The 72,089-nt window shown below is 42.6% G+C and overlaps 2 protein-coding genes and 1 pseudogene across 3 annotated transcripts; 2 read left to right on the forward strand and 1 right to left on the reverse strand.

The window, feature by feature from the left end:
- Positions 1-4,575: 4,575 nt before the first annotated feature.
- Positions 4,576-24,428, reverse strand: LOC308284793 (mitochondrial adenyl nucleotide antiporter SLC25A24-like; the record flags this gene model as incomplete). The annotated part of the gene is made up of 10 exons (XM_080725520.1): positions 4,576-4,757; positions 6,619-6,769; positions 8,564-8,731; positions 10,364-10,471; positions 11,233-11,373; positions 13,783-13,941; positions 22,381-22,492; positions 22,579-22,666; positions 23,062-23,188; positions 24,240-24,428. The coding sequence occupies 10 exons, from the start codon at positions 24,426-24,428 to the stop codon at positions 4,576-4,578; spliced, it is 1,425 nt and encodes a 474-aa protein (XP_080581646.1).
- A 1,826-nt stretch (positions 24,429-26,254) lies between these two features.
- Positions 26,255-43,140, forward strand: LOC308285492 (EEIG family member 2-like; annotated as a pseudogene). The gene is made up of 11 exons (XR_013963339.1): positions 26,255-26,498; positions 28,655-28,775; positions 29,831-29,860; positions 30,666-30,782; positions 32,624-32,670; positions 36,002-36,098; positions 36,619-36,714; positions 37,258-37,453; positions 38,588-38,727; positions 41,118-41,181; positions 41,901-43,140. The product of XR_013963339.1 is annotated as an EEIG family member 2-like (transcript).
- A 2,088-nt stretch (positions 43,141-45,228) lies between these two features.
- Positions 45,229-50,379, forward strand: prpf38b (pre-mRNA processing factor 38B). Its single transcript, XM_080725433.1, has 6 exons — positions 45,229-45,650; positions 46,289-46,357; positions 46,526-46,677; positions 46,823-46,883; positions 48,250-48,494; positions 49,215-50,379. Exons 1-6 carry the CDS (start codon positions 45,444-45,446, stop codon positions 49,996-49,998), a joined length of 1,518 nt encoding a protein of 505 aa, XP_080581559.1. The 5' UTR covers positions 45,229-45,443; the 3' UTR covers positions 49,999-50,379.
- The last annotated feature ends 21,710 nt before the right edge of the window (positions 50,380-72,089 follow it).

Consider the following 72,089-nt stretch of genomic DNA (forward strand, 5'->3'; position numbering starts at 1 on the left):
TTAGTCTGAGGCCTTAGGGTTTTTTTTTTTCTCGTGCTAATCAGTCTAAAAGTGCAAAGTTTTGCACAGATGTAGCTCAGGGCATGCTCTAATGATTTAGCTAGGGCGCCCGAGTCGGCGACCTTCAGGGTCGCCACAGCGGCCAAATCAAGTTGGGCTCCCATCGACTTTCTATATACAGGAGGAAAATACCCAGAAAAACTTTTTTTTTCTGGGTATTTAAGTAGGATCTGAGGGGTCTAACTAGGGGTTTGTCATGATGCTGAATCCATTGCAAGAATTTGTTTTGCACAAAAAGCATTCCTTGGGCTAGAAATGGCCTCAGAAAACGATGCCTGTATGGGTGAGCATTCATGTTAGTCTGAGGCCTTAGGGTTTTTTTTTTTTTCTCGTGCTAATCAGTCTAAAAGTGCAAAGTTTTGCACAGATGTAGCTCAGGGCATGCTCTAATGATTTAGCTAGGGCGCCCGAGTCGGCGACCTTCGGGGTCACCACAGCTCCAGAAAACACCCACAAAACTCTGAAAAGTGATGACTCATCACTTTTCATCACTAAACCATCGTTTTCTAGGGCCATTTGTAGCCCACGGAATGTTTTTTGTGCAAAACAAATGCTTGCAATGGATTCAGCATCATGACAAACCCCTAGTTAGACCCCTCACATCTATACTATAATTTTGCGAATGTCTGTCTGAGTGAGTGAGTGAGTGAGTGAGTGAGTGAGTGAGTGAGTGAGTGTCTGTCTGTCACAGCGTTTCTCCTCAGTGGCTGGAGCAATTGATCTGAAATCGCATCACCATTAGCATATGAACACACCTGACATAACTGTGAAGCCCGTTTGTCACTTTCACACATCATATGCTGTATATTAGCTCTATATCTATTCTGCATCTAGCATGAGGCATATCTATTCTGCATCTAGCATGAGGCAAAATGTTTAACCAGCTCTGTGTGTGTGTGTGTGTGTGTGTGTGTGTGTGTGTGTGTGTGTGTGTGTGTGTGTGTGTGTGTGTGTGTGTGTGTGTGTGTGTGTGTGTGTGTGTGTGTGTGTGCAGGCAGGCAGGCAGGCAGGCAGGCTGGTGTGTGTGCAGGCGGGTGGGTGGGCGGGCGGGCTGGGGGGGGGGGGGGGGACAGTATCTCTGTAGCCATTAAACGAAACGGGTTTCTTACATTGATGCTCCTACATCATGCAAGCACCAGTTAAAGTTCCATCCCTCATATACTGTGTGCAGTCTGTGCACAGTGCACATCCCATAACCCACACACTGCACAGTATTTTGGAGCTCATATCTTTGAACGGGTAAGGGCTAGTCCTACTTAAATACCCAGAAAAAAAGTGTTTTTCTGGGTATTTTCCTCCTGTATTGAAAGTCGATGGGAGCCTAACTTGATTTGGCCGCTGTGGCAACCCCGAATGTCGCAGACTCGAGCGCCCTAGCTAAATTATTAGAGCATACCCTGGGCTACATCTGTGGAAAATTCGGCGCTTTTAGACTAATTAGCACAAAATTACCATGTCATCTCCCAAACGCCCCCGACTACAAGTGGTTCTCAAATGTTTTATTCTCAAGGACCCTCATAACTCTGAGTGTACAAATGGTCCCATTTGTACACTCTCAGAGTTAGACCTGTAATGGTCATTTAGGGATAGCTCTTTATGTGTTTGTGTACTCATTTTATACAGTATGTGGGAAAAATATACATTTTGACAAACATGTCCACCACAAGCCAGCATGGGTGTCTGTCTGGGGTGTATGTTTCTCTCTCCAGGGCTAATATTCCATACCAGCACTGGATTGATCAGTGCCAGATATATTGTGCACGTTGCTAGTATAGGCGATTTTTTTCTTTTGATATTAACTTTAATTTCATATTAATAATCAAAGTCAATGGCATAATGATTCGGATCGGACGAAGACCGAAGTCAGATGTATGACATCATACAACCGATGTCATAGATACACACAATGATAAATGAAGTCAACATGGGAGCCATGCTGGTAGGCTTGTTTTTTGAGCGGTGGTTACACCGTCTCCTATACGTGGCCGTGTGTGTATGCGTGCGTGTGTGTGTGTGCGTGTGTGTCTGTATGTAGCCTGCAGTACCTTTTATGACCACACATGTTAAGGGAGGGGCGCTGTTGTTCAGGCCAGGCCAGACCAGGCACACACACACACACACACACACGCACACACACACAGGGGGGAAGGGGGGGGGGGGGAAACCACCGCTCAGTTCACACGGGTGTGATTTTTTGTTCTGTTTTTGAGGTTTTATACAGTAGCTGCTGCGCTGTAATGGGTTGTTGGGGCTGGGGGGCATTTATGGGAGGAATGGGAGAGAAAAAGACAAATAGGAAGGAGGAGGGCCACATCAGCCATGTGTTTTTTGGTGGTTTTGTGCTTAAGTAAATTAATATGTCTACGTGTGTAGCTATTGGACATGCTTGTGATGGACAATTTCAATAATACGCATACAGTATGTAACAATTTTACTGTAGTAGAAGCTGGAATCTCGAAGAACTCCTCCCACCCCTCCACCTTGAGATCTTCAGTTACTGGAGTAAGAGAGGGAACGACCAATTCGCCTACCCAGGACGGAGATGCGAGAGACTGGGAAAGTCTTTTGTACCGGCTGCTCTCAGGTTATACAATAAGACAACGGTTGCTTGACAAGGACCTACCTAACCTAGGACTACTGTAACCTTATTTAACTGGAACTATAGTTGTATGCTACTGACTCTGACCTCTAAGGGAGGGTACTCATGTGCATCTTGTAGTGTCACCCTTTCTTGTTTTTCTTTTAGTTTGACCAATGGACACTTTTTTTGTTTGGCTCTGCACTATTGGGTTGTGTTAGTAGTATTGAGTATTTTGCTTATGTTTGACATGGCGGTGAGAACTTTTTTTCATTTAGGCCTACCATGGCCTATCATTACACTTTGAGCAAAACAATAAAACACGTAACCTGGCATCCATATTTTGGGCATGATCAAATAGACCAAAATATTTAAAGGCAAAAATAATTTATTAGAGTATTCTGAATTGTAACTTTCTTTCACATTTCAAAACAACAGAACAATAACAACCTTTTGTGCACCAGTGTTTTTTCGCCACTAGATGGAGTCAATGAGACTCCCTACTGACCTCAGAGCAGACTGCCATAAACATTTTCAAACCTAAATAAAAACGCAGTTATGTCAAACAGCCATAGTAAAATATAAATATCATAACAAAATAAGATGATTGACCATATCTTAACATTAGCATTCATTCATCCAAGCTTAATACGAGATTGTTCTCCTTTTTTAGATGTGTGCGTGCGTGCTGAACTTCAATTACATAAAGCAGTGGTTCTCAAACCTTTTTATTTTAAGGACCCCATAACTCTGAGATTGTACAAAATTGGGTTAATTTGGTTCCGTTTGTACACTCTCAGAGTCACAGACCTGTAAGGGTCCATTTAGAACCCTCTCGAGGAACCCTGAGGGTCCCTGGAGTGGACCCAACTTTGAGAACCACTGAAATAAAGTACACATATATTAGTATTTAAGTCAAATGATCATAACCAGCCAAGCCATAGGCTGCCTGGACAGGTAGCTGCATAACGACAATGACAAGACATTTGAAATAGTAAAATAACTGTAATGAGAAAAACAAACAAAACAAAAACACATAAAACAGTAACACACCACAGCAGACAATTTGGGTCACTTAATTGTCAAATATGTGCAATTGTTAATTTTCATATCGCAGCAGGATAAAACATTGAGTGTTTTCATGCACACAGTACTGTAATCATGTTGATAGCTCACTGACATATTAATTAATATGTCAGACAGACAGACACCTTAGTGTCCTATTATGTCCAAAAAGGTATTATTTGGGTTTCTCATCATTTGCATATAAACGTTTCACAATGTAAACAGGATATGTCTGAACTCGAGACAGGTTTACTGGTGTTGATAAAAAAAAACAGGCATTATTAGCCAAAGAAGCGCTAAAACATTGGTTTGGTCACAGTCTTATTAACGAATAACATAGCAAGACATGGCTAAACTCTTTTCACCAGCGTCCATACAGTAATGTCTTGTCTGCGCGTTCAAGTCTTTCCATGGACAGAGCTCGGACACTGAAGAGCGTTTTCCAGTGTATGTATGTATATATATACATATATACATATATATATATAGGCTTGCATGCTTACTAATTTAGTTCCTACAAATGATTAATAAGTGGGCTGGTGAAAGACCCTCTAGTTTATTTATGCATTCACATCACAGGCCTTTATTAACCTCGGGACCAGTTAGTTACATCTGTGCCAGGTATGTTTTGGTCTCACTTGGCACTTATTTAAGTCAATAATAATTCTTGAAATCTAAGACGTAATCGCTCTCCCCCCCCCCCCCCCCCCCTCACCCCTCACCACTTTCCCAACGGTATCACAGGATGTCCGTGCACTCGGTTGGGCAGCATCGATGCCCAACAGTTATGTTTGGTGTTGGTCTGGTTTTTTTAAATGCAGCATTTAAATGCGGAGACCTTATTGCTACTTGCTACTCGTGGCTTGAGGTTGTCATTTGGAGATCCCCAAGCTGGTCTTCATGTACTCGTACACCACGTAGCTGATGCTGACAGCAGGAATGACCTTCATGAAGTTGGGCAGGAGGCCCCTGTAGAGTCCAAAGAATCCCTCTTTGGCCACAATGTTCCTGACCATTCCGCTCAGCGACGACTGGTCTGAAGCATCCAGAGAGGCTGGGGATACACACGTTTTATATTAACATAACACGTCGTTGCTGTCGGGCGGAAACCTCTAATCTCCATATTTTAACTTTATGTGTGTGTTTGTTTGTTTGTTTTTTGTGTTTGTTTTTGTATTAACAGTAACACCCTATTTGATCATATTACAGTGTCACACAAAAGCATCAAAAGTAGCAGCTCCAAAAACTTGAAACGCAGAGCTTGTCGATCTGCTACTTTTGATATTTTTGAATTTAAATCCTGAAAAGTAACAGTTTGGCATATATGAGGTTTTACACCCAACAGATACAATATAATGTACCAAGCAGTGCAGGAATTTCAGGGAGGCCATGAAGGCCATGGCCGTCGTTGCCCCCCAGTTTGGCCTTGTGCCCCAATGGCATGCCCTGAGGCCACAGTGGCCTTAATGACCCAGCTGACTGTACAACTTTCCTCTGTCTCTGTCTTAATATGTAGACACCAGTGTCTCTTTCATGTCATGTAGCCAACAGTGTCTTTTGTTGAGTCTTCATTTTTAAACCAATCCAGTATCTTTGATTGGTGCAGGGCTGAGCATGGATCAGATTATAAATACCATAATTTCTTTATTTCACAGCAGATACTTAGACTACATATTACATTTAAAATCTTCCTTAACCCTTATTTCAATTAATTCTTTCAAAGGACTAAAATCTTGTTTTATTTGATGGCCTTCCTGTCCTGGCATTTGGCTTTGTGCCCTCAAACAATGGACAACACCAAAGGCCAAGTGGCCTTGCCCCTAAAATGACAAAATCCCAGGGCTGGTACCAAGGCATGTTATATTACATATTGGTTCATATCGTCGCTGTCGGTTGTAATAAAACAAAATCACACCCGTGTGAAGTGAGCGGTGCACAACACACGTGCATATCTCCTCGTACGGGCCGCTCTGTCCGTGACATCAGCTGTGGTGATGTTCGTCTCTGCGTACTTTCTATGACGTTAGTCTTGTGTGACCGCAGCTGTTGGTACTGCATACATGGGGACATAGGGACCTACACACTAAGTCAAATGTAGGAGCGGTTTGCATACATAGGGACCTAAACACAGATTTTTTGCACTGCTCAAAAATAGGTTCAACGACAAAACCACAAGTAAATCATTAATTGCAATTACTTTCAATATGACAATTAATCGTCAAATACATTTTCATGATGGCGACACACTCAATCAAGCACACCAGTATTGGTGAGGTGCTGTTAACCTTGTATCCACAAGTTTCCGCGGGAGTTTACTGGAGACTATCGGGACCAAACTTCCGGGTTTAACAGCAGACATACAAGCTCACGTCGCGTCGCAGATGCAACCCGTTGTGAGCTTGTAAATCGGCGCCGGAAGCTCGGTACAGACGTCTGCGCAATGCACTATGGGGCGTTGGAAACTCGTGGATATAACCTTAAGTAAGTATAAAGGCAAAGAAAAAGGCTGCACACTCATAGCCACGATGCAGGATTTAGACCTGGAACGCATCTGTGTCGCGTTAGACTTTAACCATTATTTTATGGACCCCCATATGTCAAGGACCCCCCAAATTACGTATTTCGCCGCGGACCCCCATATCGAAATATGTTGCTCCAGGGACCCCTAGAAGCATAGATTTTAGTTACAAAAGTTTGTTTTGAAAAATGTAAATTCAAAGAAATTCACTATTTTTCAAAAATAGCAGACCTACAAGCTGTGAGCTTATATCTGCTACTTTTCAATAGCTAAAGTATAAAATAATTCCAGGCCTTAATGGGTTAAATAGAACCCAACGTTTCGACGTGGCAAGGTCTTCTTCATGGATACATGGTGAAGCACACACAGGCAGCTCTGCTGATGGTACTGTACTCACCCTGCGCCTGCATGCGCGTGCGTATGAGAGCCAGTGGGTAGCTGGCCAGCTGGCCACAGGTGCTGGACATGGTGCCACAACCCAGCAGAACCACCACTCCAGGGTTGGCCGTGTCGGTGGCGTAGCGCTTCAGCCACGCGTTCTTCAGCAGCTGAGGCACCAGAAGCATAAAGAGCAGCACACATCAGGGTGTTGTTGTCACACAATCCAACAATTTAAAAAAAAAGCATAAACCTTATACAGTGATGTTACTAGGTTTTCAATGTAATGGGTGGAGTTTTATGAGTCCTCAATATAAAGTTTACGCGCGCAAAATGGCGTCGGACGTCGGTGGAATCAAAACATTGACGTTTCTATCGCCTGTTTAAGACTTTCTACGTGGATTTTATTTGTGTTAACGTAGGGTAAAGTAGGATGCTTTCACCCATGAACAATGGTGGTGTCTGTGGAAATTTGTCTTTCCTTTACCGCAACGCGGTAAATTATTTTAACATGGACTCCAATGGAGGCGCATCGCCGGGGACCCCAGGACCATGACATGAATGGGTGACTTGAATTAGTTTTTGATGCGGGATGCGCACGCAATGACATCACTGCTTATATATCAGTGGTTTCTCAAAGTGGAGTTAAGGTAGACTGGTAAACCATGCCTGGTCGCATGAATTCACATTATCATGTGTCTTCTGCAGACCGGTCTGGCACCAAGCGCTGGGTGGGCCTATTGCATGCAGAAACCAAAGAAGTGGAAGAGACAATCAATGTTCTTCATGGGGGGGGGGGGGGGGGGGTTAACCCATTTTGACTGGAAATGCATTAATACGCATTATTTTGTGCTTTAACTATTGCAAAATAGCAGATACAAGCTCACAGCGCAGTGCCGCGCTGCGAACTTGTAGATCTGCTATTTTTAGAAAGATTGTGAAAAATCTTTTTCAAATCATATTTCAAATCCTTCTAAGGTTTTTGGAAAAAACCTATGTTTCTATGTCAGTGGTGCTCAAACTTTCTCATGAGAAGGACCCCCAAAATTATATGTATTTGGCCACGGACCCCCATCTCAAAATATTTAGTTCCAGGGACCCCCCAGAAGCAAAACTTTAGTTACAAATGTTCACTTAAAAAATACATATATTCAAAGATTTGCACACATTTTCACGACTTTTCAAAAAATAGCCAAAGTATAAAATAATTAAGGCCTTGGGCCCTAGTAACTCAGTCCCACTTTTCCCCCCCTTGTGACGCCCCTGCAACCACTAATACAGCCTTGAAAATGAACCTGCCGGTTCACATCGGTTCATGAATGTTGTTGCTGTGTTCTGTTCTTGTTCTTGTTTATTCCTAGTGTTCTCAGCATATTCCTCTGTGCTCCTAGTGTGTTTGTTCCTGGTTTTAACCCATTTAGACCTAGAATTATTGAATGCTTTAACCAGTGAAAAATAGCAGATATACAAGCTCACAGCGCGGCACCAAGTGCCGCGCTGCGAGCTTGTAGATCTGCTATTTTTGAAAAGTCGTGAAAATGTGTGCAAATCTTTGAATATATGTATTTTTTAAGCGAACATTTGTAACTCAAATTTTGCTTCTGGGGGGGTCCCTGGAACTAAATATTTTGAGATGCGGGTCCGTGGCCAAATACATACCATTTTGGGGGTCCTTCACATGAAAAGGTTTGAGCTCCACTGACATCGAAACATAGATTTTTCAAAAAACCTTAGAAGGATTTGAAATATTCAAAGATTTTCATGATTTTTCAAAAATAGCAGATCTACAAGCTCGCAGCGCGGCACTCGGTGCCACGCTGTGAGCTTGTATATCTGCTATTTTTCAATAGTTAAAGCACAGGGGCCCCACAGTGGATCCTTGTACCCGGGGCCCAGAATTTGGTGCGACACCCCTGGGTGTCCGACTGTCCGTGACACACACACACACACACACACACACATACCTCGTAAACAGCCAGGTCTATTCCAGCGTAAGGAATGATGCCTATCAGGTTTGGAACGTAGCCCTTGTAGAAAGCCTTGATCCCCTCGTTCTTCATGATGTTTTTGGCACAATCGAATATTCCTTTGTACTGGCCGGTTTTTCTCAGGGTTAGCCTGGTCTTCAGTACCTGAACAGACAGAGCGCACATGAGGGGAAAGAGTGTGTTATGGTTTGTAGTCCTAAAAGCCCAGGTTCCGTCGCCAGATTTCCAATGCTTCCTATAGGGTTTTAGACAGAGGTGGAAGAAGTACTCATACGTTTTACTAACGAAGTAAAAGACCAGAATTCTAAATTAAACAATAGCAATTGAGCAGTCACTTGTTTGCATCTTGCTGTGCAAGAGTAGGTTATGTAATTCAAGTTAGTCCAACCAAGTACAAGAAGGGCATCACTTTCCTCAAATGCTCTCGTTCCAAAATGAGTGGTGTTTGTATATTCATCGCAGTAGTACTGTACCTATTTAAAACAAAAATATAATATACAGTTTCTCCTTTAAGCGTAATAATAACCAGTGCTAGCCTGGAAATGGGCAGAATGTAATGGAGAGACATTGCACTAAAATATGTACAGAGCATCAGCACCCATTCATAGCCAATATGATAACAGAGAAAATATAGCTTTATCATTATGATTTCCTTTTTGATTGCATCAATTTCTTTTTTTTTCTTTTCTTTTTTTTACTTTAAATGCCAAACACTGGAATGAACAAGTGCACAGATGGACATAAAGCTCACCAAACAGTTCATTCACAGTAATTTTACTGGAGTCTGCTCCCTGCTTTCTAACCAGCTATGTATGCAATGTTGAACTGTGCATTACAGTGCAATTGAACTGGCAGCAGGAATGGAGAAAATGGATGTGAGCGAACAGCCACATTCCACATCAGTTTAGCTCTCCTCGACCACGTTGGAACTTGGAAATGAATGATCATAATCGCTATGTATTCCAACTATAAGTAGCATGCAGATCTCGACCAATACAACGTACGTACGTGTTTGGTTTCGGGACACGGGTTGTTCAACTAATAGAGACACAAGAAACTGATATTCCTGTTGCTCACAGCAGGTCACCATAGTCCTGATAGTAAAACAAACCACTTTTGGGCAACTTTTAAGGGGCTTTATTGGCATTTTCAGGATATTTTGTCAGTATTAAGAACATAAAAATGAGTTTATTTCCTGCAAATCCTTTTAATCAATCATGAAAACTCCTCAAATGGACTGTACTTGTGTATGGATGAGAGGCATGCTTACCTATAGTGTAGTGTTGATTTCGTCGACTAAAACTATGACGAAAAGTGTTCGTCGACTACCTTTTTTTCTCTGATGAAGACTAAATAGAAACAAAATAAAAACTAAGCTATGATTAATAAAACTAAGACTAAATATATTATTGACAATTTCGTCAACAAATAAAAACTAGACAAATATTATAGGGAGGGACTAGTGGAGAAGAGACCCAGTAGAACTAAAAGTAATTTAATGTTTGGTTGCGCTCTGAAAATAGCAGCTCTACAAGCTCACAACAGTGCAACCAAGTGTAAAATCAGACATTACGATGCTATCGAGGCCCAGCAAATTACATTTTCGTCGACAAAATCATATGTGAATTTAGTCGACTAAAATCTTTGGTTGACTAAAACAAAAACAAAACAAAAAATCAGAAGACTAAAATATGACAAAAAATAAATTACATTTTATTCAAAAGACTGACTAAAACTAAATAAAAACATTGCTGCCAAAATCAACACTATGCTTACCTCCATGGGGTAGAGGGCGGTCTGTGCTGTGGCTCCAGCCATCGATCCAGCCATAAACCTTGTGTGTGTCTCCACTACCTGGCCCTCTATTGTCAGCAGCTTCTTGTACTGCAAGCACAGTTTATTTTATTTTATTTTTTTAATAAAGAAATTCAACATATTGTCATAACTTCAAATGTGAATGTGAATCACAATCACCTTAACCACTTCATCCATTTATACATACCGGTACAGTATTCAAAAATATTGAAAATGTTTGAAATATATGAATATATATATATTTTCTTTACATAAGTCTTCTCTTCTGGAGGTCCCTGGCACACGAGGTCAAATACATATCAATTTCGGGTTGCTTTGCACGAAAACATTTGAGAACTTCTAATGATATACAGTACCTATGGCAGGGGTCTTCAACGTTTTCAGGCCAAGGACCCCTTAGATGAGAGAGAGATGAAGCAGGGACCCCCATAACCTTTTCAGAGATTCCATATAGTTTCATCGTTTGACAGCACAATCAGTGTATTTTGGATTCATGTCAATTTGTGTTTTCAGATATTTAACCACTTGAACCGTCAATACTTAATAAACTTGACCTTTCACTCTGTACTTAGTCTGCTCTTTTTCCTCTCTACACCAAACCTCTTTGCTTTAAATAGCCGATCTACAAGCTCACTGCGAGGCGTTTTGAGCTTGTAGATCTGCTATTTTTGGCTAAAGTTCACAGGAAAAGGTTTCTATCACACAAAGATTTGGAGGACCCCCTGTGGTAACTCTGAGGACCTCCTAGGGGTCCCGGACCCCCTGTTGAAGACCCCTGACCTATGGGACTATGTTATATATGAGGAGCACCATGGGGCGCTGTACCGTACTTGTTCATAGGCCATAAATTTGATGGCTGTCTCTGGGGCGATCTTGAATATGTTGATGCCGTTGCCTCTCCACAGCGACGTTAAGCCCCCCTCTCTGATCATCTGTCTGTAGCTCCCCAGCAGGGTGATCTTGGAGTGAACCTGCAACAACAACAGTCTGATGGTTAGTCCTTTTACATGTCATTGATGTCGGGCAGAAACCTCTGAGTTAATGTCGAAGGGTCCTTGGGCAAGACTCTGAACCCCACATTGCTCCCGGTGAGCAGGTTGGTGCCTTGCATGGTTTCCTCCGCCACCGGTGTATGAATGTGTGCGTGAATGGGTGAATGTAATGCACAATGCACCATTTACCATTTACCATTTACCATTTATCTCTGTATTTAAACTTTTGAATTTTTTAAACGTTTTTCGTAAATTAACGCCCTACTTGCCATGATCGATCATACTACAGCGCCACACAAAGGACAATGTGAAAAGGGTGACTTTGCATTACACATTAATTTGCTAGATTTTATTATTATTATCATCATCATCATTATCATTATTGCGACCGTAGGTCGCAGTTAACTATTAAAACCGTCAATCTTGTCCGTAGACTCCATACGTCTATGGACGCCTCAATGTCTATAGCTTCTGACCTGTTGTGACTTCACATTCCGTCCTTGTCCCTTGTATGCCCATATATGGAGATCCCTGATGTCATCAATATTAAGCCCATAGCTTGGAATTTGTGAGTCTCATGTGGTCTATAAAATAAGACATCTATGATGTCAGACATCCGTCATATCCATATTTGGAACTAGCGTTTCTATATAGCTTTAGTTTAAACGAACAATATTTCCCCAGAGGGTTGTGGTTCAACTACTTCCACTTTTTAATAATTGGTAGCTTGCGAAACTATGCTTTCAAAGTAGCTTCCTCAACATAAAGGAGGGCATACTGTATAGTGGTTATAGAGGAAACATTTAAGAAAACGTTTGGGCCTCTCAAAAAGCACAATTTCAAGAATGTGTTTCAATAATTTCAGATGACTAAAATATGACTAAAACTAAATGAGATTTTGTTCAAAGGACTATGACTAAAACTAAGTAAATCAAAGTTTGACGTCGAAATGAACACTGCCTGATTTCTCCTGGCCTTGTGGTGATGTGAGCAAGACACTGAACCCCTAACTCAGTGGACAGCAACATGAAGACCGCCAGCGATAATATCTGATCATTTACAATATCTGACTGTCCTTGTCCTACCGTAGGCCTATAGGCCATAATGTCCAAATGTTGAATCTACCCCCACCTGAAGAAAGGTCTTATTAATGTTGAGGGTGAATGACAGGCTGAGCAATATACTGTTTCTCTCCAAATCTAAGAGGAGACCTTGAGCTCCAGTTCTATGAAAGAGCTTGTTTATCTCTGTTGGAAAAGGAGCATGACTGAAAGGCCAAGCTTACTTGCAGACCCCTGTCCTAACTGTTCCAGATGCACAGGCTGCTGCTTTGCAATTGCATGGTTCGCATGATCGCATCGCATTCACTCACCAACAGTGAATGTTGTCTATAACCTATTCACATAGGCTCTGCACCTTTTGTCATCTTTAGCAAGTCATCTTTAGTAAGCTCTGACGGTTTTTGACTGTCGGTTCTTGTTTTTAGCTCCATAATAGCCGTCTGTCGGTGTTGGCTCTCAGGTGCATTCAGCTACTTTTTTTCACACCTTCCAACTGAATGATCTCCCGACTTCATTCGACTGCCAGTCTGTAGTAGTCTAGTCTGTTTGGTGGAGAGCTACCTTAATCCCTGCAAACTCTAACACTGTGAAAGCTATGTTCGTCAGATGAGTTGCGTGAGCAGAGCTGAATGCAGCTGCTCTGAGCAGAGCATGAGTATGAGTGTTTATGGACATAATCTCATGTTGTGTGATATAGAGAACAAAGGAAAGTTTCATCCCAGTCTCTAAAAATAGTACTGTATCTATATAGTACAGAGTAGAGGTCTTCAGGTAGAACCGAAATTACCCGGGATCCAACCCTTACTAAGACGGATCTGGGTCCATTCACAAGCAGTGACTTCGACTTCGGGTCGGAGTCGCTACCCTATGCCCCGGGTTCCGGGTATCTGACAGTGAGATCGCCGGTTCCATTGATACTCGAATGGACCCGGCGATTGGCTATCACAGCTGTCAATCACCCCCGCACCCCCCTTTTTTTCCTCCGGTCAGTGAGAGGCGAGCTGCCTTGCTGCGTCATGTGACTTGTCAGGAACTAGTGGTGCTACTTTTAATGATAAACAAAACAATATGCTCTGCTGTGACATAAATTAACAATGGATTAGCATTAACAATGTACAAAGAAGAAAGATTTCACATCTAAAGAAAACTTGGATTTATTTTTCCTGTCCGCATTGATTGACTACCGGGTAGGTAAAATTGGACCTGTTAAGACCTCTAGTACGGAGCTATGAGCCATGAACCATGGCTTGGCTCACACAGTATAAATGAGGCTTTTAGCGTCAATGGCTTCCATACAAGCCAAGGTTCTGCTGATGATGACACACACCTGCATGAAGACTTTCACCCTGTCCAGAGGTGCAGTGCCGGTGCGGGACACTGCCCCGGCCACCGCCCCAGCAACCAGCTGCTTCCACCAGCCTCCTGTCTTCTTCTCCTCTTCTGTGAACTCATCTGGGATGGCGAGGCTGTCCCCGATGTCCACCACCTAGTGAGGGTAGAAGCACACACACCATGATCTCAAGTACACATATACACTCTATCAGTAGTTCTCACACTGGGGTCTGGGGACCCCCAGGGCAGAGGCCTTTAATAATGAACGGTTTAAGAACACTTTTGTACCAACCGCTCTTAGGCTCTTTAACTTGATGGCCAGCCCAGGGTTCCCCAATAGGCGGCCTGCAGGCCATTTGCAGCCCGCGGGGGGGGGGGGGGGGGGGGGGGGGGGGGGTTCTGTCCGGCCCCTACCAACCCCAGTCAAAAAAAAGAAAAAATCTTCTCTATTTTTTTTTTCTTTTTTTTTAAATAATAGTCGGGGAGTAGTTACAGGTACGGTCAGTGCCATATGAAACGTAAGCTTACCATAATCACAGTAGGCCTAATCCTTAATCATTTTCAATCATATTCAAGGGCTTTTGGAGAAATGAGACAGAGCACTGCAGAGGGAAAGTTTGTGTGTCTGTGTCCGGCTGGCAGCTGTTGCCAATAAGTAGTTGACGGCCCCTCGTTAATGAATCAAAGGAAGGCAAATATGTCTCTCTGCACTGTTCAACTAGCTGCTGTTAATACAGATGCAAACTTTTCAAGGAGACTGGTTAATTGGTACTTAACTTATTTTGTTTCAACTGTAAGGAGTGCACGTCTCATAATAATAATAATAACGGTGGTATAGGAGCAGCAACAACACTAGTACAGTGTTTCTGAACCTTTTTTATGCCAGCTAGGGCATACTTTTAATAGCCAAAAGATCCCAGGGCACACTTTTCACACCCAAAAGATCCCAGGGCACACCTAGATATATGGAGTGTGTGGCTATTTTCCAAATGTTTCCCTCTTTCTTATATTATTTTACAATTTGGACAATGTTTTACCAGTTTTTATATAGTTTGTAGATTATTTTTGATGCCGTAATGGTGTATTTTACTCTCTTTCTTGAGGTATTAAAAAGGTTTTAAAAGTCCTTAAATTGTGACTTCACTGTCAAATTTCAAAGGGCACACCAAAGGTCCGTGGCACAGTGGTTGAGAAACACTGCACTAGTATATCTGAACTGTCGCTGGAGTAGCGGGAACGTTGCCGTCGCCCCCCACAATGCAGTGCTCCTCGGCTTGGTACCCTAGACATAATTCGGCCCTTGGGGAAAACTAATTGCGCTAGGCCTATGAACTGGACTAATGATTTTGGTTTTAGTTATTTATCGGTCTATGTGCAATAACAAAGGATTTTTGTTATCCCCACTGACACCTTTTAAATGCTTAATGCTTTTTATGTTTATTCCCTCTCCGTTTTTAACCTGTGTCCCCTCCTCTTTTAAAAAAAGATTTGATTTGGGGCATTTTTTATGCCTTTATTGGATAGGACAGTAGACTGACAGGAAATGGGGGGAGAGATGGGGAGTGACACAGATCGGGAATCGAACCGGCGACGCCACCAGGCATCCATGCCGAAAATGGCAATGCCTAAGTGGTAAGCGCCTGGACCAGTAGGCCAGCGGGCAGCCCCCCCCCCCCCCCCCCCCTTCTCTTTTAGCTCATGCCCCAAACATGTTTGAAAGCGATATATCCCAATGTGTTGTATGATTTAGTCACAAAGTGATGCAGATTAAGTTTCTTCATCTCAATTATATCAAGTAGAAAATGAAAAAACTAAATTGAAATCCAGACGTATAAGTGAAGTACAGACTAAAGATTAAAGCATGCTTTAACCTGCTTCATTTCTCATTGTTTGTTTTTTGATTCCCAAAAGGTCACAGTGGGTAGCTGTTCTGATGGGCCACAGCACAGTGTTGATTAAACAAATGAACAACTTCCAACCTGTTATCCCTATTCTGGGAACATCACTATAGGCTGAAGTGGTTACCCTAGATGAATATGCTGTTAGAGTTACTGTGACTATAACTATAATATAGTTAAAGTCAGCTGATATTATCAGTAATGCATCGATGAGGATGTCACAGTCCCCAAGACCTGTGCCAAACAGAAACTGGTTGATCCTGGATGTGTGTGAGCCCTCTGGTGACAAAACAGCCCTCAGAGAACAGTGAGTGAACCTGTCCCATGATGCCATCAGGGGTAGCAAAGCACACGCATGCACAGAAACGCAGGACAGCCAGGCCCAATAATGGCTGCTTCAATACACAAGACAGGTAGGCCTATCACAGATTGACGTCCCCCCCATACATTGAACAAATCTAGCGCAGCGTAGTTCATTGGGACATGGAGTCCTAGATATACCCCGGATCCCCCCTTTCATTCGCTAACAGTTCATTCATTCATACGCCTCAGTCAATCCACGTACCTACGTTTGTTCTCTCTCATTCGCCACTAGCTACTTCACACACACCCCCTTTTCCCAGGGTAACTCAGGCGGTCTTTTTAAGCAGCTTCAGCTCACCGCTCATTCTTTTCGAGCAGCTGTCAAAGCAGGTCGTGCTTGTCAGTGTCGGAAAATTCCTCCTCCTCCCCGGCCTCCTCCCTTGGCATTTAATTCCAAGATTGATAGGAGGTTGGCTCATTCCATGGTTATTCTACATGAGTTGTTATGTTTGATATTAAGATCGTACATTCAATGATGTAAGTGATGTATGTTGTTGTACTGTATTTATGCTCTGCTCTGGGGGTCTGAGGTATCAGAATCTGTGTAGGTCGTGGTTTCACAGATAAATCTGTATATCATCAGAGCAGAGCCCATCTGCCAAACTCAATGCAATATCATTGCATAAACGTTATGATACTTCAATAAATGTCATATGTTTAACTCTAAGCTGAAGTGTCTAAATGAACTTCTACACGCGGTTCCTTGCACAGAACTGGAACGTGCGACAGAAAGCATTATAGTACAATATTAACTATATTAATATAAAAGGTCATCAAGATTTGTGTGGTATAACTGCATACTGATATGACTGCTTGTGTAATCATCATGCCTTAAATATGCACGTAGAAATTCTAGACAAATAATTCTGTGCTGACCACTTCCTGGAATGTGAGGACATTTTAGTTAATTAAAAAGATAACATTTTATCCAGAGAGGCCGTCATACTCCTTTCTGAGCAGAGATAAACAAGAGCTCTTTCATAAAACAGAAGCTCTTTGATTGCTCAAGGTCTCTTCGGAGAGAAACAGTGTATTGTTTAAGGCTTGTGAAACACAGTTGAGAGGGTTTATTTATTTATTTAACAAGAGAGCGTTTTCATCTGAGTCTAGCAGCAAAGTTGACAGTGAAAACAATTGCCCAACGCATGTGCCTGCCATTTACTCTCAGCATGGATAAAAGCATAATAAGCATTCTTCCAGTAGCGGTAGTCTCTCTAGGGAGGAGTCTGGTTTACCAATTTAAATCAACCCAGTGCTGGGGAAACAGTGGTCTAAGTATTTACAAAATTATAATATGCCAGGCACAATATGGTGGGCCAGTTCTGGCCCACAGGCTGTATGTTGCCTCGTAAGGTCCTGTATAGCTCAATAGCTACCAGAACAAACGTCAATCAATCTGTGATATGATCCCAGCTCCACCTTGTTTTCAACCCGTTTCTACAAAAACCATGTGACCTACTGTATTATAATGTAAATCTTCGGGGTGTGCCATAGGTACTTTAAATTAATTAATTACGCAGAGAGAACTGACACTGACACTAAAATCGAGAGCTGGATAAAGAAACTCTGGTTGCAATATGTAACTTCTAGCAACATATTTAGCCTTTCGGATTTCGATCGTGGGTAAGGACGCAGGGAGGGGGGATGGGGTCGCAAAAGAAAAAATCACACTTGTGTGAACTGAGCGGTGGTGTGTGTGTGTGTGTGTGTGTGTGTGTGTGTGTGTGTGTGTGTGTGTGTGTGTGTGTGTGTGTGTGTGTGTGTGTGTGCAACAGCGCCCCTCCCTTAACATGTGTGGTCAGAAAAGGTTACTGCAGGAGTGCAGGCTACGGACACGGAGACAAACAGACAAACAGACAGACAAACAGACAGACCCACACACACGGCCACGTATAGGAGCGTTGTGACCACCGCTCAAAAAAAAACTAATATGGGGTCGTGATATGAAACAGAAATCAGAACTGACGTGGCCAAATATGGGGTGTACAATGTCGTACACTTGGAGGCAAAAACGGTACTGAGAGTGTTCAATGAAGTCACTAGGTTGAGTCTCTGAGTGTTTGTTTATTTAACGAACATAGAAAAAGTGTGTGCTAGTCTACTGGCAGTCCAATGGACTGTCACCAGAATAAGACACTTGCATACATGTCCGGGTCAGTTGAGTCTAGGGACAGCGCGTGTGGCGCTGTCTCAAGAGAATGACACAGAATTGTAGAAAACTTACAGTATATATTGGCTGGCCCTGCCCCTGCCCCTTAGGCATAAGGGATGGACCATACAAACAGGTATCATTACATACATTGATCGGTCATTGAACAACATACAATACATGATAATTACAAGGAAACAGAGAGTGGTCGACGTCAAACAAGTTACAGTCTGATCCTCTGGCTTTGAAGGTTTTGTGCGTGCATGTGCGTGTTCGTGTATGTGTGTGTGTGTGTGTGTGTGTGTGTGTGTGTGTGCGTGTGCGTGTGCGTGTGTGTGTGTCCCAGTTCCTCAGGGTGATGCAGCGTCTGTGTTAAACCAGTCTAACAGAGCCTGGGTGCAGGCCTCGTCATTAGAGTGACCACGCAGGTTTCTGGTAGTTTCCTGGTAGTTTCCTGGAGTCACTGTATAAGATGTGTGTGCATAAGCTCAAGTATGTATGACCTTATTTATCCTGAAGGCCTTAAACAGATCAAACCAGAAAGGCGGAGTGCAGCAGAAGTATCTCTCTGACTGGACTCACACATTTATTCCATATTGTACTGTGTTATAACACATTTATTCCATATTGTACTGTGTTAACACAGTACAATATGGAATAAATGTGTGAGTCCAGTCAGAGAGATACTTCTGCTGCACTCCGCCTTTCTGGTTTGATCTGTTTAAGGCCTTCAGGATAAGGTCACACATACTTGAGCTTAGGCACACACATCTTATACAGTGACTCCAGGAAACTACCAGAAACCTACCAGAACCCTGTACTAAACCGTTGTGTGTCGTGTGTGTGTGTGTGTGTGTGTGTGTGTGTGTGTGTGTGTGTGTGTGTGTGTGTGTGTGTGTGTGTGTGTGTGTGTGTCGGTGTGTGACAATAAAAAGTACTCTTCGTTCCAGCCAGTAATAAGAGCCAAAACACAAGTGCAAAACTCCAACGCTGTTGTTTACTGTCAACTCCAAATCTTGCTAATCAATGTGGAGCACCAAACGCACCAAAATGAGCAATATACCGGTATGCCAGTAGTGAAAAAATAACTAAGCACATGAGACCCCCCATGAGAATAAAGAAACCCTTATGAGTCTATTTGTTACATCCCTTTTACTGACAGCTTTAGGCTACATGTTAATTACATCATTATTTATGCCCACGTTTGTATGTCAAACTAGAATGAATAAAAATCGAATTCAGTTCGGCCCTGCAGGACAACCAGACTATAGTACTTGTCAGATTTTTTTCTATCTTTCCCTTCCTAGTTCAATTTTATTTTGCTGTGCTACTCCTCCCACAGTTTTGGTGGCATGCACTGGTTTATTCTTTGTTATTGGAAAGAAAACGACAAGTGTGACCTGATATATAATGAGTGACTGTTTCAAGTTTGTTTCTACATGAAACTAAAATTCGGATTTGGGGATTTTAGACCTTTTAAGTGCCTACAGAAACCCTGTCTAAAGGTGCTGTACTGAACTATTGTCAGTAATATATATTTTGTTCATTCAAGTCACTACCTATTTAATACTTTTGGCCAGTTCTGAATCCCTCCACACACTGCTTTTTTTCCTTTCTTTTTTGGCAACTGAGTCACGCAGTTGCCCAGGTTTGCTTCAGCACCACTAACATCATCCCAGTACCCAAGAAACTCACAATAGCCTTTCTGATTGCTCCAGCCAGACTTGTTGCCACAATGGACCCCCACCAGTTTGCTTACGGCTCAAACAGCTGACAATCTGGTTTGCAGACAACAACCTGCTGCTCAACATAGCTCATCACTGACATCAGGAGAGCCCATGCTGAACACTCAAACCTGCTCATCCACGGTTAAGGTCATGGTAACCACCAAGTTCCTCTGTGTTCAGAATAGTACAAAGAGGCCAACCGGGGGCTCGATTTGTGTCTGCAACTTGTGGCGTGCACAAACTTTGCCACCTATGGGCTGCTATAGGACCAGCGGGAATCCACCCATTAAATAGTGTCTGTTCACACATGAAGTTACAAGTGAACGGGAAAGTGTCAAGTAACCAATAGTAATGAATTGCCTGTTCACTTGTAACTTCACATGAACAGACACTAATAACGGATTTGCATACAAGTAAGGAGATGTCTGCGCGCTTCAGCCAACAGTCGGTAGAAGAAGGACTCGTCGGTGCTCAACAAGGACAAACTGTATGAAAAAGCATACTATCTGGGCACTTCACTCTGAGGAAGATGTGTTAAACATCGCAAACGTCAGTCACCTGCCCTGCAATAAAGAACGTGCAGACCAGTCGAGTGCTCCATTATTTTAAACGGTCCTAACATGTTGGCATTTTTTATAGAATAAACTTTGCTTTAAACTTTACATCCTCTTCAACACAATTTTGAGTGCTCAGATCTCCTTTCCTCTGTGTTCAGTGCACATCATCACAGACGACCTCAGCTGGTCACTCAACACCACTGTCACAGTCCAGAAAGACCAACAGCTTTGACGCATGAAGAAGGCAAAACCCTTCCCCCATCCTCCGCATTATTCTCCATAGAGAACCATCATAATAGAAAGCCCTGCATAAGCGGAGACCCCCAGCTTCCCACATACCGTTCACCGTTCTGCCTTCCAGGAAAAGGAGGAAACCCACTAGGTTCACAATACTCTGCAACAGTTTGTTCCCCTGGCAGTCAGGCAACTCAACTCCCTACCATCCCTCCTTCACTTGCCACAGACCCCCCCCCCCCTCACTTGCCACAGAGTAGAGTAGAGTAGAGTAGAGTAGAGTAGAGTAGAGTAGAGTAGAGGCATTGTGATAGTGAAAGTGTTCACGCAACTAATTAGCAAGTCAAACGTTGGATTGCGTGATTTGTAGGATTGATGTTTCCTGTGCTGGATGAATTCAATTTCACAGAGGAACCTGAACTAAGCGTTAACACTGTGAATAACAGCTCCAGAACAATATGACTGGATGATGAGACCATTCACTGTAACAGTGACATACATTTTGTGTAACTGTCATCTGATCTGGAGGACTCACTAGCTGAACTGTTAAGCCATCCAATCTTAAAGACAGGAGTCAGGACAGCATTTCATTCCATGACGCTTGTTGAGTATGGGGTTTCATTCAAAGAGGGAATACCGACAACTAAGGCTGCAATGGATGTACTGATGCAGTTTAGATCTATGTACGTATGTGAAGTCTTTCTCAGAATTTACGTACAATAGTACAGGTTGAGACTAGCGGTGGGCAATCCCGTTCATTTCAGTGAGCAAATCATTTCATTCACGTTCACTGCAATCCACTCAAACAATTTGTTCACGTTCACCATTCATAATGCAATCGTACCGTGAAAAACACTATCGCAGGAGCGTTTTATTGTAAACTTCAGGTTACAACATTAAATTACTTTAGGAATATTATGGTTATGCTATTGTCCATTCTTTTGTGTTTGTGTCATTATGGCCCATGTTTGAATAGCCTAGGCTATAGGGCAATAGGCCCATACATTTTGTGCATGTGCGCACAAACGTTGGTATGTATAAATCACTTGACAGGGATCGTGGGGGTTGCATGCCTTTGGCAGTTTTATTTTGATGGTGGTGGTGGAGGCTGCCTGAAAGGTTTGGGAACCTAATTAAGCCACATACTGTAGGTTTAAAAAGAAAACGTCACAGTTTCAGTTCAACAGCTGATCTAAAAGATCTATAATATCTGAACAAAAGGTTCAAGATGGCCTGTCAGTGCAGCATGTGCGGGTTTCCCAACTGGTCTGAGCACAATAGTGGGGGCGCGGGTGGGTGTGAGATGTAAGGGAGCGCATGTTTTTGGTGGAGATGACGGAGGCGTGCCGTCTCAAGCGGACTTGAGCCACGTGAGACAACTCCGAGCGAGCTAAAGCGAGCGAGTCACCGTGTCGAGCGTTGCGAAGTCCGCTGTAGCCGACTCAGCACCGTCCGAGTTATGTCACAATAGGGACAGAATCGTAAATCTCCGATTTTTAGCACCTCCGCGCAGTCCAAGTAACACAGCAGAGTGCTCCCTACGTCCCGTTCCGCTCAGACCCGTTGGCAAATGAAAGGTCGCGTCAGTGCATTCCACTGCTTACTTGTTCCATTATACGCGTGTAGTGTTTATGTACAGTGTGCCCTCGTCGGACTGTCGCTCACCGTAGCATGTTTCCAGAAGCGTATGATCTCTTCCAGATTGTGCACAGGGTTGAATAGGAAGTGTTCTCTCCACTCATTCCAGTCCACCATCATGGTTCCATCAATGTCCATACTGAGAAGACAGGGAGGACAGCTATGGGCTGATGATGCTTACATAATACTCCAGCCATAATTAGAGCAGCAAACAAGATGTCAAACCTCTGTAAGATCTTCAGGGCGTCCTCTCTAGATATGTCCATACCCAGCTCTGAAAGGGACTGCTGGATCTCAGAGGCATCAATGCGTCCTGCAGGGATACATGGGAGACACACAGCTACGTTGCACTATGAACAGTCAATTGGCTTGTCAATATACCGTGATGATAAGACCTGAGGCCGATTCTACAAATGTCTTATAAATCCTCATGTCAACATCATGACATCAAATTTTGTTTTTCCAGGGACCCACAGAAGCAAAGATTTTAGTTCAAATGTTTGGTTTGAAATATATATATATATATATTGAAAGATTTACTACAAGCTCATGCCATGCTATGAGCTTGTATATCTTCTATTTTTGAAAATGTTTGACACTCACACTCATATATATTTAGCTAAAACCTAAAATGACCCAGATGCATGTTGTGTTTTATTGGGGTAAAGAGAACATTCACACTCGACCGGGACTGGAACTGAGGCTTACCGTCGTTGTTTTTATCCAGACTCTTAAACGTCAGTTGCAGTTTCATCTCATGCTCTTTCAGATACCTCGTAAACTCGCTGAAGTCGAGGCACCCATCTTTGTTTTTGTCACCAAACGATACAATTTTCTGTGGAGAAATGACATGACCTGGTTATAGCACATCTGTTCCATTAGGAGCTGGGAGGGAGGGAGGGAGTGGAGGGTCTGAATGAAAATCCCCAGAATGTGTTACTGTCTGTGTGTAGCCTACATATCTGTTCCACATCACAGCTCTAAATCGTGACCTGCTATTATTACTGACTTTCACTAGCTCCCCGATCCCACCCTCGCACGCACGCACGCACGCACGCACGCACGCACACACACACACACACACACACACACACACACACACACACACACACACACACACACACACACACACACACACACACACACACACACTTTCTAAAAAGTGACAGTCAGCTTTTGAACTGAGTCCACTTTGTTATTGGAACAATAATTAACCTCACAGCCACAGGAGTACCCAATCAGCCACATGCGTTTGCCGAATGTTGGTGTGTTTTAAATGTTCTTCTAGCCCGCTGCCCAAATAAAGGCTTTTTTTCTGAATCCACCTGAGTGCCTGGACCTGGATTTTTGTGCCTATGTGGCACATTTTTCCTTTTTTGCTCATTGTATTCCCTTTGAGCACCGGTGGTTTGAGGGATACCAGTAGCGCCCCTGCTATCTTCTTTCTCAGCCACATGCACACTTTGCAGCCTCAACTTGATACTCGGGAGGGATACACCATAGTGTGTGTGTGTGTGTGTGTGTGTGTGTGTGTGTGTGTGTGTGTGTGTGTGTGTGTGTGTGTGTGTGTGTGTGTGTGTGTGTGTGTTACTGTCTTGGCAATAGTAACCCCCTTTACGGGAAAGTAATACAGTATAATTACTTAGTAATAATCTACTCCCCAACACAAATAGGCTATTTGGCATTCAAAGCGTGGTCTTCTTTAAAGGGCAGCCGGATAACAACAACACAAAAGAAGTTGACGTGCAACAACCTCCTGAACCCTGATCCAGTCAGTGGTCCCTGATTGAACCCCGGATTGCGCTGTGATGGTGAGGTCGGGGGGTAACAGGTCAGGTCATAGGCCTATTGCACAACGAAAATATGTTTTCTTTTTTACGGGTTACCTGTGCAGCACCCTGGCGGAATATACCCATTGCAGTGAGGCCAGCCCTCAGCTCAGCCACATCGATCTTCCCATCTTTGTTGGCGTCGAGCTTCTCGAACAGGTCCTGGTAGAACCTCTCGCCGCTGCCACCGGCATCCCAGGACTGGGAGCACCGGGCATGGGATAGCAACAACGTCCGTAGTGACATTGTGATGTGGCAGCCGAGCCAAGCAAGACGAGGCAGGAGGAGGCGTCCTGCTGCTGCCTGCTGCGGATCGGATGCAGCCTGGATATCCCAGATTCTAAAGCTATTAATCCATCAATAGGAAGCGATCACACGCGCGGAAACAATCGATACACACACGCCTGAGAGCCCTTACCTTAGCAGGCAACGTGTGGGTACTGCAGTGGCTTTACGCTGCAATACCGAAAGGTATTCGAACACCGGCTGGTGCATCCAGGACACACAGGGAACAGTACTGCTGCTAGTGTTGCCAGCTTCTGCGAGAGATGCAAGCAGAAGAAAACAAGAGCACTTCGATCCATTGGATATTATTTTGAAAATTGATTGATTGAAGAATGTATTTATTAGAAGTTTGTATAGGAAACGATACAGTTTCATGACAGTAGGCTACAGTTCACTGGTAGAACAAATACATTTTAATGTGGTGGGTTTCCTTGACAGAGTCACACATGTGATGTGAACATGTTTGAGAACAACCTTAGGGGAAGTCTTCCGTCCCAGAGCGTTTTAAGTTACGAAAACAAGCAACTACAAATACAATTTAGAAACAAGCCCCCCCCAAAAAAATACCAACATTACAAGCAACTTTACAGAAACACAAATGTCGCTTATAATAAGCGGACATGGCAACACTGACTGCTGCTGCTGCAGTCGAAGGCGGGGCGAAAGAGACTTCGCCTGGCCAAAAAGAACAGATCTACAAGCTAACGACCCGTCGCGGTGTGACGCGTCATTTGCTTGTAGATCTGTTTTTTGACGCGCGACACCGTCATACTTGGGATTACAATAACGCAATATACGACGAAGTGAAAACGTAGTAGACTAGTTGTGGCATCTATCGGCCAAGCAACAGGAAAATATACGATAAATAACAACTCAACACTTAATTAAATGTCAACCGTTTCATCTGTTTTGTCACTTTAACGACTTTCATTTATGTGTGCCATTGTTACCATGGGGAAGTCGCTATGGGAAGTCGTCACCCAGCAGCACAAATACAATATTTCTCTTTGTGACACATTATGGTGTTATGTTTCTCCATCCAAGGGGAAGTGATTTTTGTTATCAGTAGAGGGCGGTATTTCACCACACACGACAAATAATGCAACTAACGGATACAACATGAGTGGGCAATCTGGGCATGGCATGGGCACTATTCTGGGCACTCTATGGCAGAGTGGGCACCTCTATGCGAAATTGGCTATGCCTATTTTGTCCAAAAATGTTACAAAATGTGTGTGTTTATTATTTTAAAAAAAAATGTGTGGTTCCTGTGTAAATAAGCAGTAAAGCTTACTATGATCTCCTTTTAGTTTCCTTTTTTTTTTTTACCAGTACCAGTGATTTGTGCTGTCATGAAACTGTAGCCTACTCTTTATTAGCAAACTGCTAATAAACTCTTCAATCAATCAGTGTTAATGGATAGGCTAGTACTATCCATTGACTTTTGCCTTGGTTTACAGTAGAGTAGCCAACGGCTCGGTTCAGATTACATGGTAATTCCATTGTATCATTTCGCGTGCGGTTTATTTTCTCTTCTAGTGTTACATCGTTGCTATAATACCCAATCAAACGAGGGGTTTTCCTCCACGTCACGTTCTTTTTTAAACCCAGCATGGGGGTGTGCGTAATATTTTGAACTGTCTGCCTGAGTGCCTGTGTGTGCGTGTGTGTGCGTGTGAGCTGTGAGTGAAGTAAACTCCCCCAGCATTGCAGCCAGAAAGGAGAGAGTGAGGCACTGTGGGGACACTCAGTCACACTCACAGACAGACTAGAGAAAGTCAGTAAGTCACTATAGTGAAAGTAGCTGTGCAGTGCACTACCAGTCCAGTAGCCTACATAACTTGTCTATAACAACATAACAACAACAACTATAGAGTTCTCCGACATGTCTTTCATTCTGATGAAGAAGAAGAAATTCAAATTCAGGGTAGACTTCGACCTGGAAGAGCTCTCCTCCATTCCCTTCGTCAACGGGGTTTTATTCTGTAAAGTTCGGCTCCTGGACGGCGGCTTCGCCGAGGTGTCTTCTCGGTAAGAAAGAAACCTACTATTTATAGCAACTATTCCTCGCCACGCTGCTGCTGCTGTGCTTATGCTTTTACACATCAGCTGACCAGCTGCCGAAGCAATGTGCACGATGTGGCCTTTTGACCAATTTATTTATTTTAAGTAGGCATTAGCTCCTTAATTGCTATATATATTTAGGACATCCGAAACTCTTGAGTTCATGTTAATGAAATACTACTTTTAAATCCTGGAAACATCCAGCCTTTAAGCTGTAAGCACGGTATGACAACAATGTCTGATTTGCTGTGTGTACAAAGCAAGGAACTGTTCATATAGTCTATAGGAACTACTGTGAATGCATGCATGTTATTCTAAAAGTTACTCCCTGCTCTGCCTACTCTGCATGCTTGTTGGTCAGTGGCTTTCAAAGTGGGTCACGGGGTCGGTCACCCCCAGCTGGGTCCTTGAGGTGGTTCCAGGGGGTCCCCAGCAAAATCAGTTTAACCCTGTACATCGGCAATTGAAAACAGCTGATTTACAACAAGCCCACAACATGTCTCAATGCTATGCTTTTGAGATCTGTATTTGCAAAAAAATCTTGAAAAACATGTTCAAAATCTGGAATAGGCTATTTTAAAAACATTTTAACACCACACATCTTGTATGGGGGGAGGGGGTGGACCCTGGGACAAAATCTTAATGTGGGGGTCCTTGATATGAAAAGGTTTCAGAACCAGTGGTGTATGTAACCAGAACGTGACAGTAATTATGTTGGTTTTCTGTTAGAAAACTAACCATAATTGTTTCAAATGTCCCATGCTAAGAACATTACCGGTGAGGTTTTGTCACAGACCTAAATTGTATTGTACTGTACCATTAATAATTAACAAATGTAAATCAATGCTCATTGATTTTCTTTTGTCTATGTGGCATGCCATCTCTTCATGTTGCCATAACAACGGAGAAAAGAGGAAACTAAACAGTCTTAAAACCACCACCAGGGCTTCAACGGTTGGCTAAAGCAGTTTGTTTAAGATTGAGACCAGGCAGCTCCTGACCAACCACTGACAGGCTAGAGGACCGGGACACTTAAATGAGTCACTGGAAAGAAATGGACATAAAGTGTAGCACATGCCAACCACCAACCCAACGGTTGTGTGTGTGTGTGTGTGCGTGCGTGCGTGCGTGCGACCGTGCGTGCGTGCGTGCGTGTGTGTGTGTGTTTTTGTTTTCTATGCATAGCAACTGCCAGCATGAATGTTCTGGTTTTTCATCCATTGCTCAAATCACATATTTATCTTATTAGTTTGTCCAGAATCGATGTTTCATTGTTATTCATAGTCTGATCTATGTAATAATATTAAATCACTTAAACCCTTTAGTTGGCCGGGGTCCCCCAGGCCTCTATACTAGGTCCTCTAGTATTTGCCTCTACACAAAATATATTTGGCAAAATAGTAGATCTACAAGCTGTAGATCACCAAACTTTCACCCCAGATTCTGGGGTGAGAGTTTGGTGATCTACAAGCTCAGAATGGTGATATATGGTTCAAGTGGTTAAATGCATTTTTTAACCCATATGACCAAAGTTTAGCAGAAGTTGATGTTTGAAAGCAGTATACATCTCACCATTAACTCTCCCAACTTAGAGCTCCAGTGAGCTCTAAGTTGGGAGAAGATAGCTTTTTGGAGTGTTACGTGTGACTGTGACCCTGTTTGTGTTTGAGGTCCCGTCTTGTGTGTTACTGCCAGTGGTGGGAAGATTACTAACATGTTTTACTTAAGTAAAGTAAAAGTATCAAAGCAATACTGCAATGTAGAAATACATTGAAGTAAATGTACAACAGTATTGGCATCAAAATATACTTAAAGTACCAAAAGCAAAAGTACACATTATGTCCCATTTCACAGGTCTCAAATATAATTTATTTTTAATAGCAGATCTACAATGCAACACATAGTGAGCTTGTAGAGAAGTGTAATATAGGGCTGATGTGGTTAATGAATGTTTTGTATAATAATAATAATCCAAATCTACAAAGTAACTAGTAACTAAAGTTTTAGTGGAGTTTGCCTCCAAGATGTAGTGGAGTAGAAGTAAAAGTATTGAAAATAGTAAGTAAATGTACAGTAATTAAGTTACTTTCCACCACTGTGTGCTTGGCCTCTCTCCCATGCAGGGAACCGGTCCAGGCTAACTGTGTGCAGTGGAAGAAGAGATTCTCCTTTGTGTGCAAGATGAGCGCCAACGCGGGGACAGGAGTCCTGGACCCTTGTATGTGCCGGGTGTCTGTGCGCAAGGTATATTTCTATGGATGTCAGCTTAAGCACTGCTTTGTTTTAGGGATGGGACGATAAGCGATATTATCATTTATCGTGATAAAAAAACACTCACGATAATCGTATCGTGGAGATTAACTTTATCGTGAAATCGTCCTCCGTCATGCACTGGGATCAATTCACCTTTTATTTGCCGAGCTGCATATCCTGTATCACTTAAACCCTCTATTGGTAAAACATACTTATAATATATATACTTGATACAGTCTTTTTTTCACTCTCTACCAAATCTCTTTGGCAAAAAATAGCCGATCTGCTATTTCGTCCCAGGAAAATGGATGTTGGGGATATTTTGATTATCGCGATAATATCGTAAATCGCGATTTCTTTGGTCACAATAATCGTGATATGAAATGTTCATATCGTCCCATCCCTACTTTGTTTACACTGCAAACACACATACATACGGTAGTCCCCAAGAGCCTCCTTTCCACAGCAGAGTCACTGTTGTCAAGTGGGGTTTGCCAGGGCTAGGTTAACTGTACACACAGTGAAATCCTCAATGTAACCACATGGACCCGTGAAGGTCTATTTCAGTGGTTCTCAACCAGTGGTCCTTGAGGGGGTTCCAGGTGGTCCCCTTTAGAATGTAAAATCAAACCATTATGGGTCCATTTAATCTCTCAAGAGTTACATGAATTGTTAAATCTGCATTACTTAATGTACAAGGGGTCTGCTTGTTATTTCTCCTATGGTATACAGCATGGAATTGTGGGCAAAATCGTATCCATTGATAACACAATATTCAAAGTCTTGGGTCTGAGAGGCCAAATCTCCTCAAATGGTGATCTTTAGTTCAAATGCAGACTAAATAATGGACCTTAGTTAACATTATCAGAGTTACAAATGGATACATTAACAGAGGATCTAACTGTGTACTGTGTTTATAGCAAATATAGTCTAAATTAGAAATGTTTAAAAATATTTACAACTAGCCCAACTCAATTATAATGATGAAGCATATAATGACAATGTGAGCTCACTAATATGTTTGCTGTCTCTTTTTGTCGTTTCAGGAAATGAAGGGGGGGAAGACTTATACAAAGGTGAAGTGCCTCTTGAAAAGAGAGCAGCCTGACTGACATTTGTATAGCTCAAGTGGTATATGATGCATGTTAGAACATTCTTATCACAAAGTTAATATGATAATGAGTGCTAGCCTCCAAGGGCATTGGGAGGCTGTCTTTGTTAAGGGAGTGTTTGTTTGTTAATGCTTTCAGGCTCAGCTTCCGCCTTTGGTTACTGATTATTTTGTGAAGCAATGAACCTTTCTTTCTGTGTTACACAGTAACACTCACTGAAAAGCATTCAAGCAACCACAACAAAAAAGGTTTTCTACCGTGGGTTATTAAGGGTCCGTGTTTTATAAATTAACACTGTGGTCTAGAGTGAAAGTGAAAGTAGCACTATCCCCCCGTTTGGTATTGTATTTCAGTTTAGGCTTAATTAGTTTTTATAAGTAAAGTAGTTTTAGTTGTGGTAATTGACTAGTTTTAATTTAGTTTGAATTGTATTGATTTCTGCTTAGTGTAATCTTTGTTTTTCGGGTATTAAAGGAAAGTCTTAATTTAGAGAAGCTGTTCATTGTGTTCAAGGTAGAGGATGAATATATGATGACAACATATGATGGTGAAAAGAACGAAAACGGAAGATGATTTTATGTGCAATTCTATTTAGTCTTAGTGGGTTGCTTTTAAAAGTTCTAGTTAGTTTTAGTGAACTAAAGTAATCCTAGTATGTTCTAGAATTCTAGGCTTACTAATACTTTACTATAACTGATAGAGGCTGTTCCAGGAGTCGGATGGAACAGAGACAATTCTAATATCGTTTGTCTACTTTAACTTTATGCAGCTGGGCTTTGCTGACCTGAACCTCTCTGAGTTTGCTGGGTCGGGCAGTACCACGCGCCGATGTCTGCTGGAGGGTTACGACACCAAGCACACCAGACAGGACAACTCCATCCTCAAGGCATGTAGAACTCCTTCCGCAGGAGTGGTTGTGGGAAATGTTTGGTTTTAGTTGTTTCCCAATGGCTCTGTCCTGATAATGTCCAATGATTCTACCTCCTTATCACCGGTTTTAGAGGGAGTAGAAGCTAAAGGAGAACACAATCTAGTGAAAATATTGGGGGGCATTCTTGGCCAGGAAAGATAAGCTAAAACATTCTTTAACTCTTTAAGCCCAATAATCGTTTACGACGCATTGCAACAACAAAAACCTAAGGCAATTGTACAGTAGGGAGGTATAGAGAATCAGTACAGGAAAACACTGTGGCTCCCTGCACTGCAATGCCCCCAACCTAGTGAAGTTTACCATTATACAAGTAAACAGTCTGTAACTAGGGGAGTGAATACCAGGAAAGGCAGGATGATGCATTTAACAACAGCTGTAATGTAATGCTTTGACATGTCAGTGATGAAAGACATGCTCGAACCTGTGATAGACTGTAGGAGAGCATCTGAACTGCCTGGGTCTGAGGAATTAACCACGACATCCCTATCATGTCATATGCATATGTCATTGTATGTCATCATAGGCAAACTTCTTCTTCTTTCAGCTAGTTCCCGTTCCCGTTATGCCCATTGTGACCAGCATGTCATATTAGGTCAAAGCCCCCATGCAGTCAACGAAATATAAAGGGTTTTAGGTGGTTTATGGGTAAACCACCTCGAGGCTTCCCTAAAACAGTTTCTCCATGTCACGAGATTGAAACCCTTAAAGGTTTCAACCCCAAAAAATTACTTTTTCAATCGATTACTCACCCCATGGAGACCTGAATTCATGGCTACACAAAGGAGACTCTTTGTGTCTCCATAGGAAACCACTGCTGGTCATCAAATTATTGGCTTAGTAATGCGACAAAACAAGAAAGTAGCTATGAATTCAAGTCTCCATGACCATGGGGTGAGTAATCGATAGGAAAAAAGTCATTTTGGGTGTGAACTATCCCCTTAACATTACAAGGCAAACAGTGTTGCTATGTCTGCTTATTATTATAAGTGACTTTGGGCTTGTTTGTCTGTAAGGTTGCTTATTGGTAGATTTTGGGCTTGTTTCCTAATGTTATTTAAATCTGTAGTTCTTAAACATTTTCAAATCAGGGACCCCCAACTTAAAGGCCCAGTTCACCTCTGGGACAACAGATCTTATTTTATTGTTGTTTGGGACAAGATCAACACAATCCTGAGTTATTTATTTTTGTGTTCAATTTGTGTTTATATGCTGCATCATATGATGCAAAATGCATCATCATTCATGCTGAAACACTAAAATATCTCAAAACACAGATTAAAATAAGATCTGGTTGTCCCAGAGGTGAACTGGGTCCGTGTTCAGCGGAGCTCGCCTTTGGGTTGCGCCCATGTATTTGTCCACAGACCCCCCCCCCCCCCCCCCCATCTGTCCACAGACTCCCCATCTGAAAATATTTTGTGCCAGGGACCCCCATACAATATTTGGGTTGTTAAAATGTTTCAAAATAAATTATTTTGAAAATAGCAGATGTTTTACATGCGATGCGTTGTGAGCTTGTACATCGGCTATTTTCTAAAATCCAATGAATACAGGTTTAAAGTGCTCATGTGGCCTAGTCACTTCTTTTGGGCTTGTTTTCATAGACCTCTATGCTTAATGTTGCTTGCTATATCAGTGGTTATAAAAACCTTTTCATGTCAAGGATCCCCATAATTGAATCTACAAGCTTGCAGTGAGCTTGTATATCTGCTATTTGTTAACTGTTAAAGTTAGTGGTTACACATCTGTGTAACCACTTCCCACTTTTAATAGTTTTTTATCCTCATATCACACAGGTTGTTATCACCACACAGCTCATGTCTGGAGACCCCTGTTTTAAAACGTAAGGATATATCTTTTCATACCCACCTGTTGCCATTCTCCCACTCTTTCTTAATAAGTACTTAACTCTTAATTAATTGACTTGTAATGTACTGTAATGAACATCTAATGAACTAATAGCAAATCAAGTGTAGACTTCTTCTCACACTGAAACCGCATTCTGTATGTTCTACTTCTATCTGCCCACAATCTGCATATAGTCAGAGTAGACAAACCTGCACAGGAAACTGTCTCCCTCATATCCTGTCTGTCAGCAAACTGAAAAACACTTCACTTTAATCATACTTATCTATACTATAATTTTGCGAATGTCTGAGTGAGTGAGTGAGTGAGTGTCTGTCTGTCTGTCTGTCTCAGCGTTTCTCCTCAGTGGCTGGAGCAATTGATCTGAAATCGCATCACCATCAGCATATGAACACACCTGACATAACTGTGAAGCCCGTTTGTCACTTTCACAAATCGTATGCTGTATATTAGCATTTTTATGGTGTATCTATATTAGCCTACAGTACCTTTTGTGACCACACATGTTAAGGGAGGGGCGCTGTTGTTCAGGCCATGCACAATCACACACAAACCCACACACACGGGGGGGGGGGGAGTGTGTGTGTGTGCAGGCGGGCGGGCGGGGGGGGGGGGGGGGGGGGGGGGTTCTGGCCCTGTTACAGATGTTGTCCAAAATCATGCAGATCGGTACACAGTATCTCTGTAGCCGTTAAATGGAACGGGTATTTCTTACATTGATGCTCCTACATATTAGCATGCAAGCACCAGTTAAAGTTACTTTCCATCCCTCATATACTGTGTGCACAGTGCACATCCCATAACCCACACACTGCACATCATTTCGGAGCTCATATCTTTGAACGGGTAAGGGCTAGTTAACATTAGTTTTTACTTTTAAATAAACACATGTTATTGACAAGGTTTCACGAGTTAAAAGTACCATATACCAGTAATCTGGCATGTTAATGCTTGTTTCATTTCTGGGGCTTCCATTATATGGAAATACACTTAAATGAAACGTGATTTTCTGATTGTTTTAGAAACATTTTGAAAGTTTTCAGACTTTCAGACAAAAAAACAGCTGGATTAAAAGGGTTAAGACAATGTCCCATCCAGAACCAGGGTTAAGACAATGCCCCATGCAGAACTTTGCCACTATTGAAGGAGTGAGCAACAAGGAGCATGGGACCAGCTCAGCACTCACTAGTCATTTTCAGACAAACAAGGGCCAGTCAACCAAGGTCATGACGTGATAAACACACTCCTGGCAGAGCTTAGACCATGTGCTCTTGATCACACCCTCAATCTGCCATTGTTTCACACGCATGTGTGTGCGCGCACGCACACACACACACACACACACACACACACGCACAGTCAGTTACCAAGGAGATGTCTAATGTCTAAACTGTAGAATTGCCCAGTCATTATTCCTCCCACAGAAAGTGACTCATAGCGCGTGGAGGATGTAGGCTACAACGGAGCTCAGTGGGAAAACCTCCGCTCTTCCCCTCTTCTCCCTTTCGTCTCGTCTGTCGTGTTCACTCTCTTCCTTCCTACCATACTACTGTCTCGTGTAACTCAGTAGCTCACATTTAGAGGGGTTTCCTGTCCTTTGGCTATGTCTGCCAAAATGCAGAGGATGTTATGAATTTATGCCCTGGCATATGAAGACGGCGCATTCTGCAAATAGCTGAGCTATTATAAGGCGGATGCAACGCTTTGTGAGCTTGTACCGTAGGTCGGCTATTTTCAGCGTGTGTCATACAAGAAAGTATAAATTAGGCAGAAGAGTTCCAAGTTATCAACAGATTGTTGGTTCTGGTAATGCAGATTCTCTGAACAACTTTCCACTTATAGATTTATAATCGTTATCAGTGAGAGTGAAGCTTTTTCTCGCAGCTCTTGAGACACAGGCCGCCTTGTGTTTTTGCGCTATATGCGGCACACACATTTCTGGAGGACGTCCTTGTCAGTGGACATCCCCAAGTTATCCCCACTGCAGTGCGAGTCGTTGAGAGCTTCCTACAATTCCAAGTGCTTGTCAGGGGGGTCCCCGGTTTCAAGAGCTAATGTGGTTAGCCTGAAAGGTTTGCGAACCCTTGCCCTATGATTGTTTTCCTGTACAGGTTAAAACTTCAGAATGGTAAAACATGGCAGGCAAGCAACAGTAATCAGCTGCAGCAAATAATATTAATAGCTGGGTGTGTTCAATTTAAGAGTGCCCAGAGCCGTGGGTGTGCCAGTGTGCATTGCAATCATAGACAGTAGTCAACATTATTGTCAATGCTTGCATTTTTGGTACACCATAGCCATCGTGAATGATATTAGCTACGTTGCTTACATCCCAGAATACGATAAGATCAGCCTTATGCAGCCTGCTCAAGTAAGTGAGTGACGGGTGATAATGTGGTTGCCTTGCAACATCAAGAGGGGAAAAAGCAGCTGCAAGCTGCTCTGTTTTGCAGACTGCACAAAAACGACTCTGCAAAATGCGTCCTTGTAGCAAACCTTAGCTGACATAACTATACTGCCCTACAAAGGCAGAGTGCAGTAACTACGTTTTCGAATTTCACCAAAAAATGGGTTTAAAAGTGTTAAAGCTTATCAGCCAAATGAGATAAAGATATAAAAGTGATATTACACTGATTGTACATCTGTTCTTGAGGTAATTGTTCATCCCCCAATATCAAGAAGGCTAATTTGACCGTTGGGTGACACAAATAAGTCGGTGTGTCCCAAAACGTAGTTATTGCACTCTGCCTTTGTAGGGCAGTATACGCACATCGACAATGTGTGCTGATCTAAAAGTACTAAACAATTAAAACGTTGTACCCACGTACCAATGATGGTAAAGAGACTAAAGACGGGCGCCTGCTGGCCTACTGGTCCAGGCGCATACCACTTTAGGCATTGCCACATACTGTAGGCATGGATGCCTGACGGCTGTCGCCGGTTCGATTCCAGATCCGGACGACCTTTGCCGCATGCCGCTCCCCATCTATCCCCCCATTTCCTGTCAGTCTACTGTCCTATCCAATAAAACAAATCTTCAAAAAAGAGACTAAAGACTTCTTTATTAATCACTTGTCTTTAACTCTGAGGTCCCTTCGCCCTTGGGATAATAAAGGTATCTATCTATCTATCTAGGTCCCTAATATGTGGGCATATCATTATGGGCAAACATTTTCAAACATGTTCCCACGCAAAAGGGTTCAGTTGGTTAAAGAATACAGAAAGCTTTGCTGTCTGCTTATCGATGCACCTTGTGAAATTGCTGCAACTTGAGGAGTTGTTTAGTAACTGTACCCGTGTTCCCTGTGCAGGCCGCCGTCTACAGCTATGACTCTGGAATCCCACAGGCTGAGGCAGAGTGTCTTAACGAGGACACCAAGGGGGGAGACAACCACCTATCTGTCATCGGTATGTACTGTACTGTAAATACTATAGTACTATTAATATTATAGTACAGAGAGAGAGTACTATCCTATAGGGGAGGTGTGAACACTGCCATTCACTTGGCTTAGAACGATTTTAAAACGCATTTCTTTATAGTTATAGTGCACAGTGTGAATGGCTCTTTACTGACCAGTAGTCATAAGCAGGCATGGCTCAAATAATCCAATAAAGAACAGAAAATGTATCAGTTAAATATATCAGTGTAAACATTTCCAATATTTACAACTTCATCATGTGAATGCCTTTCCATATTATAAAATGAAATGTATGTTTCTTACCGCTGTGTTAACAAACAGCATTATTACATTATTACACAACATCAGTATGTATGCTTGAGTTCCGATAACTTACCATCATCTTCTACTTTATTACCTCAGTTTAGCATTGTTTTAGTGACAGATTATTCGATGATGAACATACTGTAGTGGCCGCTGGTTGCATCCCTAATATGATGATAATGACAAAGGCTGATGCTCTATTTCAGATTCTTCAAGGAAGTCTGCATCCGTCCCTGATGAGCTGGCAGCTTACGGCCACTCTAGGACTTCTAGCTATGCTAGCCAGCTGTCGAAAATATCAGGTAGCATGTAGTACGCACTACAAGCACGCACGCACGAGCGCACACACACACACACTGCACACAACATCAGCATCTCTCACCCTCTTCTCTCCTTCTCTCTCTCTCTCACACTCGCTCTCCCTCTCGTTCTCATACCCAGAAACACATACTGTAATCATAAGAGAAATGCACCACAGACGCTTCAGCATCTCTCTCTCTCTCTCTCTCTCTCTCTCTCTCTCTCTCTCTCTCTCTCTCTCTCCCCCTCTCACTCCCTCTCTCTCTCTTTCTCAAGCACAGGCGCGCTTACACAGAGACACCAGTAACAATCGGTATCAAACGTCTCGCAGGAACAACTACAGAAGCTATGGAGCACTGTTCTTGTGCCCTTAGTTACCTAATAGGTTACCGCACATGAAGTATAAACTGTTCCTGTGTCCTTTGCCTATTATTAGCTCACAGCACATGTAGAGCCGGTGTAAACTGCTCCTGTGTCCTTTGCCTATTTAGCTTACAGCACATGTACTGTAGCGGTATAAACTTCGTCTGTGTCCTTACCTGTAGGTTACAGCACCAACCACTCGCGGTCGTCCAGTTTAACGGAGCTGAGTCACCGGAGGAATCCCTCCGGAAGCTCCGCCTCCACCGGCATCGGCAGTATCCTGGAGCCTGGCGAGCAGGGGGGGGACAAGACCACGCCTCCAACGTCTGTCACCTGCCACCATCACGTCCCCGAACGGCCCTCCACCCCTGCAAAGAGGTATGATAGACCTTACTTGTGATGATCATAGAGCTAGTCTGCATTCAGGCGTATTATTAAAGCCGGTGAGACTGGAAGACCTGTGGTACTGAACAAACTGTATAATATACAATAACAGCTATCAGAATGAAGAGCTATATAACACTTAAAGGCCCACTTCACCTCTGGGACAACCAGATCTTATTGTATTGTTGTTTGGGACACGATCAACACAATCCTGAGTTATTTTTTGTGTTCAATTTTGCATCATATGATGCAGCATGCTGCGTCATATGATGCAAAATGCATCATCATTCATGCTGAAATACTAAAATATCTCAAAACACAGATTGAACACAGAAAATAACTCAGGATTGTGTTGATCGTGTCCCAAACAACAATAAAATAAGATCTGGTTGTCCCAGAGGTGAAGTGGGCCTTTAATATTTTTTCAGGTTGGGATACCAATTTTATCCAATGAAGACGAAGCAAACTTACACGGATAAACAAGTGAAATTGGAAATTATGAAAAGGGGGGGGATATTTTATCCTGAACGGATAATATTGTCCGTTATCCCGACCCCAAAATAATTTCTGTTTACTAAAGAGCTGGAGAGATAGGGAGACTGAGACACTTTATATAGCAATGATTATTATCGGAAAACAGAGCCTTAAAGGTTCCACACCATGCATTTTAAAATAATTAATATCATATTGTTATGTCCCAAAAAAAAAAGAAGAAAAAAAAAAAACGTTTTTCAAAAGGTTTGAGGCTAAATTACCACTCCTGAAGGCTAAATTACTACTCCTGAATACAGAGCCCCTGTCATTTCTGCCTGGCTTTCAGAGCATTTTCAGCTGCAGTACCACCTTGTCCTGAGTGGGAGGACTGCACTATTGAGCCCCAGGCCCTCATCCCAGCTCCTCCCCGCCTCCTGCTCAGGCCTGCCCACCCCCCTCCCCAACCCTTTCCCAGCTCCTCCCCGCCTCCTGCTCAGGCCTGCCCACCCCCCTCCCCAACCCTCTCCCAGCTCCTCCCCATCTCCTGCTCAGGCAGGCCACCCCCCATTTTCGAACGGCAGTATTTCCATATTCCAAGCCTTGCATTTAGATTGTTTCTTTTTAACCTTTTTTTTTGTAACCTCTTTCCATTAGACCTCCCATGAAGCAGCAGTGTTCTGTTGAGCACCAACTGAAGAGAGTGGACGCCACCAGGGTGGATGCTGACGACATCATAGAAAAGATACTTCAGAGCCAGGATTTCAGCCACAGTCTGCTGGACTCCAGCGCGGAGGGTACGTATCGGGGGGGTGTCACACCAAATTCTGGGCCCTGGGTACAAGGATTCACTGCAGATCCCCATGAATGTTCTTCATAGGGGAAGGGGTTTAACCCATTTAGACTGGGAATGCATTATTACGCATTATTTTGTGCTTTAACTATTTAGCACTGAGTGCCGCGCTGCGAGCTTGTAGATCTGCTATTTTTGAAAAATCGAGAAAAGTTGTTTCTATGTCAGTGGTGCTCAAACCTTTTCATGTTTCATTTCATGTGAAGGACCCTCAAAATTATATGTATTTGGCCACAGACCCCAATCTCAAAATATTTAGCTCCAGGGACCCCCAGAAGCAAAATTTTAGTTACAAATGTTCGCTTAAAAAAATACATATATTCAAAGATTTGCACACATTTTCATGACTTTTCAAAAATAGCAGATCTACAAGCTTGCAGCGCGGCACTCGGTGCCACGCCGTGAGCTTGTATATTTGCTATTTTTCAATAGCTAAAGTATAAAATACTTACTGATGCCCCTGGTATGTATACCTACGACAGTTGTCCTTCATTTAGCAGGCGTGGGCGGCACATCACTTGATTGGATTGGACGATGTGGTGTTTCTAGAATAGACAGACCTTTTATTGATACCCCAGGGGCCTTCAGTTGTCATAGCAGCACCACAGTGAGGAGGATGAGACAGAGATAGAGAAGAGGCTCAGAATAGGTTTGCTCTCCCATTCTCAACCTGTGGGCCAGGGCCCACTGGTGGGCCACGAGCGTATTCCAAGTGGGCCGCCAAATAATTGGCAAATAATTGGCGAATATTTATGGTAAATTATAATATAACATTAATAATGAATATTAAGGTCATAGCATGTACCGGTAACTCTGCCCTGTGTTTACATATCAAAATGTAAAAAAGAATTACCCATCATTCCCCCTATACCAGTAGTTAATATCAGCCACTGGAGTATTGCGGTCGTGTTTACTTACAAAATCACACCAGTGCTCTCTTCGCATGGTATCAAACACGACATACGTGCATATCTCCTTGTATGGGTTGTTATGTCCGTGAAATCAGCTGTGGGGATGTCGGTCTCTGCATACTTTCTATGGCGTTAGTCTTGTGTGACGTCTCATACAGCATACGGTGCTCATACGGACATAGGGACATAGGTAGCCTGGAACCAGACCAATCCGCCTGGGCAAAGAAACTTGCCCTTGGCAAATATGGGTCTGGCTCACTCTATTGTGAATCCATTTCCTCTCCCCCAAAATGTGGGGGAACCAATCAGGGCCCAGACTAATATCCGATACACAGTGAGGAATTAGTATGAACAACGCCAGGCTAGGACATAGGGACCTACACACAAAGCCACACGTAGGAGCGGGATCCAGAAATGTTTGGGAAGCACTGGAATAGGTGGTAGGGTTACACTAGTTGAAATAGGATAACAAAGAACAGTATAACAAGATTACTTAACATCATACCATGCCCTCTGCGTATGGGCTGGTCACGTATGCATAACATAAACAAGTAGACAGAAATAGAGGCAACAGTATCATGTGCATTCCTCTGTCACCAATAAAAACGGCATAAACATAGACTCAAAGATCTAAATACTGACCTGGCCGTCTGCAATCTGTACTAATCGAGTTAGCACATAGGGTATGAACCAATTGCAGATATAAATATCTTGTGCAATCTTTCACCAGTAAAAATGGCATAACATTAATATACTACACATGTATACTATGTACTATGCATGTCAACAGAAGCATGGATCAATATAATAAACATAGTCACTGTCATAATGTAGTATCAATCACATGCATGTAGTATCAATCACATGCATACATACGTACAGTAGTACATAGTTCATATGTGAATATAGTAGATATACTATTTGTACAGTAGAGCTTTAAACAAAAGAATGGACTGTACTTGTTGATGTGGTTTTCTCCACAGCTGTTACTTACTATACAAAATACAGTATATTACACCAGTAAGACTCCCTAATCGGGAGATAAGCGACCGTCAGGTCGCATGTATACATACATGCAGCATCATGGTGGCGCTAGAACAAGGGCATGTGAGAAATCAGGGGCGGAGGTTGTGGTTTGCCAGCCAAGGAGTGTGTGTACAAAATCCGGTCAGTGATTACCTAGAGAAAGGAATCTAATTCAAGCCATGGTTTATTGTCTGCTTACTCCCTAGTGTACGGTAATCCTGTCAATAGCCATCCATTTTTATATTGCCTTACTGTAAGTGTGAGTCATATTCATAGCATGACCTTGTACTGTACAATTGATTGAGCGTATCCTGTGTGTGTGTGTGTGTGTGTGTGTGTGTGTGTGTGTGTGTGTGTGTGTGTGTGTGTGTGTGTGTGTGTGTGTGTGTTGCTACAGAGGAGGGGCTCAGGCTGTTTGTTGGACCTGGTGGAAGCACATCGCTGGGAAACCAACACAGCAGGTGGGTGTGATGTTATTGTTATGTAACTCACGATATGTGTGGGGTGGGCGCTACACTGTATAAATTAACAATGTTTTGACAATAACTAACTGTGGTAATAATCAATCCGTTTCTTTGACAACAATGCTTTATAGCAGTCTTTCTCAAACATGCTTTTCTTGAAGGACTTTCAAGGACCCCCCCAATAACTCTGAGAGTGGTTCCATCTAGTTTCCATTCGGGTCTTACGTATTCAATGCTTTACAGTATCTGACAAACAAAATCTTAAAATATAATTATGTTGTAAGTATATGATTTTTGTTAGCAAATGTTGTGGTAATCCCTGTCGAATGTTATGGCCGATGTACCTGTATACTCGAATCTTTTTCGGTTCGGCTCTGTACCCTACCTGTGTCACTGCAGCCTTACCCGTTTATGCATTTACAGTCAGGCCTTCATTTATAATCTGTATGGCCGAAATGTCATTTGAAGCTTGACCAATCCTCAAGCTTCTACCAAACGTAGAGGATTAATTCCAGACAGACAGACGGAAAGAAAGACAGACAGACAGACATTCAGTCGATTAATAGTTCTTGATTATCTGGTCTTTGAGTAGCCAATTTTAGAGGCAAATATTAAAAACATTGTATTTATTGAGGCCTTTAGCTTTTAGAACAGATATACCCATTACCCATGCTTGTTGTCTCCTGTCAGCTAACTCACACTCTTCTCTCTCTCAGGGTTGTAGCTGGGGCCTACCAGCAGGTGGTCATTAAGCGCTAAGGCTCAGGAACCTGTGTGTGTCGGTCAGTAAAGGGTGCCACACTACTCGAGGGGACACCGGTGTTGGAGGACCAGGGGAGATGAGGGTGCCATTGGCGGTTGTCGGCTGTCTCGCTCCAGGAACAACTCTGACCTGATACACGACCCAACTCCATTTGACCCACAGCCACAGCACTTGTGGAACACCAGAGCTCTCTAGTGTTCAAAGAGGGAAATTCAAGGCAACATTTCTAGATCAGCTTTAAGATCTGCGAGGTAATCGGTACATTATAGGGACATTTACATGTGTCTCACCCTGCCTTTCTCGCTCATTGACGTGGAAGGAATATCAGTGAATCACAGCGCTACGCCCCATCCACCTACAAAGACTCTGTGAAACACTTTGAAAAATTTGAAAGATCTTTTATTGTTACATGATACGTCTTATATACGAGTGCACATGCACATCAAGTGTAACATGATTTGGTTATGCTTCCTCAACATTGTAGCAGCAGTGAAAACAACAACAAAGAAATGATAAAGAATAGCAACAATAGTAAGACAAATTACTTAACATCTATGCAATTAAAAAACAGATAGGCTAACCAAATCAGTTTAACACTATGTGGGCTGAACCTTTGGTTTAATATATGTTTATTTTGTTGTTATTATTATTATTATTATATTTTTGTTTTACTTTGTTGCAGTGGACACATTTTGAGGGTACAGTAGCAAGTGCTAGACGGTGGGAGGGGTTCCACCTGTATCATTCAGGTGATAATATCACAACCAGGTCTTCTCCGTTGTCCCACTAAGATCAACAAAAGTTAAAGACGACTCGGCAGGAAGCGGGGAGAGTCACTCGTACAGTCGTACCCCTTTCACACTGAATCAATGACCTAGGAAAGACCCCGCGTTGCTCTGTTGGTGTCCGAGGGTCAAGGCATGTTATCTCACTCGGCTCGGATGTGAAAGGGGAACATGGGTTACAAAACACCAGTTTCAGTTAAGAAACCTTATTGGGTTATGATTCAGAGGCGTACTAGGAACACTGCATAGAATCAGAATCAGCATGGCGTGACATCACTAAATCCTTTCTCATATGAACTCTGAAAAATGTCGAGGGAATCAGGTCGGGACATTGTGTTGGCCTTTCATTCACACATGTAGCACACAACAAGAGTTTATCCGTTGCAAATGCATTCAGACCTGCAAATAAACCGGTTATTTAATGCAGGGGGTGGGGCCTTAGCGGGGGAGGAGTGGGACCGGACATAACGCAGAAATGTTGCTGAAATTCGCTACCACTAGTAGAACAAGAAGCACTTTAGTTGTGCGCCGGTGTCGCATCCCGGAAATGCGTTACGAGCTTGTAGAACAGTTCTTTTCAGTGTTGATGACAGGCCAAACTGCCAAATTGTGTGTCACTGACTACCAGTGTATATTTCGTTATTTTGATGTTGGTAATATCTGAAGACATGAAGAAGCAGCAAGGATGTTGGCTGCAGCAGTCTAGTTATAAGAATTGTTTCTGTGTGAAGGAGAAAGTGATGCGTTTAAGCATCATGCAGTGTCCTTGTTTTGGATGTTGATATCTTTGTGTGTGTGTGTGTGTGTGTGTGTGTGTGTGTGTGCGCGCGCGCGCAGGCACGCGCGTGTGCGTGTGGTGGGTTGTCTCTTACTGATAACTCTATAATTAAGTGTAAATAATACCTCTCCGCTACGAGCAAATATTTTTGGCATTAGTTATGTTACTGAGACAGGTCACATGTGGTTTTGATATCGGTTACTGGTATTCGTATATGTTCTTTTTAATATTGAAAGATTGTTAATTACATGCAGCATATTTCTAATTAAATCATTGTTGTTACTGTAAATAAATATATATTCTGGATAATTTCATAATGTTGTTGGGTTGTTTTGTTCTTCAATTTATTATGGTATTTCCACAATCTTTTGGCAGAAAGGTGTGTGTGTGTTTGGGGGGAGGGGGGGACATTTTGGATGATTTTGTAAGGTTGGTTCTTTGATTTTGCGGACCCTACTGCAATACAAGGGGAAATAAAAAACAAACAAACCATGGTATTTCAACAAGCCAGCTCTCCCTCTCCCCTGTGGCAATCCCCCAGAGAACCGTTTCAGTCAGAGCAGTATAATCAGAGAGTGGTGTCACCGCGGGGTCAGAAACAGCGCTGGTCACGTGGTTCATTGTCACTTTACACCTCATAGACTTCAATGCATTTTGTAAACTTCCGGTTGGCCGTTTGTCACTATACGCCAATAGATGTGTGCGTAGAAGACCTGGCCCCATGAAGTGAACGGGAGTGACGCAACTCTCCATTCTAGGGCTCTGGTTTCAGTTACCAACAGTTTCAGTTTACTAACAGTTTCAGAATAGTTTTATGTCAAGATCTCCAGAACTTACCTGTACAGTGTACAACTATGAAGTGACAATAAAACGGTCTCTATCAAGTGAAAAGCTATCTTGCAATTTAATTTGCTTTTACTTTACGCACAAATACAGATAATGATGGTACTTTTATTTATATCTTCAAATTCCACCCTCAAGGCTCAGACAGTCTGGTTTCCCTTTCTCAATACAGCCCTGCCGTTCCATCATTCCTCCCCTTCCAACCCCCTTCCAATCCACAGCTCATCTTCTGCCCCCACAACCGACCCCCTCTTGATAGATGAATCTGAATACACTGTCTTTAATACAATCAAATGTGTATATTGTACATTGTAATCTAACTAACATGGATTACCCTTTTCCACCAACAAATAAATAGTAGTGCTACTAGATCATCTTTACAGTCTTGATTGATTTACTACTACTTTATTAACAGTTTGCAAATGGCATAGTGGTGCGATTATACAATGGTGCTAAAGGGATAACACAAAAAGCCCTAAATAAAGGCTTGTTTCCATTGTGGTCATTAGGGAATTTATTTAGGGTATCAGGGACAGGGGGGTATTATAAGTGAGCTTTTATTTCTAGAAAATAGCTGGCCCGATAGTTACGTAACGTAACGCTACGTACTCCACAGTTGGTTGAATGACGTACAAATTACGTTTTTTTGCACTTACCGCTCCAGCGACAGAATCCCACAGCTGTAGGGAAAACTGGGCCGTGATTGGACAATCTGCTTTCCTAGCAACCACTGAAGATTCCGATAGGTATAAAACGGTTGCTTGGCAACTACCTATCCAATCAGCTGACCACTACTGTCCCTGCGGACGATGGGATATCCTATCCAGTATCCTGCTCCTCCTCCACTGTTCAGTTCAGTGAGTGCAGCAGCTCAATCGACTCGTTTGCGTTGAGCAGCCATCTATTTTTACGACCGCGGGAATTCATCAGCCACATACACCCGTCAATTAAACGTTCCCTTGAGATTTTCCGACGCCCTCGACGATTGAACATCGAACATTGGACGTCGATGGGGTTCTGAATCGGAGCTACAGCGGACAGTGGAAGCTCGGACGCGGCGTGGTGGTCGGTGGATCCATCCCGAGCCATAATGGCTAACGTCGTAGCACAGGCCGTTAGCATTAGCAAGCCGCCAGGCGCTGGGAAACATGGCAATAATTTGCCCCTGTGGGGCAACGAGAAGACCATGAACCTGAACCCCATGATTCTCACCAACGTGCTGTCCTCCCCCTACTTCAAGGTGCAGCTGTACGAGCTCAAAACCTACCACGAGGTCGTGGACGAAATCTATTTCAAGGTAACGACCACAACCTGAACTGCTAGTCGACATCTCCTCGACGGCTAGTTCATGCTAGCTAGCATGCTAACTAGGTTGGTGTTGGTTAACTTACACGAAGCTAATAGTTAGCAATCTTGCTAACGTTGCTGTGTATAAAGTAAATGTGAAATGATACAATTGTAGGTATGGAATAATGTGTACAAAACCCCTAGCTGGTAGAGTATGTGTTCATTTGTGTATGTAATGTTATGTAACCCTATTGTGTATGTGTGTGTGTGTATGTATTATAAATAGTGGATGTGTGGTAACATTTACACTGTCAGTAAAATGTAGAAACAACAGAGCTAAAGGCCCACTTCACCTCTGGGACAACCAGATCTTATTTATTGTTGTTTGGGACACGATCAACACAATTCTGAGTTAATTTTTGTGTTCAATCTGTGTTTTGAGATATGTTAGTATTTCAGCATCACTAGTGATGCATTTCGCATTATATGATGCATCATATGATGCAAAATGCATTACTAGTCATTGAGTAGGCAATGTGCCCTGTTAGACACCGACCGGTGTTGTTGTGCTTGCCGAGTCATTGATAGATTGCATCTTTGCAGCCTGTTGTTTATTATTATTTAAATTAATTATTCCCCACTTCACAGGTGACTCACGTCGAGCCTTGGGAAAAGGGAAGCCGAAAGACTGCGGGCCAAACTGGAATGTGCGGAGGGGTAAGTTAGAAGTACGTGATTTCTGCCCTTGCTCCAGTCTTCCCCTTGTTTCGGGGATATATTAAATAGCCTGGCTGCTATCCATCCATGTGTTCCTCTTCAACCCAAACCACTATCAAACTCATGATGTGCTTACCGGGTATTTGTCTTTCCTAAATCTTTTAACAGGTGCGTGGAGTCGGGACAGGGGGTATTGTTTCGACCGCTTTCTGTCTACTCTACAAACTGTTCACCCTCAAGCTGACAAGAAAGCAGGTGATGGGGCTGATAACTCACACCGACTCGCCCTACATCAGAGCACTAGGCTTCATGTACATAAGGTATTGTTGCTTTTTACGTTTTGGAACGGCATTACCAAATACCAATGTCGGCATTGTACTTTGCTTGAATGTATGCATGTCAGACTGCAAAGATGGTTTCATTGGTCCTGCATGCTCATGTACCGCTGCTCTTGTTTTCAAACAGATATACTCAGCCCCCTCCAGATTTGGTGGACTGGTATGATGGCTTCCTGGATGATGAGGAGGTATGTCGCCACGGGTAATCATTTAACATTTCTTCTTATATCAGTGTAACAACGCAAGAATTGCATGACACACGTTTTTCAAAGCTGTCCCCACTCCCACCCTGTTGTGATGCTCATAGCTGATTTTTCACCTTTGCCTTCATTTGGCTTAATTGTCCCCCAGTTCCAGTCCTCTAAAGTCGAGTAGTTAGGTTACTTGCTCACTACTGCGCTGCCGTTTTTCTTACCAGGGTAAGTATATAAGTGATTCAGAGTACATTGTATAAGCCAATGTGATCTGAAGGCATGCTCTCTTGTCTTTGACAATACATCATCAAGACTTGTTGCACAACAATAAACTTGTATCAAGCATACACATAAAACGGACATCTCACACATAACCATTACATTTATTATTTTGTTTATTTATATATGAAAGCTAATTTGAATTCCAGGCTGTTGCAACCAGGCCTAATTTCATCATGTTCTAATGCAATATATTTGAACTGATCATATGACGATCCTACCCAACTGGCTAATTCCCCTGTTCTTTTCTTTAGATGCCCAATGTGCAGCAGGTGAATTGGAAATTGTATCTCAGCACTGTTGGTTTGCGTGTGTGAGTGCAAAACGGCTGTTCTCTACCATATAAGAATTGATTTACTGTTCAACTGGTGTGCAATTACCTACCTGCTCCAATCTGTACTTACATTGTGGGATAGCTTTTCTACATGGCAGCTGTCTAAATAGGTAATTTTGATGGACCGAGAAGGAAGACGAGGTTTCCCATCGCTTCTTTCTTTGGCAGAATGGGGTTGTGTGTCAGTCTTTTTGAATACACCCCCCTTCCCTTCATTTCTGGTGTTAAATTACAGGATGGATCTAATTATAAAATATACTAGAATATTTAAGCACTATAACTGGGCCTTCCTGTTTTGGGCATGTCATAATGGGCTCAAATTCGAATTAGATCTAAAGATCTACTATTGATTGGCTTTTTTTGTTGTAGTTGCTGTTTTTGGCATACAGCATAAGTGGTTATACTTAGAAGTTGAAACGGAAACGGACACAATAATTTCACCTGATGAGTGCTCACTTTGTAAATACAGATACCGGGGACAGCCAGTCAGTTCAGATAAGACAAAACACTTTTGCCGTTATATTTCTCTTTATGTAGAATTAATACAATGTATATTTTTATTAAAAAGTTTGAAATATTAAGCTAGATGAACAGAGGTGAAGGTTCAGTACTTGGTCATCACACATTTGGATCCAAGGCAAGAATTAATCGAAAAGGGAACCAGTGAGCTTGGTTGAACAATTATCTTTGTTTGCTGACGATTATGGTAAGTTGCGCGTGGCTCATCCTTGTCTTCTCCATCTCCAGGAACTTGACGTGAAGGCCGGAGGCGGCTGTGTTATGTCCATTGGGGAGATGCTGCGCTCCTTCTTGACCAAACTGGAGTGGTTCTCCACTCTGTTCCCCCGTATCCCAGTTCCTGTGCAGAAGATGATCGACCAGCAGATGAAGGCCCGGCCTCGCAAGGTCCCTGAGAAGGAGGTGCAGGAGGAGGAGGTGGAGCCCGTGGCTGTGGAACCAGGGAGGCCAGCAGAGCGCCCCCACCGCTCTAGGTAACCCGCTATTGTTTGGACTAATACTGGATTTTTCTGTCTGATATTGATATGATATTGGGGAGGAGAACTGGAGTCTAAACAGGCCCACTAGCACCACCTAGATGCCATGCTATTACCCACAAGCAACTGGACACAAGTGGTTTGAAATAGCTTAAAATAGTGTTAGTGTTTGCTGATTAGACAATTTGATAACACTGTAGGCATGGCGGAAGACATTTTGATTGACCCCAGTCTCAATTAATTTTTCTTCGCGCACCCGATGAAGAGACGGGACATTTTCATTGTAAAAGAAAGATCATTTTATTTGGACTTGACATTGCGGAAGAAAGGGATTAGTCATGTAACATTACTTATGAAATACTATAAAACAGGTGAGTTGTCTCAGTTTCAGAGACAGATTGAGTGTAAGCACAGATTTTATTGCACCTGTTTGGGTGGGACAACTGAGACAAGGATTTTTTTTTAATGATTAGTTCATAGGATTGATTGCATAATCTTAACTCAATTCAAAACACAGTATATAGAAAAGACAATAATTTGTTTTGAAACTAATTTGTAATTCTACAGATTACCGAGTCTTGCAACTAGCTTCAATGGAAGATGGTGTTTGCTTTACATTGTACATGATTACATTTAATTACTGAAATGGGTACCATCTTCATTTTGTGTTGGCTCAACATGGATCACTCTTTTAATAATGTTATCCTTTTCCATCAGGACCCCCAGACGGACACCAAGCCCCAGGAGATCTCCCAAACGGTCGAGGAGCAGAAGCCACCACCGTGAAAAAGAACGCCACGGTCCCAGCTTTGACCGTGAACTGGAGAGGGAGCGAGACCGACAGAGAAAGGAGAGGGAAGGTACTGGTACTGGAAAGGAGAGGGAAGGTACTGGTACTGGAAAGGAGAGGGAAGGTACTGGTACTGGAAAGGAGAGGGAAGGTACTGGTACTGGTAGGGACAGAGACAGGGAGAGGGGAGAAAGGGGGGACAGGGAGAGACGACGGTCACGTAGCGCAGAGAGAAACATAGACCGGCGCGAACGCCGCAAAAGTCGCAGCGGCAGCCGGGAACGAAAGAGCGAGCGCAGAGACAAAGAGAGGGACGTAGGGGAGAACGACAAGAGCAGGAAGAAGGACAGGGATCACCATAAAGACAGGGGCAGCGACAGGGACAAGAAGAGCAGGGTGGAGACTGATGAACGGAGACACAAAGATGACAGGGAAAGGCACAGGGAGGAGAAGAAGGCCAAGCGCTCCAGCCGGAGCAGGAGCAGAGAGAAGAGGCACAAGGGCAGCAGAACAGAGGGCGGAGAGGAGAAGAGCAGGAAAAAGGAGGGTAGTCACAGCCGAGAGAAGGACAGAGACAGAGAGGCAGAACATCGCTCTCACAAACGCAGCCACAGCAAAGATAAGAGCCATCGGCAGCGAGAGTCCAATAATGAGCACGGTAAACATGGTGAACGTCGAAGGAGCCAGAGCATCGACAAAGCATCCCCTTAATGCAATATTGTTTTCTACGCCCCCTGTTTCTCTCTTTCTCTTCCATTTCTACTCGATCGTCTAGGCTGTCACTTGTGTTTAAAAGAGCTGAAATGTTAGCACGGCAAAACACCTGGATGTCTACTCTGGCCAATGCAATTATTGTGTTGAAACTTTCAGCCTTTCTCAGCTCTCTTGTCTAAACTATTGTTAGTCAACAGGGATTTGAAACGAAAGGCATTTTAATTTTCTAATGGCTCATTTGTTTTTGGGTTTGTTCATTTTGTTTTCAACCTTGAAGTTCCTTGGCTTTGTACATAAATGGATCTGAATGTTTAAATCCTCTAGAGCAGCCTGGGGGGACAGTTTGTACCATGCAGTGAGCCCTGCTGACATTGTGTTATTGTGACATTGAGTTATTGCTCTGTTGTATTTTGTTTTCTAATAAAAAATATAAAAAACTATGAACTTTTACACAAGGACTTGTGTCAGATTATTTTAAAGGACAACTTTTTTCTTTTTTTTTTAAACAAGGGTTCATATTTCAGATTGTAATTAGAGAAAAGAAAAGATGGGGAAAAATGAATACCATTCTTAAAGATCTTAAGAATGGGATTATTGTGCCTAAAAAGACATTTAGCCACTTGCACGCATGCCCCCAACCACTGAAATCAAAGTCATTCAAATCGCTAAAACGATAGAAAGCAGTAAATGAAAACATTTTAACACATAAACTTGCCACAAAAAGTTCAGAAATCTAACTTTGGTCGATTATATCTCCCCTTTAATAAACCCAAATGGTATTGTGTTTTATATCATTTTTATCGTTGATTTGTCACCTTTACAACGAAGTACAGCTTGTAAGCATCGGGCATTTGAGGCATGAGCTACACAGCCAAATGTGTGGGTAGCACCGACCAGAATTTTGCCAAAATGGCTTGCAATATACTGTTCTGCTGGCATTTACTCTCATTTTGGGCTTCCCTGACACTGAGCTTAACATTAATAAAGTGTAAAAATTGCCAATATGTGTTGTTTTTTTCAATGCCCCAAGTAACAAAGGTGAAGACAGTAAGACCAAAAGAACAGTATTGCAGGCCTGCCAGGCCATTTTGACAATTTTTAGAGGAGCGCTACCCACACGTTTGGCTGTGTTTCTCATTCCACGAATGCCAGATCCTTACAAACTGTACCTCATTGTAAAGGTGACGAATCAACGATAACAATGATATCAAACACAATACCATTTGGGTTTATTAAAGGGGAGATATAATCGACCAAAGTTAGATTTCCGAAATAAAGGGGGGATATAATGGACCGAATGTTGGCAAATTTTGGGTCAGCGCAACCCACACGTTTGGCTGTGTAGCTCATGCCTCGAATGCCCGATGCTTACAAGCTGTACCTCGATGTAAAGGTGACAAATCAGCAATGAAAATGATATAAAACACAATACCATTTGGGTTTATTAAAGGGGAGATAAAATCGACCAAAGTTAGATTTCCGAACTTTTTGTGGCAAGTTTTTCTTTTCCATGTTGTCCTTTAATGAAACAAGACTGATCTTTTGGGGCAAAATGTATATAGGGTGTGAATTTTAAATTGATGGTGAAAAAAAAACACTTAGTTTTTACATCAGTTTTATTTCAGAACATGTAAAGAATACATATAAATTAAAAAGGACAAGGTAAACATTCTCTGTACAAACTGCCTGATGCATTACCTTTCATGATATTTTGTACTTTACAAAAGTGAAAATGAATCGTATAAAAAAGTAAGAAAACATCAAATATAAAACATTCAAAACTACCTGCATTATAAATAAAATATACTATATTAAGTTCATAAAATTCACAAGCATAGCACAGCAAATCAAAAGTCCCTATTAGGAACATGTGCTACAGTAGCCATATCTCCAGAAACCATTAAATGTTTGTATTACACGGCTTGGTTGAATGCCTGATTCTGATTGGTCAAACGCTGAAATTAGCTGTGTATAATAACCGCTCTATAACAGACCGAATCAATGCCTAATCAACGGCTCAGCACCTGACTGCACTGAATTTTGTGCCGTATCCAACATGAGAGCCATGTAAACAAACACACAGTGTCATTTACAACTATACGTTGCTCTCAGTCTCAAGAATGTTTTTAAAAATATTTGAAGCAGTATCAGAAAATGGATTCTATTTGACCAACACTTGTTTTCAAATGCGACCAGCGCAACATTTGTGGTATACTTTCACTACTGTAATGCTGCATTCACACTGCAGATATATAGTTGAACGTTTAGCTTGCTTGGTCAATGTTATCTCAATGGAAACCAGCTTTAAAGCTTCCAAACCTTCGTTCTGTGTGTGTCCTGTATCTTTAAAGCTGGTTTCCATTGAGATTACATTGACCAAGCAAGCTAAACGTTCAACTATATATCTGCAGTGTGAATGCAGCATAAGCAAGGAAATACTTTGTTTTGTTTTTAGTTTCAGTCAAATTATAAATGTATTAATTAAGTAGCCATGTAATAAGCGGGATAACATCTTGCTCATGCAGCGGCCATTATCGAGTGATGATATCGCTTATCAGCCTGTCGGGATATTATCACTTGATAATGACCGCTGAGCAAGATATTATCCCTGACAAACCTGTGGTTAAATTATTTAGTGGCTAATGGTATATAGGCTGATACAGTATTGCATTTATACCCTCAACAAACACATGCTATGGAAAACTGATAACACGCATAACAATAATTGTCGTCTTTATTCTAAAGTCTACTGACTTTGGGCTTTTAACTTCTGCTTCTTCACAACCTTTACATTCTGGTTGCTCCAACACTGCAGGTCTACTCTAGTCTAGAGCTGATTTTCAGACCCCCTAAATCGGTTTTAACGTACAGCATTGAAGTAGGTTCCTGGGTAGGTTTCATCTGAGTTCAGGTCAGTGAGGATGAAGCTCTTTCCTCCTTCCACAGTCATGAGGTGATTATGTCCATGATGTAGCAGTCATTTCTTAAGTGAGATATTAAGAGAGATCTCACCTCTTTCGTCCTGAGTAATGGAAAAAGACATCATATAAGTTAGCCATTTTGCTATCTATGACTTAAAAAAAGATATTCAGTTGATATGACAATCATGAATTGAAAGAAAAATATTTATAATGAATATAAAATGAGAAATAAATGTATTTGCTTCGACGATGAATGGTACAGTAAGTCCTCATCTCCCCTACCAAACTTCTGAAGCTCACATATTAGTAGTTGATAAAGGCAAATCCAAAACAACAGGTGTTAGCTGTGGTGGTGGGTGAGCAGCAATACTAAACGCAGTAGCATGAGGCAACACGGCAGACACATGAGCAATGCAAATGTGCCCGTTTAAATGGTGTTCTGTACTTTATTAGTGTAGTGTGTATGTGATTGGAGGAAAATGGAAACATGGAGCTGAGGTTCTATGTTCCCCAGGGCAGGTTCTATGCTTGAAACCTAATCCTAAGATAACTGGGGAACCTAGAACCCGGGGAACATAGAACCTACCTGGCCCTGGGGAACATAGGGATGACATGACCCCCATGGGACAAGCTGTCTATACTCACGTAATGAATAATTCAGATCTGACACACCATGTGAACTACATGGTCAAATAGAAAACTAGCAATAGTCTGGGCTCCCAGGACCAGTGTAGAGGGACAGTGCTATAAAAGTGCGTACCAGATGTGACACGTGTTCCTCCACTCTCCCCTCCTTCGTTGTCGGCTGTGATTACCAGGTGACTGGAGCTGACGTTGGTTACGGAGCAGGACAGGCTGCCTGTGCTGCACAGCTGGGACTTTGGTGAGACGCTGTCATCATACACCTTGTATGTGACGGCATGTACGGAAGCATTCCATGACACTGTGGCCGAGGAGAAGTTACCGCTGTACGTCACTCCTGTTGGTGGACAAGGAGCTGTGGAAGGGGTTATGGTTAGTAAAAAAAAATCAAGTGGTAATAATAACTGTCTGAGCTGCACAATCACACTTTTGAACATGTATCGTTCTCAGTTGTACCTGTAAATCCACGGATAGTCCTTGACGGGACACTGATGCCACCACAGTTGCTACTTCCCACACTGGCGAGGAAATTTGATCCACAGGGCAGGGGCATCTCAAAGGCAGTTGAGGTTGTCCAATAGGACGAGAGGTCGAACATGGCCTGGTTGTCCCCGAGGAGACTTCCTGTCATGGTCAACAGGTACTGGACATTGGAACATCCTCGGACCTGTGTCCAGCTGAAGCGCAACCACTGTCTCTGCAGCTGCGGTGGCAACAGCCGTACCTCTACACCGTCTGGAGGACAGGGAGCTAAAGACGGAGAGAGTGGGTATTAATACTGTAATACATCAGCTGTAATAAGGTACAATGTGAATACAGAAACCATCTTATGGACAACGCCCAAGTGTGAATTGTCTACCTGCTCCAATTCGTATTGTGTCACTGACACTACTGTTGCATGTCCCGTCTGAGGCCAGTACAGTGAAGTTGTAATGGTCTCCACACTGAAGACCCTCTATGGTGCAGTTTGTCTCAAAGCTGTCACAGCACAGCATGTCGCCACTGTCATCCTGGGCACAGCCAATGTATTCCACAGCACCATTGGAGGGTGTCCAGGACAGTTGTGCCGACTGGCTGGCACAGTTGTACTCAACTGAGAGGTTGACTGGTTGGCATGGGGCTGAAGGGGAGGGAAGATTCAGAGGTTTGAAGCTGCTTTTTTAAGTGAAGCGCTTGAAACTATACATAGCTATATAAAGGTGTGCTATATGAGAGAGTGGATAGTATATATAAAAGAATTGTATCTGTGTTTGCGTATGTGTATATGTATGTGTTTGTGCAGACAAAGCTGAGTTATGTGGGGATGTTACCTGTCTGCAACTGGATGTCGGTGCTGGGACGACTGTCACACAGGCCGTTGGCTGCACAGACACAGAACGTATAGAGAACGCCACAGGCCAGGTCATCCAACATGCAGGTGGTGCTGGAAGTAGTGCAGTTTGTTGCGTGATCTCCACCCACGGCAGTGACTGTGTACATCTCTGCCCCTAAGGCAGAGTCCCACGATATGGTTGCAGTGTTGGTCAGACAGTCCATGGACCCGGAGATGTTCTGGGGCTTGCATGGAGCTGGAGAATACACATAAGAGGGAATGTTGTTTGATGAATGATTGAGGATTAGGACATGCAAGCTGGATTCATCACCATTATTACTACTGATCAAGTATTTATATTTACAGGTGTGGTGACATGACCACCCATACCTGATGAGATGTTGACTGGTAGACTGAGCTGGCTGTCACAGTATTCTGTGTGAGCCATGACTTGAACAGAGAAAGTCTTTCCGCAGGGTAAACCCTCAACGGAACATGTGTTGTTGGAAGACGTGCATGAAAAAACTCTTCCGTCACCAGTGGCAAAAGCTGTGTAGTTGAGGTCATCTGTGCTGGGATCCCAGGAAATCATCATGGTGTCAGAGGAACAGTCGACCCAGGGGAGTACATTCTGTGGTGGGCAAGGGACTGTGGAGAAGAGTGGTCCGGTTTTAATTAGACACAAATCTGGAGGTGGCACTGTGCAAATACAGTGAACATGTTTGCTTTGTGTGTGACCATGTCCATGAGTATATTCTCCATATCTTACCTGAGCTGAATATCAGGGCCTGACTTGGGTCGCTGGAGCAGTTTCCATTAATAGCCTTGACATCTACAGTGTAGTTGGAGCCACAGGTGATGTTTGTAAGAGTACAATTGAGGTCAGAGGGCAGGCAAGCAGCATTGCCTTGACTACTCCAGACAGAAACAAAGTACTGTACTGCCCCCTTGCTGGCAGACCAGGACACAACAGCAGTGTTGTTGATATAGTCAGCAGATATGGAGATGTTGGTAGGAACACATGGCACTACAAAGAGAGGATGGATACAGTTAAACAGCACATACAGCAGAAATATGATTAACTAACATAAAGAAAACAAGGTATCATGAAGAAAAACATTGACACCATTTGAATCTCCATAATGAGGGAGAAAGAAAGCAAGGTGTTCTAAAATAAATATGTTTATGAGGCGAGTGTAAACATTATGTGTTGTTCATACATTCCTAATTTTCAATTACTTTACATTGTGGAAACGTATTCTTTCCTTCATCCCTTTACTCAATTCATGCATCCATCCATATCTATCTAATTAAGGTGTCTGAGGGAAATAGCCAGCAGGTCAAAATCAGCATCACTCCGAATTCTGATCAGCACCTTATAAGAGCAGCCACTATGTGGTCACCTTTTGGTCATTTCTCATATGGTTAATGTTAAGGTGCTGCCTAATCTTTTTATAAAGCGACCTAGTTTGAAGACAGCCTCACAGTGTCTTTGGTGAACATCTTCTCACCTGTTTTCAGTTCCACAGCTAGACTTGGTTCACTGTGACAACCCCTGTCAACAGCTACAACAGTGACAGAGTAGTTTTCACCACAGTGTAGATCAGTGAAAGAGCAGGAGTTGGCAGAGCTTGAGTTACAGGTGTGGTTGTGTCCATCAGGTGCTGTTGCTGTTGCTATGTATGTTTGTGCTCCTGGAGCAGGCGACCAGGACACTGAGCTAACCCCACATTCTGTAGAAACATGAACATTAGTGGGGGAGCAGGGACCTGGAGAGATGGAGGGAACAAGTGGAGAGAGGGAATGATTACTCTGATTCATGTTTCATAGAACTGATAAAATAAAAGGTTTGTTGAGAAATCTTAAATAATCAAACGTTTAGACTATTTAAGATGTGCTCAACAAACCTTTTGTTTATTGGAGACAGATTAGTACATATATTTTAGATTAGAGGTCTTGTTCTCTCTGTGTACCTGCACTGAAGTGATGAGGACTGCTTGGGTTCCCAGCACACAAGTCAGCATACGGTGTCACTGTGATAGTATAGTTTTGGCCACAGGGCATGTTGGGCATGTGACAGCTGGTACTGTTGGTGTTGCAGTCATGTATGAGTCCATCCTGACCCAATGCTGTCACATTGTAAACTGTGGCACCGGGGCTTCCAACCCAAGACACATGGGCTGTGTTTGGACATATAAGACTAGCACTAATATTCTCTGGGGCACACAGGACTGAAACATAAAGAAATAAGAAATAGCTGGTTATGAAATTTGAAAAGGAATACCTCTAGCATACAGTAATATAACATGACCAGACTACATCCTAAGTATTGATATCTCTAAACATTAGTTATATTTGTGAATTGAAACACAAACACAGTCTGCAATCCTTATAAAGTTCCGCAATCAATCGCATTTTCAGTCTCATTTCTCTTTTACCTACATTTTCCATTGTGAGACACATGCATTTATGCATTCACACATCGAGACACCATGCATTTTATTATAAAAGGTTACATGATGAAAAAAGCAAGTGTAAAAGCCTCTCAATAAAATTCACTATTATTCACTAGAGTTTTTCTTTACAGTGTGACCATCCATAAGCAAGCCAGTTCCAGTACCTGAGTTCATGTTGATGGGTGTTGAGGCGGGGGAACACAGTCCATCAGTGTAGGTGACAGTGACGTTGTACGTCTTCCCACAGGGCACTGAAAGGATTTCACATGTGTTGAGTGTGTTGGAGGTGCAGCTGAGTTGAGAGCTGTTGTTGTCCTGTATGACTGCAGTGTAGCTGCCTGTGGGCTGATGGTTCTGCCAGCTTATATCAATGTGATTGGATGTGCAGTTTGCGACCGCTTGAACGTTGCTTGGAGCGCAGGGTCCTGGAAAAGAGGCCGGAAGAATTAGGAAATAGCGTGTGTGTTTTATGTGTCATTGGCTTACTTTAACCTTTTCTATAATGAAAATAGTGTTATTACAGAGTAATAATGTTTTATACTTAATGAAATATTTAACTTTGCTTTATAATGGAAGTCAAAGGGGCTTTGATCGGGCTGAAACCCAAATTTGGAGTCAAAAACAGAGATATGCATTAATGAGATGATGAGGTCACAGGCTGGCCAGTGATGCTGCCTAATCTTTTTATAAAGCGACCTAGTTTGAAGACAGCCTCACAGTGTCTTTGGTGAACATCTTCTCACCTGTTTTCAGTTCCACAGCTAGACTTGGTTCACTGTGACAACCCCTGTCAACAGCTACAACAGTGACAGAGTAGTTTTCACCACAGTGTAGATCAGTGAAAGAGCAGGAGTTGGCAGAGCTTGAGTTACAGGTGTGGTTGTGTCCATCAGGTGCTGTTGCTGTTGCTATGTATGTTTGTGCTCCTGGAGCAGGCGACCAGGACACTGTGCTAGCCCCACATTCTGTAGAAACATGAACATTAGTGGGGGAGCAGGGACCTGGAGAGATGGAGGGAACAAGTGGAGAGAGGGAATGATTACTCTGATTCATGTTTCATAGAACTGATAAAATAAAAGGTTTGTTGAGAAATCTTAAATAATCAAACGTTTAGACTATTTAAGATGTGCTCAACAAACCTTTTGTTTATTGGAGACAGATTAGTACATATATTTTAGATTAGAGGTCTTGTTCTCTCTGTGTACCTGCACTGAAGTGATGAGGACTGCTTGGGTTCCCAGCACACAAGTCAGCATACGGTGTCACTGTGATAGTATAGTTCTGGCCACAGGGCATGTTGGGCATGTGACAGCTGGTACTGTTGGTGTTGCAGTCATGTATGAGTCCATCCTGACCCAATGCTGTCACATTGTAAACTGTGGCACCGGGGCTTCCAACCCAAGACACATGGGCTGTGTTTGGACATATAAGACTAGCACTAACATTCTCTGGGGCACACAGGACTGAAACATAAAGAAATAAGAAATAGCTGGTTATGAAATTTGAAAAGGAATACTTCTAGCATACAGTAATATAACATGACTAGACTACATCCTAAGTATTGATATCTCTACACATTAGTTATATTTGTGAATTAAAACTTATAAAGTTCCGCAATCAATCGCATTTTCAGTCTCATTTCTCTTTTACCTACATTTTCCATTGTGAGAAACATGCATTTATGCATTCACACATCGAGACACCATGCATTTTTTTTATAAAAGGTTACATGATGAAAAAAGCAAGTGTAAAAGCCTCTCAATAAAATTCACTATTATTCACTAGAGTTTTTCTTTGCAGTGTGACCATCCATAAGCAAGCCAGTTCCAGTACCTGAGTTCAGGTTGATGGGTGTTGAGACGGGGGAACACAGTCCATCAGTGTAGGTGACAGTGACGTTGTACGTCTTCCCACAGGGCACTGAAAGGATTTCACATGTGTTGAGTGTGTTGGAGGTGCAGCTGAGTTGGGAGCTGTTGTTGTCCTGTATGACTGCAGTGTAGCTGCCTGTGGGCTGATGGTTCTGCCAGCTTATATCAATGTGATTGGATGTGCAGTTTGCGACCGCTTGAACGTTGCTTGGAGCGCAGGGTCCTGGAAAAGAGGCCGGAAGAATTAGGAAATAGCGTGTGTGTTTTATTTGTCATTGGCTTACTTTAACCTTTTCTATAATGAAAATAGTGTTATTACAGAGTAATAATGTTTTATACTTAATGAAATATTTAACTTTGCTTTATAATGGAAGTTAAAGGGGCTTTGATCGGGCTGAAACCCAAATTTGGAGTCAAAAACAGAATGCATTAATGAGATGATGAGGTCACAGGCTGGCCAGTGGCCACATGAAATCACTGGAGCCATGCAGTTCCAATAAGTGAAAAGAGACGATAGAGGAGATACCATATCATGACATTTCCATCATTTCATAGCCATATCATGTCATTCCCCTCATGTCACAATCAATGATTCAGGTTCACCAATTGATAGTTCAGAATATGGACTTTTCATGAGGATGTGTCTTCTCTGAGTGTGTTCAATACTGTGACACTTTGAATGCATGTATGAGTCACACATTTATGAAAGCCACACACGTCTGTTGGATGAATGAAGAACTGCACGTAGTACTTGAGATGATGTTGTTTTGATATGGTAGCCTATGATGTCATGACTCATTGCCATGACTGTCGGAGTCCTACCTGTTGTAAACTCCACACGTTCAGTGATGGTGCTGTTGCACCTGAGGTTAGTGGCGATGACGGTGCCATTGTAGGTTTGCCCACAGTCAAGGCCCTTGATGATACAATTTGTTTGCAATGCCATGCAGCTGTGCACCGTGCTGTTGGCGTGCTGAGCCATAGCAATGTAGAACACAACTCCATTGCTCGATGTCCAGTTAACGAAGGCAGAATGTGGGTTGCAGTCTACCACTACAGACACGTTGGTGGGACTACAGGGTGCTGGAAGGGAGAGAATGGAAGTATTCATCATCCTATATAATATTGATATAGCATACAAGGCTGCAAAGCAATATACAGCTCACCAAATATCTCAGAACCCATGCATGATATTAATTGTTGTCGATAGGGGACATATTAGACATTTCCCAGTGCCTACCAGTCACAGCTGCTTGTCCCAGCACCTTCTTGGCACATTCACCGGCAATGGCAGTGACCCACACGCTGAGGTGTTCACCACATGAAACGCCGGCCACAACGCAGCTGTTGCCGGTACTGGTACAATTATATTCGTCTCCATGGTTCCCCAAAACCTCCACCAGGTAGGATTCAGCACCGAGCGCAACATCCCAGGTTGTGGTCAGGTTGTCAGACTGGCAGTTTGAGAACGTCCTCACATTTGTTGGTCTACATGGAGCTAGAAGAGAGAGGGGGAGGAGGGACCATGGGAAAATTAGGCAATGGTGCCACAAGTGGCACAAAGCCTTCTTTCTTCTAATCTGTGAGATGCTGCCTTGTTTAGATGTAGTTTTCAGCCAACGTGCTTAATTCGATTGTTTCTGTGTTCTGTAATAGTCGTTTGTCACAAAAAAAAACGTATCAAAAGGACAATAAATTAGTACTCACAGGCGTGTACTATTGTAGGGGGGCTGACTTCACTGTTACACTCTGTACTGATGGCGTACACAGTGTAATTGTAGGACAGACCACAGCGAGTGTTGGTGAAGTGACATGACGTGTCAGTGGTCCTGCAATAAACCTCCACCCCATCGCTGTTCACAGATTTGGCCACATAGTGGAGGGTGTTGTGGGTGGCCTCCCAGTTGAAGACGACCACATTACTGGCACACTCCTCCCGGAACGCTGTGACATTAGCAGGCGCACAGGGAACTACAGAGAATGGGGAAGAGACAGATCAGTTAGGAACAATTTATGCGGTTGTGTGTGTGGTGGGGTAATGGTTTACAAGCTTTATTCATTTACAGTATCCAGTGAAAATCCCAGTAGAGAAACCCATTGTCCGTGAGTTATCCAATATCAAGTCTAATAGCCTACAAAGAGCTGGCTCCTTTTGTGGTCATCTCTTTGTCTCCTTAAAACATAAGATTATGTCATATTCATATCTAGGTCACACACACTAGAAGAATGTGTCTCTTTTAGATCAGCGCCTGGTCCCTAGTGACAGGGTGTGTTCCTCTGGAAGAGGAAACGGCATAGGACAACATCAGAGGAAAATGAGCAGGGTGACTTGATAAGGGTCAATATTATGACAAGAGTACAGTATAGCGATGTGTGAGAGCCACACCGGAGCTGATGTACAGAAACGTAAAAACAGATGTGAGAAAGGCAGAGTAATACATTTCCATGTGATTGTGCCCCCCCCCCCCCCCCACACACACACACACACACACACACGACACACACACACACACACCTGTGTCGAAGAAGGTGGAGGTGTTAGAGATGCTTTCACAGTCGTCGGAGATGGCTGTGACGCGGACCTGGTACCTCTCACCACACTTCAGACTGCCGATGGTACAACTAGTGGAGGCCGAGGTGCAGTTGAGTCCTGCGCCCGTGCCGTCGATGACCATGGCCTTGTAGGAGTTGACCCCAAACACCTCTCCCCAGGTCACCATCACCGTGCTCGCAGTGCAGTCGTAGGTCACTGAGATCGAACTGACTTTGTTTATGGCTGTGAGAGAAAGAGAAACATAAACAGAGCTTTTTTTCGTAGGAAAGGGAATATGCCACATAGTAAAATCCTGAGTTTTGGAGTGTGGAAACCAATATTATTATGATTATTAAATACTCACTGCTGGTTGTGTGTGGGATGTTAGCAGGCTCGCCAGCCACCAGGAAGTTGTTGACTGATGACACGCCCACTGTGTAATTGGAGCAAGGCTGCAGATCAGTGATGTCCATAGTTGTAGCTGAAGTTCTTCTGATGACCGGGGCGACGCTGGAGTCATCGTTGTCACTGAGGGTCACCTCATACTTCAGGACTTTACTCACAGCAGCCCATGTGACTCTGGCGGTGCTTTTTGATGTTGGCTCAAGATTCACATCTGTAGGTGGCTGTACCACTGTGAGGAAAAGTACAAGGTCATTTGTAGAATATAAACCAATGTTGCACTTTGGCAACTTGAACCTACATTGCATAAATTATTAATTCACTTATAGTCATCAAAACTCTGATGCTGACTTACATGTTGTGATGATCTTAGATTGACTCCTGGCCCCCATGCCACCTTTATTAGAGGAGTAAACATCGCATGTGTAGGTTGTGGATGGAGTTAGACCATCCACCCGTCCACTGGTGGTTGTGAAGCTCTGGTTGAAGATCTGTACTGTGGTCTTGTAGTCTGTCAGAACCAAATAATACTCATTTGCCCCTGTCACAGTGGTCCATTCAAACTTTAAGGAGGTACTGGAAATGGCTTCGGAAAGGGTGAATTGGGACGTGGCCGGCACTGTAGGAAAGTAATACAGAGGTTTTATAGTTATTCAGTGGTACAGCAACTTCTCTTTAATTACATTACATTTCTTATGTTGATTCTGAATTATACCAACCTGTCCATGAGGTCTTCGTGGTCTGACACTGTAGTGTGAAAGACCGGTAAGCCTTTAGTGTTACTGTGTATAAACTTCCCGGTCTCAGCCCTTGGACCATTCTATTATTTGAAAAAGTATACACCACAAATGGAGCGATGCTTGTTGAGTTGACGACTCTGATGTCCAATAAATAAAGCGATGCATCAGTCACAGTGTCCCATACAACTTGAAAAGATGATGCTGAGGGAGATGATATTGAAGTAATAACACAGCCTGGGAAAGAGAGAAAAAAAAAAGTACATAACTTGATTCCATTTAAGAATATATGCCTAAGCATTATGGGCTCTATTTTCATCCACGCCTTACCCCTTATCCCTAAACTTTCTAGCCTTTTATTTTACTATTTTGAAAAACATTTTTGAATATTTCAAATGACTGATCTAGACTTGGCTTGATGTAGATCGGCTATTTGGAGTATTTTAAATGTTTTTCAAAATAGTCAAAAAGGGAAAGAAGTTTAGGGATATGAGGCATGGACGAAAATTATAACACAGACAACTCACCTGTGGCCATGGCATACTGAATCTGGGGGGGAAAGCAAGTGTAAATGAGAAAACATCACATGTACTTACAGTAATGCAAACAAAGATGTTATTTTATTTGTGAGTAAAATAACAATAATTGAAATATTTGAAATAAAATAAAATAAAATTAAAAACGTTTCTTTTCTATTCTTCTTTTTTAGCCAAAGAAATTACACAGCAACTTTAAAAAGCAAATAAAAACAAATCCATAATTATTACCTGTGTCAGAGACAGAAGTATAACAGAGAGACATAATATCCATCGCTTGTCCATGATGACTGTCAGGTGTTCAATACGTTGGATTCACACTCATCGGTGTCTTTTAAATGCTGTGCACTTACTGATGACCACCTGTGAGCCAATCAGGACGTCCCAATGAAGGACATGATGTCAGGTACACCCAACAAACATAATTCTTTTCCAAAGAATGCCCATGGGAGAGGGCCGAGAGGCTGAATTGCCGGGAAACTAAGAGGTTTTTCCTGCGGGTATTCACTCATAGTCATCTCCATCAATGCATATCTGTTTACTTACGTGAGATTACGTGTCCATTGTTCCTGCATGCCACAGAGATACAGCATTATGTAACAGTGAATAACGCTACTATCAGTGCAACACAAGACACTGTGCTGCTTACATAAGGAAATTAGTCACGAGGGGTAGAGATGCACCCTGGACAACAAGGCGTCTCCATGCGACTTCCTTTCATCTGCAAGCCTCTGGAGATGTCCTGCTGCTTCCTTGTCCCCTACGTTGCCTACTGGAGAGGTCACTTGTTGTCACCTTTATTGGCCTACCTCTTTCACAACTGACCTAAACCCTATGATACCTAAATACCTCTGTCTGTGTGATCCAGAGATAGATTTCTTCATAATTTCCCCTCTCAATTATGAAACCTCACAAGAAACAAGTCAATAACAATTTACAATTTAGGCATTTAATCTACTAAATCCAGAGCGATTTACAGTAAGCAAGGAAAACACGGGGTAGGTCAATACATCGGTAACACTTTACTTAAAGGCCGGATCTATAATGCATTATAATCACATTTATAATGCATTATAACACATCATAATGCATGATGTTTCTTAACACTCTCTATAAACGTTTATAATTATGCATAACATGGCCTAAACCCCAGTTTCTCTAGCAACTGCATTTCTAGTTTCATTAAGCGCCCCGCTGGCCAATCACAGCACGTCCTGCGAAGCTTGGCCAATGGGACCCTGGGCGTAAAACAAACTTTGAGATGTTTGTCGGTTTGTGCCAAGATGTAGGCCATATCTAGGTAAGATGTAGGCCACGATTCAGAGCCAGGACATTTTTTTGGGAACCGGACAAAGCAGATGTTGGAGCTTAGCTCCTTCCACGCTCAAAAACCAGTAATCTGTAGATTGAAACTATACACACTAGGATGCTAGGTCTACAAATGACCTGGAATCTGTCTACATATAACATGCTATCTAACAGTAACTAAGTACTTATCTATGGGTATTCTATTGAAATTGCAAATGATGATAACACAAATTTTATTTCCAAATGACAACATGGACTGTGCAGTCCATGCAAGTCACCGCAGTATTACTGTTTTTGGTCAAATGTGTGTTACTTATGTAAGCAAATGTGATAGGCTTTTCCTTGTTTGTATAAACCGTGACAAAGCCAGCCGTTAACAATAGATGTGACATCCTTCCCGGCTTCTAAGTTATGCCTTTTCCATTGTTTAATATCATGTTTTCATCGTTTCCTGTTTAATTTTGATATACTCCTTTCCTTATCTAATCTAGTGCATCGCTCTCTCAGTGTCAGTTCATCTTTGTACCGAGCAGTGTCAGTTCCAGCCTTTTCCTCCTTCTCTGCTTCGCTTACCAGGTATTCTCCTTTGTCTTCTCTTTGCCGGAACTCCTTGTGTGCTATACCTCTGCAGTAAAGTGACAGTAAAGACTGTTTTTGGATTAACTACTTCAACCCTATACTTTGTTGACCAGGGTCCCCCAGGATCAACACATTCTCACACCACACAGGTCAAATACATATGGTAAAGGGCCAAGCCGTTACATTCACACTTTTAATATACGTTTTATAGACAAATATAGCAGAACAGTGTACAGTATGTGTAGCCTATGTGAAAGAAGCAGTGCAGTTTCCATTGTGGCTAGTGTAGTGAAGAAAAAACAGCATGTCTCCCTTGTTTTGTTCTACAAACAGATATATTGAGTAGTACCAATTAATATTATGAGACATTTTTGCCGTGGGTAAGGGGATGCCAAGTTTACTGTATGTTTGGGCTGTTTTGGTGTGGGTAGTCTTGGATGTTTCCTGTTTTGTATTTTGTGTTACTTACATTCATGTTCTAGTTGTCAAAGTTATAGGTTGTCTTCCCCCAGCTGTATCTCCTTTGTAATCACCCCTGGAGTCATTGCATGACTAGTGTAGCATCATCATGTAGGTTTATGTTTGTGATGTCTTCCCAGTTCACCAGTATTAAAACATCCAATCATTGCTTGTGAACATTGGCTGCCTTGCTGTCCTGTGTTTGGGTTCATCAGCACACCAGTATGTGACAGGTAGGGGATGCCATGCCATTTTAGGGCTGTTTTGGAGTGAATATGGGCATACCATGCCATGTTTGGTCTATTTTGGCACAGGTATGGGCAATGCCCTTTAGTCAGATGACTAAAATGTGACTAAAACTAAATGAAGTTTTACTTATTGACTAAAACTAAATCAAAATGTGCTGTCAAAATCAACACGGGAGCTATTGAACCTTAGGTTGAGGAAACAAAATCAAGCTACCGGTACTTGACACCAAGGAAGGATACATTTCACAGATAACACGTTTGTTTAGGATAGGATAACACTTTATGAACCCCCAGCGGTGAAAATCAGGGAGTAACGACTAACAGGGGAAAAAAGGGAAAAATAAACAATGTGCAACAATAAACAAGAAATCCAGCCATAGACCATACAATAACTCCAGTAATAAATTATACAACAGACACATAAAACACATAATCGTTAGCCAGTGTGTGTGTGTGTGTGTGTGCGTGTGTGTGTGCGTGTGTGTGTGTGTGTGTGTGTGTGTGTGTGTGTGTGTGTGTGTGTGTGTTTACAGAATGATTTAGTTAAGATCATGTTCATTTCTCAGACAGCAATGCCCTGATCTTTGTGAACATTGTTTGTAAGCTGATCGTATTGTAAGGTAATATTCATTTGATCGCAGCACATATGAAATTACATTCCTCTTGGAGTAATTACACTTGTCTATTGTAAATCGCTCTGGATTGAGAGCGTCTGCTAAATGACTAAATTGTTTCTTTTGTTACAGCTCTATAAGAAGGCTATACAGTATACAGTAGGTCATATTTGTGTTCCAAAGAACAATAACAGTTGTGTGCCATTCATATCGATTTATTTATTTAAACTGTCATGACGGTCATCAGGAGGGGAACAGGAGGCACAATAACAACACAACAAACAATACAACAATACACTACACACACACACACACACACACACACACACACACACACACACACACACACGCACACACACACACACATGCTGAAAGCATGTGCTGAAAGCATGTGCTGTACAGCATGATCACGTTAATTTCTCAGACAGCAATGGCCTTATTTTTCTGAAAATTGTTTGTAAGCTGATCATATTGTAAGGTAATATTCATTTGATTGCAGCACATATGAAATTACATTCCTCTTGGAGTAATTCCACTTGTTTCTTTTGTTACAGCTCTGTAATTAAGACCAAATTGGGCCAATTTACCAAGCATTTTTAGGCATATAGGTCATAATGTTGTGTTCCAAAGAACAATAATAGTTGTAGTGTGTGTGTGTGTGTGTGTGTGTGTGTGTGTGTGTGTGTGTGTGTGTGTGTGTGTGTGTGTGTGCGCGCGCGTGCGTGCGTGCGTGCGTGCGTGCGTGCGTGCGTGCGTGTCCAATGGAATATGAATAAAACCAGTAAGACTCCCTAATCGGGAGATAAGCGACCGTCACGTCGCATACACAAACTTTAGAAGGCAATCGTAGCCAATCAGGAGGGAATATGGGAAATGGGACAGATCCATGTTGATGACATGACTTTAGAGACACTGTACACACACACGCCGAGTCAGTCAACTTAAACCTTATATAGATAGCAGTCGTGTTCCCCAATAGCTCCCAAAGAGTTTTTTGTTTTAATTTGCCTTGCCATTGATGCAAATATGTTATTTTGTTCAATAAACCTGATTGTCATCAACACCCTCAAGCTACGTCCATTTCTAACAGCTTTTTGGAGTTGAGGAAATGTATATATGTAGGCCTACTGTGACCGTGACGATCTGATCTGATCTTAATATTGATTAGTCTAGAGCAGCCTGGGAGTGGAGTTTGTACCACACGTTGAGCCCTGCTGACATTGTGTTATTGTGACATTGTGTTATTGATCTGTTGTATTTTGTTTTCAAATAAAGAATACTAAAAAGATTATTTTTTTTATAGAACGTGCCAGATAGTTGAGATAGTGTTGGATAGTTATTTCCTTAAAATTAGGGCAAGGCATAATATCAATACAATATAGATTGTTGATGAGAGAAAGACACATTCACATATTTCATTTGCTTTATTTGAGTACATTTCAATATTGTTAAATATACAATGTCAAAGTTAAACACTTCATAATCACATTCTGCACCCGTAAAACACTGCCTGATATGACCTTTTATGAATAGACTTCTTTTAGAGTATCTTTTACAAAACATATAAAAGTATGAAAACACATACAAATATAAAACATTCACACCTTTTACCCACATACATTGTAATGAATGATATACTTTTTTTCTTCAAGCATAGAGGAATTCAAAAATCCCTAGTTGTGCCTATAATTTGGAACAGATCTAACCCTAACCCTAATGTTTACATTTATGTTTAATTGCTTCTAAACCACTTTTATATATACCAGTAAGACTCCCTAATCGGGAGATAAGCGACCGTAGGTGGCGTATCTCCACAAATAGGGCAAAAATTTGTTTTTCCAAAATCTTCCTGATCCATGTTGATGACATGAGTGATATTTGTGATTTTAGGGCAAAAACTGTAGGAGCAGTGTCCAAAAATTTGTTTTAAAAATCGGCCTGAAGGTGGCGCTAGAATAGGGCCATGTGAGAAATGAGGGGTGGGGTCTCCGCGTTGCCTTGGCGGACGAATAGGTACCGGCCCCGGCTCTCCCGGACGCTCCTAGCCCGAGTTACGGCATTTTATGTGCGCTGCAGTGGCAGGGGGTCCTCCACTGGGGGCGCCACCACTTTTGCATCCGTTCTGGAGCACCAGGAGTCGGTGGTCCCCGGGAATTCCCCGTGAGCAGCCCCGTTGGGGTGGTCATTTGGTCATTTTTGCACATTTGGTCATTTTTTACATCTGGGGGTCCCCCAGGGACCTGGGGGTCCCTGGGGCTCCGGGGGTCCTTGGAGGTTGTAGTTTGGCAGGCAAGGAGTGTGTGTGTGTAAAATCTGGCATGGATCGGGTCAACGGGTGCGGAGATATAAGCAGGGAAAAAGTGTGACGTGTGACGTGTGACGGACTCACTGACTCACTCACAGACAGCCTGTGGAGGTTTTGGTAGTAAATGCGACCTACGGTCGCAATTATATAACCTTGAGACATGTTATGGAAAATTGATCCTTAACCATTGTCCTCTTTACTCTAAAGTCTACCCACTGTAATAATGGCACTTTGGAAACAGGACTTGGGTTTGAGATCTTAACAGTTGCTTACACAACCTTCACATTCTGGTTGCTGAAACACTGCCATAAAAAAGCACCTGTCAGCCCGGACTGCTGGCCTAGCGGTCTGGGCACCTAGGCTCCAATGTAGCCTGACAGCGAGTTTGAGTCCCAAATCCTGACGACCTTTGCTGCATGTCACTCCCCATTTCCATTGCCATTACCTGTCAACCTACTATCCTATCAATAAAGGCATAAAAAAGCCCAACAATTACAAATATTTTGTAATATATATATAATTATATTTTGTAATTTTTGCAACTTGTAACCGCTCCTAGAAAAGTCTAAGCTTAACACCAGATCCCCCCTCCCAAACTGTTTACTATGTTTTATTGGTACTAGTGTTGATGAGGTCTTGTATATTATCTAAAATGTCTCTATGAATAGAATTATACACAGGACCACCAAATGTTTTTTTTTTAATCCTTTTAGCACCATTGTATAATCATAGCACTGTACTATTTGCAAACTGTTGATAAAGAATTCGATCTGCCCGGACCACTGGCATAGCAGTCTGGGCACCTAGGCTCCAAGGCAGCGCGTCGCGGGTTTGCGTCCCGATCCCGACGGCCTTTGCTCCATGTCACTCCCCATCTCTCTCTATATTCCTGTCAACCTACTATACTGTACTACCTACAATAAAGGCATAAAATAATACACATTTCAAATAATAATAATAATAAAAAACACCTGTCTGCAACTGTTTACTGTACATATACACAGGACCACAATGGAAACAAGCCCTTTGGGCTTTTTGTGTTATCCTTTTAGCACCACTGTATAATCGTATCACTGTACTGTATTTGCAAACTGTTAAATAAAGTATTAAATCAATCAAACGCAGGTCTTTATTCTACAGAGCTTATCTTCAGACCCCCTTAACCTGTGTTAACACATACAGCATTAAGTAGGTTCCTGGATAGGTTTCATCTGGGTTCAGGTCAGTGAAGATGAAGCTCTTTCCTTCCGCGTCATTTCTTTTAGTGAGATATCTCCTCCTTCATCCTTGTAGAGAAAAGAACATCACATAAGTTAAGCTATTTGCTATCAATGATATTTGTTTAAATGATATACAGCCGTTCATACAGTACATCCCGGTCTACTCAGGGAGGGACTAATTCCTATAGTGCACAATATAAAATTAGAAGTGGTATGGGTCTCCAGGACCAGTGTAGAAGGCCAGTGCTCTAAAGCATTCTTAACAAGAATATGCAGAAAGGTGCCTACCAGCTATGACACGTGTTCCTCCACTCTCCCCTCCTTCGTTGTCGGCTGTGATTACCAGGTGACTGGAGCTGACGTTGGTTACGGAGCAGGTCAGGTTGCCTGTGCTGCACAGCTGGGACTTTGGTGAGACGCTGTCATCATACACCTTGTATGTGACGGCATGTACGGAAGCATTCCATGAGACTGTGGCCGAGGAGAAGTTACCACTGTACGTCACTCCTGTTGGTGGACAAGGAGCTGTGGAGATGGGGGAATGGATGTTATGATAACTAAAGAATACGAGCGATAACTCAGCACAATCCAATCCATAAATGCAAAAAGAGGCTTTTGATCAATAGGTAGGATTACATAGTTAGTGTGGTTGCCTATAGCAGGGGTTCCCAAACTTTTTTGTCTCAGGGCACCACATAAATACTTTTTTAATCCGAGGCACCCCTACATTATAATTTTCACTCCCAGCACCTTATATTTATAGCATATCGTCGTTGGTGCGTGGAAACCTTGTATGTCCAAAACCGTTCGTTTTGTATTTATCATCTATAAAATGTACTAAACTAGTGAAAACAGCAGATCTACAAGCACACAACGCCTCGCATCGCGAGGCGTTGTGTGCTTGTAGATCGGCTGTTTTCACTAGTTTTGTGCGACAGTCTTGTATGATGAAGCAGGGCTTTGCTTTACCAAACGTAACCATTTGAAACTTGGAGATACAAGGTTTCTGCCCGACAGTGACGATATTTTAGTGATTATGTTGCGAGGAAAACGTTGAGATAATTGCCTTTTTGGTTAGAAGAACTGACTGAAAATAACTTTGTACTTTAAGTGTCAAATTATCTCGTGGCACCCCTGGACTGCCGTCACGGCACCCCAGGGTGCCCCGTCACCCACTTTGAAAACCCCTGGCCAATCATAGGGCAATCAGGCTATTGTTCTTGTCCAGCTTTATTATTTCTTCTTCTAGAGTAACCTTTTTCTGTAACCCCAAAAGACCATTGAGTTCAATGGACTTTTTCTGTCCCTTTTCTGATTGGACAATATAATGTCCAATCAGACATAATTGGTCAAGCTTCACGTGACATCACAATATAAAGGCAACTACGGTACACACTTACAATTTCCCAGAATTCCATCTTTCTCTTTCTCAATGTACCTGTAGTTCCGCTGATAGTCCTTAATTGGGCACTGCTGCCACCACAGGTCCTGCTTCCCACACTGCCGACGAAAGATGAACCACAGGGCAGGGGCATCTCATAGGCAGCGGAGGCTGTCCACGGGGACGAGAGGTCAAACAACATCTCGTTGTCTCCATAAAGACTTCCCATAATGGTCAACAGGTACTGGACATCTGAACAGGGGACCTGTGTCCAGCTGAAGCGCAACACCTGGCGCCGCAGCAGCTGTGACATCAGCCATACCTGTACATTGTCTGGAGGACAGGGAGCTAAAGGAGAGAGTGGGTATTAGTACATCTATAGCCCCTTTTACACTGCGAGGCGGAACCAGAACTTTCCAGAACCAATTTTTTGGGTTCTTGTTTTGTTTCTATAGCACACGGCCTGGTTTCAGCCAAGGTTCTGGGAATCTTTTTTAGGTCCTGCTCTTGAACTAAACTTGAGTTCTGGGAACCTATGGGCGGGGCCAGCAGTGCTGCTGCTCT

This window comes from Nannobrachium achirus, assembly GCF_963921795.1.
Source record: "Nannobrachium achirus genome assembly, chromosome: 5".
Taxonomy (NCBI): Eukaryota; Metazoa; Chordata; class Actinopteri; order Myctophiformes; family Myctophidae; genus Nannobrachium; species Nannobrachium achirus.

Bases quoted from the DNA above. Each gene is read 5' to 3' on its own strand.
- prpf38b (XM_080725433.1), top strand. From the start codon at position 45,444: ATGGCTAACGTCGTAGCACAGGCCGTTAGCATTAGCAAGCCGCCAGGC. The intron at 46,358-46,525 runs GTAAGTTAGAAG...ATCTTTTAACAG, and splicing joins AAACTGGAATGTGCGGAGGG to GTGCGTGGAGTCGGGACAGG. The intron at 46,678-46,822 runs GTATTGTTGCTT...GTTTTCAAACAG, and splicing joins CTAGGCTTCATGTACATAAG to ATATACTCAGCCCCCTCCAG.